This window comes from Cnephaeus nilssonii, assembly GCF_951640355.1.
Source record: "Cnephaeus nilssonii genome assembly, chromosome: 4".
Taxonomy (NCBI): domain Eukaryota; kingdom Metazoa; phylum Chordata; class Mammalia; order Chiroptera; family Vespertilionidae; genus Cnephaeus; species Cnephaeus nilssonii.
In genome coordinates this window covers 102,511,687-102,581,330 of record NC_137075.1, presented here as the reverse complement: position 1 = coordinate 102,581,330, position 69,644 = coordinate 102,511,687, and the positions used below count along the sequence as shown (strand labels likewise).

At 59.9% G+C, this 69,644-nt stretch overlaps 2 protein-coding genes across 2 annotated transcripts; both read left to right on the top strand.

Annotated features, from left to right (window-relative positions):
* Positions 1–21,530: 21,530 nt before the first annotated feature.
* On the top strand, positions 21,531–48,747 carry LOC307098323 (uncharacterized protein; the record flags this gene model as incomplete). Its single annotated transcript, XM_079769011.1, has 3 exons — positions 21,531–21,639; positions 47,522–48,499; positions 48,590–48,747. The coding sequence occupies 3 exons, from the start codon at positions 21,531–21,533 to the stop codon at positions 48,745–48,747; spliced, it is 1,245 nt and encodes a 414-aa protein (XP_079625137.1).
* Positions 48,732–50,328, top strand: DIO3 (iodothyronine deiodinase 3). Its single transcript, XM_079769788.1, has one exon. It carries the CDS (start codon positions 48,884–48,886, stop codon positions 49,799–49,801), a length of 918 nt encoding a protein of 305 aa, XP_079625914.1. The 5' UTR covers positions 48,732–48,883; the 3' UTR covers positions 49,802–50,328.
* The last annotated feature ends 19,316 nt before the right edge of the window (positions 50,329–69,644 follow it).

Below are 69,644 nucleotides of genomic sequence, written 5' to 3'. Positions count from 1 at the left end.
GGTGGACTACGGTGGAGATAGTTCATTGTCTGCAATGTCCACTGGGCCCTTCTTCCCTTAGTAACAGAGCTCTTTGAGCTTGAGCGTGGCCCAGAGCCACCCACCCAGGATGATGTTCCTGCCTCCCTTGCAGCTAGGTGCGGCCCTGTCACCAACTTCCAGCTAATGGGACGTGAGCCCAAGTGGCACATGCAGCTTCCAGAGGAAGGTACCACGCTCTCCGTTCTCTTCTCCTCCTTCCCTGGCTGCATGGTGGATCTGGTGGCAGGCGCGACTTTTCATGAGCGACCAGGGGGAAGGTACATGCAGGGAGCAGACCTGTTTGAAGGAGCCTGTGCCCAGACCCCAGGGAGCTGCTACGTCAGCCCTGCATGGCTCATGTTGAAAGAAAGAAAGAAAGAAAGAAAGAAAGAAAGAAAGAAAGAAAGAAAGAAAGAAAGAAAGAAAGAAAGGAAGGAAGGAAGGAAGGAAGGAAGGAAGGAAGGAAGGAAGGAAGGAAGGAAGGAAGGAAGGAAGGAAGAAAGAAAGGAAGGAAGGAAGGTCCTTATTTTGCTCACGGTGCCATTGGGATCTTTGTTACAGTGGCCAACCCTATAATCTCACTAATACAGTCCCAGTGTCTCTACATGCAGGTCCCAGAGGGTAGCCCGGGGAAGGGAGAAGGGGCCCTCGCCGCGGTTTTGTTTTTGTCCTTTTAACCAGGAATATTCTGTAGCGTGATTCTCAGTTACTCCCTACATCTACCTCTCGGAGGAAAAGGCTGCATCGTCGGTCTCCATAGCAATGTGGGAAGTACTTGTAAACACGAAAACACTCGTACACATGCTCGGAATCACTGCTGCTCCGGCCGACTCCCCCGGCTGCCATCCAGGGTTAAGTGGATGATTTGCTTCTTCAGGGGGTGCTGGACTCGCTCCGGGTCCTCGGTAATTTATTCATCTGTGTCTCGGCTCCGTGGTCCGTGAAAATGGAGATCACAATCCCTGCTTCCTCCCAAGGCTGTTGTTGGAATTCAACAAAGCGATGCAGGTAGAGCGCTTGGCACCGTGCCTGGCACCTGGCCAGCTCGCAGGCATGTCGCCTGCCGAGTCCTGATCTGTGTGCCAGGAGCCCCCAGCCCCGAGCTAGAAGGCGGCCACACACTAACCATCCAGGAGTAGCAGGGTCAGTGCCCGAGAGGGGACCGCGGAGCCCGGGCCGCTTCAGGGACACGTGGAAAGTGTATGAGGTCAGACACAGTGGGGAGAGCCTAGGGGTGCCGGGTCGGGTGGAGACGCCGTGTGTGAAGACATGCGCTGAGGGATGCCAGCGCGTGGGAGGATGCACATACTTGGGTGGGGAGGGGAGAGGTCTCCGGCCCAGCCCTGGGGAACTGTGACCTGGGGAAGAGAAGGAGGAGCCAGAAAGGTGGAGGGGGCAGCAATGAGGTCCAGCAACATCCAGTCCCTGGAGCGCTGATCCCCCGCCCATCAAGTCCCTTCCAGAGCCATCAGCTTCAGAAGAGCTGGGACTGCATCCACGTCATCTTTCTCTCCTTCGGGGCCCTCGTCCCTTCAGCAGCTTCCTCGCCACGTCCCAGCCACCAAGCACGGCAAAGTGACCTGTCGCTCTGGTGCCTAGAGCCCTCCCGTGGCTCTGCGCCACGCAGTAGGGGCTTAGTGTTCGGTGGGTACGGTCCTCGCACACAATAGGTGCTTTTACGTTGGCCAAATCAGCCCTTGAGTCTCATGCCCTGAGTGGGTCTGGGGCTCCCGGCCTAAGCCACCGCGTGCTCACCCGAGGGAGGGCTTGGTGGCGTGGCTTGGCTTCTCGGCCACCTCTGCCAGGATCTGGGTGTCCTTAGGAAACCCCACGAAGCGGGTGCCACAGAACTGGGAGGCACTGTTCCCTTCCGTCTTCACATCGGGCTAAGACTCAAAACAAAACTGTCAGATTTCAGAACATTTCACAGCGGCAAAAATAACTGCACTTGGGGAAAACATGCAGACACTTCTCATAGGCATCTAGCCGCTTCCACCGTGTGCCAAAAGCTTCTGGAATTGACAGGTTCGGTTTGCCACGCACCAACTGTGCCTACCCTGCCAGCCCCGCGCCCCGTGGCCCCCGGCTCCCGGCACCAGGACCTCGGCACGAGAGACACGCTGCCAACCACTCTTGTGTGGCCCTGCCGAGCGCCGATTCAAAGCCATCCCCTGCCCTAGTCAGTTTGGCTCAGTGGGTAGAGAGAGCGTCGGTCTGTGGACCGAAGGGTCCCGGGTTCAGTTCTGGTCAAGGACAAGTACCTTGGTTGTAGGCTTTTTCTCAGCCCAGACCCTGGTCGGAGCTCGTGCAGGAGGTAACCAATCGATGTGTTTCTCTCACATCAAAGTTTCTCTCTGTCTTTCCCTCTCTCTTAAAAAAAAACAAAAATCAATGGGAAAATATCCTCGGGTGAGGATGAACAACAACATGCCCAGAACTCACACGGCTGGGATGCCAAGCCCGAGATGGGTGAGGCATTGCCCCTGGTCATGTTCGGGTACTCACTGGAGCCTCCCAGCCTCCCAGGGAAGGTCCCCCAGTTCAGAGATGGACACCGAGGCTAAGAGAGGGGCAACCACCCTTCCCTGGGCGACGCCCACCCGCCGAAAGCACCGTCTCCCAGGCTCCTCGGCAGCCAGGTGTGGCCACATAATGACGTTCATTCAACAGATGTGAGCAGGACCGTCCCCCTTCCTGGTGGCGCTCTCCCCTCGCCGCGCTGGATGGCAGAGCTCAACCGGTCAGCCTTGACCCACGAGGGCAGCAGAGCCGCGGGCGGGGGAGCCTGGGCTGCTGACCCGGAGCCGCCGTGGGAGCTCAGCGGGACCTCTGAGCCAGTTGGTAAAAGAGGAATCAACACACACACACACACACACACACACACACACACACACACACACACACGCTCTGATTAAGCATCCGGCAACAGAGAGCTGTTGTCACAACTGTTTCTGGGACCAGGACCCAAACCAGGGGAGCCTTGTAGATGCCGAGGGGTTGGGCCTATCGCAGGAGAGGGGGCACGCGTGGACAGGAGGGCTGCAGGCAGGGCAGGCACCGGAACCCACTCGTGTCTTTCAAAGGTCCCGCTGCCTGTTACCTCCAAGTGGCTTGAAGCGGGCAGCTTGGTCTCTGAAGCTGGGGAGATGGCAGTGCTTAGAAGGGTGGTGGCAGAGAGTTGGGGGACATCCGGACACGGGAAGGTTTTGTTTTGAATCCTCCACCTGAAAATATGTTCATTGACTTTATAGAGAGAGGCAGGGAGAGAGAAACATCACTGTGAGAGAAAACATCGATTGGCTGCTTCCTGTACTCGCTCCGACGGAGGATCCAACCTGCAGCCTAGGTATGTGCCCTGACCGGGAATCGAACCCACAGCCTTTGAGTGTATGGGACGACGCCCAGTCACCTGAGGCACAGGAGGGAGGGCACAACAAGTGCGGAGAGGAGGAGGCACAGAGCCCCGAGCAACAGGGGCAGGGTCGGCACCGGTTATGTGGGGACGGAGCGCATGGAAGCACCTGCTCAGTGGGCTGATCCGGGCTCGGCTCAGGCAGGTAAGGCTGAGGTGTCTGTGAGGTGTCCGGGCAAGATGAGCCTGGCAGGTGGGTAAACAGGTCTGGATCTCAGAAGACGGTGCGGAGGAGTCCATGGGGGGATTATCAGCTTATCCTGAGTAGTAAATGCCAAGGGAGGCAATGAGACCAGCTCAGAAGAAAAGGAGGGTCTAAGGAACACCAGTGTTTCCACGCTGGTAGAAGGGGGCTCCTCGGAGAAGCCGGGGGGAAGTAGGCAGAGAGGAGAGGTCACATCAGTACGGGCTCCAGAGGCCCTAAGAGAGCAGCCACCTGTGTCCCTGCAGACGAAGGACCAGAGGGGGCACTGGACCTCCGTGGAGAGTGGTCGCTGGGCCCGCTGGGTGGTGGCCGCTGGGGGAGGAGGGGGTAGATGTCAGGAGACAGGAGGTGCCATGGGGGGTGTTCTTTGTGGCTTCCCCTGAGACAGAGTGGGGGTATAGAGCTGGCTGGAGGTTGGGGTCCAGAGAGAGGGTTTTGAGGTGGGAGGCATCAGGGCACATGGGAACAGGGACTGAGCCCAGGGTGCAGGAGGGAGGGAGGGCTGACAGCTGACGGAGGAGGTTTATTCCAAGTCCCTGGTTTTTTGCCATCCTGAATCTAGACCTTTTTTTTTTTTTTTTACTTAATATTTTTCTTAAATCTTAAGTAGTCTTGCTTTTTAAACCTTGCTTTTTTTCTTCTAGGCAGTATTCTCAGTGAAATCACAGATCTGATGGGTTAATTTTTTTCTCTAATACACATGAAATCAAATACTCTCATTACGTAACAGGTCCGTCCACGCACCTCTAAAATGGTCCTGAGATCCGGCAGGCCTGCCATGCTTCTGAAACCGGGATGGGAGGAGGCCCGAGGTGCCATCTCTGGAGTCGGGTGGCCTGGGAGACCCCTGCCTCCCCTCTCGCCGGCAGGATGCAGTCTCCACTTCCACAGAATGGAGAAAAGCACCTTCTATCTCAAGAGTGGGTGTGGCCCTGCCAGGGGTTGAACGCCGACCCAAGAACCAAGAGATCCCCAGTTCAATTCCTGGTCAGGGCACGTGCCCAGGTTGTGGGCTTGATCCCTGGTGGGGGGCGTGCAGGAGGCAGCTGATCAATGGTTCCCTCTCATCAATGTTTCTATCTCTCTATCCCTCTCCCTTCCTCTCTCCCTGAAATCAATGAAAACATTAAAAAAAAAAAAAAAAAAAAAAAGAGTGGGTGGGAAGACAGAGAGGAGTGATCCACACAGGGCCCTCAGCGTAGATGCTGCTCCACACACAGCAAGATGGTCACCATTGCTGTTTATTAATTGCAGGTGAGCCTGGGCCTGGCCCTGTTTAAAGCCCTGTGCCCCACCCACCTCCCTCTGGCTAGGCCTACAGGGCTTGTCGCATATTCCAGAAAGGCTCGAGCTTCAGAGCCCCTGACAAACGTGAGCAGAGGAAGAGCCCACGTGTGTGCCACTCCATGGCACCCACGGCCCCGGTGACATCAGCCCTACCTGCCCGACACAGAGGCTGCAAACACCCATCCTGCCATTTCTCACCATTTGTTTTCTTTTTGTTAGTCCTCACCTGAGGATATTTTTCCATTGTTTTTGTTTTGTTTTAGGAAGAGTGGAAGAGAGAGGGAAAGACAGAGAGAAGCATCCATGTGAAAGAAACACATCGGTTGGTTGCCTCCTGCGTGAGTCCTAACCAGGGCCCGGGCTAGGGAGGAGCCTGCAACCAAGAATCGAACCCTGCCCTTGACCAGAATCGAACCCGGGACCCTGCGGTCCGCAGGCCAATGCTCTGCCCACTGACCCAAACTGGCCAGGGACCACCATTTTTCAATTCGGTTCTCTCCGAGCTCCCAGGCTCTGCAATTAAACCTCACACTTCTTTCCAGAAACTGCGTCCTACACTGTCTCCCCGTGCAGGTGGGGCTCCAGGCAGAGCAAGTCCCAGGCAGAATTTCAGAGCGGGGTGAAACTCCAGAGAACAAACCGTCCAGCCTGCTCCCCCACCGGACGGGTGTGGAAACAGGTCCGGAAGGGCAAGGGCCTCGGGGTCATCACCCCGCAGGGAAGAGGTCAGTGGCTCAGGAAACCACGTTCCTGGGGCTTTGTCCCCAGGGCAACACCCTATTGCCGCGCAAAGGGGCCGCCCAAGGCCTCAGGTCTCTCTCTTCTCTGCAAAGTCACCAACTCAGTCCGCGGACGGACGCCCGGTGGCCTGGCTGGGTGGCGGCTGTCTGCACAGAGCAGAAACCAGCCGCGTCGGGGTCAGAGCCGGGCCTGAGCGGGGCAAACACATGCCGTCCTACAGGGCCCGAGCACTTGGCAAAGGGCACGGCGTCCGACTGACCACAGCGGCGGCTGGGCGGGTCCCACATACTCTACTCGGCTCCGGGACCGGCGCCAAGCCAGTGGCACCCAGGGGCCAGCTCTCACTCCAATAAGAAGAGCCTGTGATGAGCATGAGGTCATTTGCCCCAGGACAGCTGGCCGTCCAGGGCAGGGGACACCCCTCTGCCCTCCAGGGCCTCTCTCAGGCCACGGGGCAGAGGGGAGCCCTGGCCCAGCCCCTGTTTAACTGACTTCAAATTCTGAACGCGCCGGGTCCAAAGAGCAGAGGGGAACATACTGCCATAAACATGTGTTTGCAAGGAGCACTCTCCACTCACGCTGGCCCTCTGCCTACTTCCACTTCGGGTTCTGGGCAGACTTTTAGAAGCAAACTTCTCACCAATTACCCAGAGCAAAACAACTCCCAGGGGACCCGCCGGTGCCAGGTGGAGCAAGAACTAAGGCCCTTTGGCAGAATACCCACTCCGTCTCTGGAAATCCCAGGAGATGCCCACCATGTTGGCACTGGCAGTGCCCACAGCCGTGCCTGTCCCTGCTCCCCTCTGCCCTGCCCACTCCCTGCCCCAGCCATCTCTCACCTCCCCTCAGCTCCTGGGCCAGAAGGTACCACTCAGTTACCAGCAGCCAACACTGAGCCCCACCCCCCACCCCCCAACCCATGCCACAGGGGTCCAGAAAGACCAAACAGACAGGGGAGGGTAGCCACCCCAGGCTCCCTGGGGCCCTACCTCTAATATTCCATCACCCCCTCCCCATCGCTGTCACTGCTGGGATCTGGGCAACTCCGGCCAGGACTCGTGTCCATGGCATGCAAGGATGCTGCATATTCTGGGACAAGGGCTTGGCCGCGGCCGGAGGCTGCCGAGGAGAGGAAGGCTCTAGGAATTCGTCTCCCCTCATCTCCGATCACCATGTTACCGATCCTTAAGGAAAAGCAGGAGGAAGGACCTTTACACGTGCTCTGCGCATGACCAGGGCCGGGGAAGTGGGCCTCGCCGTGTCCTGGAATGATCCCACTCTGCTCAGAGCCGGGCCTTTCTGGAGCAGATTGGAAAAACCCCCAGATTGGGTGGGGGCCTTGCCAGCTGCTTGGGAAAATGTCTTTTCAGAGCTTAAGGGTGTCATCTCCTTGCTTCCCTCTCATCTCATTCAGGCCGTGGGCTGCATAGCCCTGCACTGCAGGCTGGAGGCCGGAGGCTGGGGTCCCAGAAAAGAATTGCCGCTTGCTCCAGTTCTGCCCAGAGCAGGAGAGACATCCTGACAAGAGATAGCAGCAATCCTGACCCTGCATGTTGAGGGAGGGGGAGGTCAGGGAAGGCTTCCTGGAGGAGGTGGCTCCTAAGGACTGAGTAGGAGTTAACCAGAAAACAAATGGGGACGGGAATCCCAGGGGGCGGGCCTTGGGATGTGAGCAAAGCTACAATAGAGGATGCATGGCAGGGTGGGCAAGGGCAGGGCGAGCCTAGTGGGGAAGACTCAGGGGCCAGCCGGATGGCGCACCTGTGTCACAGGAGGGAGTGTGGGCTTTATGTGGAGAGCAGTGGGGAGCCATGGAGTGCTTTAAGCTGGTGGTACCACAGCCTGGGTTCATCTTGAAAAGTTCACTCTGAAGGCCGCCAGGCACAGGGCAGCGTGAAGGGAGGCAAGCGAGGGGGACAGGGCAACTAGGAATATCCCATCTGGATCCAGGGCAGTATATTCCCAGCTCTCCCCACCCGGTCCCTTCTCCAGCCTCACAGTCCCTCAAGCTCACCATGATTTCTCTGCCTCTGAGCCTTTGCATATGCTGTTCCCTCTGCCTGCTACGCCTTTCTTTTTGCCTTATGCCTGTAGGACGTGTGCTCAGGGCCCGCCAGAAAACCCATCCTTGTGTTCCTCCCGTTCACCTCTCTTCTGGGAAGAATTTATTGCTCCTTCAGGTGGTTCCAACAGGGGTCTGGCCATGCCCCAAGTTTGCCAATCCTCTGGTCAGGAGTCAACCTCCCCACCAGGCAAGGGGCCCATTGAGGGCAGGGATAGGCCTGGTGCCCTGTGGATTCTGAGCCCTGAGGCAGGCAGAGCACCCACAGGGTGCGCTCTCCGGGAGGGCTGGGAGGGTGTCCTGGGAGACCTGGTTCTGCGGTCACCGTGAGTCCTGTGACCTCAGCTCCAGCTCATTCCCGAGCAGTTCAGCCCCGTGTGGGCGAGTGCAGTTGTTTACCCTGTGCCCTAGGAGTGGACAGCAGGGACCAGCTGGGTGTGGTCAACCCTTCTCCCTACCCCTGCTGTCCAAAGCAGCCCTGTGCTGAGCTCTGCCCCGTGCGGTGTGAGAAACACCCTCCTCCCCACCCCCCGCTTCCAGCCCGGCCACAGCAGAGCCCCGGCTGTCCTGCTCTCGCTGTCCCCAGCCTGCTGGACGATGGAGAAGGTCCAGTGAGAGGTTCCGGCCCGAGGGGCGGAGGAGCCGCTCCAGCAGAAACAGGCACGGAGATGCCGCCCAGCGTCCCTGGCAGGAGGGAATCACCCCCTCCCTGGGCTCTGGGGGTGCTGTCAGCACCAGCCGCCTGCTGTCCTCTGGAAGGTGACTCAGCCGACCCGGGCTCCCTTACCCAGGACCATGCCCCTCCCAGGTGGCCCACATCCAGAGCTTGGTCCACATAAGGGCATAAAGGGCCAGGCCCGGTAAATGTCTGTGATTTCTGGAGGCAACACATTCCACACTTGGGAATTCGGCTCTGACCCGGTGCCAGGTGAGCCAGAGGAGGCGGCCTCTGAGCGGGCCCGGAGCGGGAACGGGTGCCGGCCACCGTGCACGCAGCCGCCCCTTGGACCATGTGTTCTGCCTATGGCCTTGGAGGTGTCCGTGGTAGAAAACGCTGCCAAGTGGATTTTTATGGCAAACCCCAAAGAGAGAATCTCAAAACAGATGCCTCGGTGTCTGGAGCAAGCCCTTGACATCTGCAGTGGGACTTGGACGACCGTCAATACACAGCTCCTGCTGTGCGGCTGGACGCTGCCCGAGATGGGGGCCTGAGCACCGAATGGCAATGGCCCTGTGGCCGGACTGCCCATCAGGAAATGGGTCCCATCAGACCCACCAAGACTTGAGGTGAATTAGGCCCAGCGGCATTCCCTCCTAAAACGGAAGGGGTGCGTCTGAGGTTCTGCTCAAGCAGGACCCGACCCCTGACCTCCCCCTGTGCCTGGCCCTCGGCTTACACATGCGACCCTTACAACCAGCCGGTGGAGGAGGGGTCTGAGCTTGCTTGTGGGGGGTTAGCTCAGTATGTGAGTGCAAACTGAAGTGGATGGGGGCTGCTCCCGGCCCCTGGGGGTGGCCTTGACGAGCGGACAGGGAGGAGATTCCACACGGGCAGGGCCCCGGCAGGCACCCACTTTGTGTGGGAAGAAGTGTGGCCCGAAGTTAGAGATGGACTCATGGGCCGCGGCAAGCAGCGTGGCCAGCGGGCCCGGGGCCTGGATGTAGAAATAGGAGGTCAGACCCGAGAAGGTGGGGCGGGAGCATGGGGGTGGCGCGCACACGGTGTGGAGGCCTGGCTATGGCGTGTTCACGCCCACTGGAACGCACCTATGAAAACAGTAGGCTGCGTGGTTAGGCCACCTGATCCAGCCAAGCCTTCAGCGGCACAGGAATGCACGGGCCACGGGGCAGCTATGGCGGTGGCCCGGCCGCGCAGCTCCCCTTCCTAAGGCTGCTCTAGCTAACGCGTTAGGGAACGTCCGACCTGCCCGGAACCAGGACCCCTGCTGAGTCCCCAGCACAGGGCCGTTCCTAGAGGGAACCAGTCAGCCCCCGGAGCAGCACGTTAACGACACTGGACCTCCTCCATCCGGAAACAGCAATGAGGCAACTCGATGGGAACGGAGAAATAGTGTTGGTGTGGTTGGTTGCCTTTTCTTTCCACGTGGCCTCGGTCAGCACCGCCAGGCCTCCGCCCCGTGCCCCACATCCATTTGAGAACAGTTCCAGGGCTCTGGGGGTCTGGGGTCTGCCTCTCCCACCAGAGTGGGGACCCTGGGGGCCAGGAGTTGTGGCAGATCCACTTCTGGGTCCTCAGTACCCAGGGCAGGGCTGGGCACTCAGGGAATACCTGTGGGAAAACCCAGAAAGCCTGTTCCCCCATCTGTGGTCAGGCACCCTCAAGCAGCACGACCTCCCAGGATGCCCAGCCAGAGTCCGTGGCCTCCCAGAGATGGGTGGGGATGGGGGCTTTTGCTCCCGGGTCCCAAGAAATGCCTGCAGACTTGAGGATGGCCCTGGTCACTTCCCTGCCCTCGGAATGCCACCACTCCAGCCTGTGGTACAAGATGGCACCCCCCAACCCCTGCCCGGCCAACCCCCAGCCCCACCCACCACGCAGCCCGCCGCTGCATGTTCTCGCCCTGACTCACGCGGTATAAAGTAAGCTGCCTGGTGGTGGGGAGCTGGGCAGCTCCTCGCCAGTTTCGGAGGAGCCTGCTGCATAAACACAGCCACCACTAATGAGGGCTTCGAAGAGGCTGCTCCCCGGGGGACCCCAGCTTCCTGCTCCTCGGCCTGGGTGTGGGAACTGGAGGATTCTGGGAACACTCTGGTCCGCCTGGCAGGCCAGGCAGTGGGAACAGGCAAGGAGGTCCTCCCCGGGCCCAGGAGCAAGCCCTGGTTGACGCCTGCTGTCTGCCAAGCCCTGTGTGGGTGCAGGTGTTACAGGCTCAGGTTGTGGGGGCACCGGCCCAAAGTCTGGGAGCAGCGGGGATGGGGTGGAGGGAGTTAGGGGGAGAGTCATCAGGCCAGGTGCACTCAGGCACCTGTTTGTCGGGTGTTTACAGCGCCGTTTGCAGAGAGAATTGGACGGGCCTGGGGCGGAGGCGCAGGGCGAGTCTGGGGTGGCGACTGGGACCACCACGGAGGGAGGGGTCCTTTCGATCAGAGACCACCCTTCGGGAAGGCGGTGAGTTCTCCAGCTCTGAGCTGAGGCAGGAGTGGCACCCTCCCCGCTGAGAGCGCCCTGAGCCCAGGCCCGCGCTGGGGCTGCCCGCACCCGGTCCCAGAGGCGATGGGAAAATAAGGACGAAATGAGGACGAGCCCGCCTGGCGCTTTGGGCTGGGCCACTCCCCCTCCGTGTGCTGCGGGGCCTCCCTTGTCTTCAGGACGCCGCGGGCCAGCAGTGGAGCCAAACGCCGCTCCTCCTGGGAAGTGATGGTGACAGTGGACAGTAGCGGGTGCTTTGTTTTTGTCTTCAGTGCTCTCACTTGGCAAATACAACGTTGGCACCCGTGACAGGAACCGGAGTTGATTTTTGAAATGTTTAAGGGTTTGCGAAATCCCCGGGTCCGGGACTTTGTAGGAATCCTCTGGTTTAATTCGCACCACGTCCCCAAGGGAAGGGGTTCACTGGTCCCAATTTAAGGGTGAGGAAACTGGTGAGAGGGAAGGACTTGCCCAAGCTCTGGGCCCTCTGGTTGGGTGGGGTTGGAAGTGGGCGGGCCCACCAGTCCAGCCGCCCTTCCTGACCGGGCCTGGCCCCCTCCGGTGGATGGAGGTCCTGCTCCCACCCAGCCAGCACAGAAGTGGTCATCTTGACATTGGCCATGGATTTAAGTCAGCCCGCCCCAGCCCAGGGCTCCCTCCCTGGTGCCCTCCTCAGCCTGTGGCCACCCCAATAAAACTTCCCAGCCCCACCCGGCCCCACCTCTGGCCAACTAAGTAACCAGAAATCCCTGGCCCAGGCATTGCTCAGACTTACCCCTCCTGGCCCCGCCGGCCCACGGGACTCCCCTCCAGAGCCAGACTCCGGCCCAGCACCGTGGGGACCTGGCCTGGGCTGGTGAGCCGGGGGGTCCTGGGCCAGGCCGCCAGGGCTGCCGGCAGCCCATTGTCCTCAAACGGCCTGCACCAAAGGGCTCACTGCAGTTACTCAATGACAATGAGGACAAGTTGTTTGCGGTGGCCACAGGCCAAGGGCTCTGACTGTGGTCGCGCCTCCAGAGACATCTGGGAAAGGGGGGGTGGCTGGCCCAGCCCCGCCTGGGCAGCCGCATCCTCAGCACCGGCCACTCTGCAGGGTGAGCTCTCGCCGGCCACTCCGCCCCCTCGATGCTTCTCCAGTGAATCCTGAACTCGGAAGGCTGGCATTCAAGGCCCAGTGACCCCTCCCAGCCGACCCCCCCATGCCCCCACCCCCACCCCCATCCTGAAGTCCAGCCAGAAAACGGCCTTCCCTCAGCTCACTCATTTCCCTGGGCCTGGAAGGCCTCTCCTCCCTCCCGCCACCGGGTCTGTGGACACCTGCCCAGTGCCAGTGACATGGGGCAGCGCCCCCTCCTCCCTGGTGCGTCCGTGTCCCCACGAGGAGGTCTCTTCCTGCTCTGTGTCCCTGTGGCCCTCTCTTGGAGCCTCAGTGTTCCCATCTGTAGAACAGGCACAATATCAGTGCCCAGCTTCCCACGTGGAGGTGAGGACTGAAGAAATGAGACAGTCCATGCAGCTCCTGGCCACTCACACTTGCTGCTGCTCAGTAAACGGTGGGTTTCTTATTCTCATTGTCACTGTCCTTCTCCTATTGCTGGGGAAGCTCTCCCTCCTCCTCCTCCTCCTCCCCCTCCTCCTCCTCCCCCTCCTCCTCCTCTTCCCACCCCATGGACGCTGTCTTCCTCTGTCTGCACCCACTGGTCTCTTCCTCTCCCACTCTCTCTGGGCAATCCCACCCTCCTCCTGGACTTGACCTCACCCACAGCTGTCCCCCTGGATGGCCCTGGGGACCTCAGGCCGGGTGCTGGGAAATCATTTCCACCTGCTCTTGGTACCAAACTCCGTATTATTGATGAATTCCTTGGCTGCAAATAGGAGTCTCAATGAACAGTGACTTGAGCCAAAGGGGGGTCTGGCATCACATGGAGCCTGCAGGTCGGTGGCTCCTGGGCTGGGTCCTACAACCCTGCACTGCCCCTGGTGACTCCTCCTGACCTTGGCCTCACTGCGGCTGGATGACAGCCCCAGCTGCAGACACCACACCTCACACAGCATTCAAAGGCGGGAGGCGGGACCACACTCCTCCTCACATACCTTCTTCTCTCAGGGAGGACAGAGCCCTTCCCCGGAGGGAGCCCTCTCAACGGCCCCTTTGCATCTCACTGGCCAGATCTGGCTCGTGTGGCCACACCTGGCTGCAAGGGGACCTGGGAAAGCAGTTTCCTGTCACATACCCAGAAACCTGGACGTCCCCTCCACCGAACAGCAGTGATGTCTTCCACATCCAAACCTGTCCACGGCTCCCAACTTCTCTGGGAGACATTCGAGTGCCTTCCTGTGTCCCCCAAGGCTTCCTGATCCAGCGATCTTTCCAACCTCACCCCCACCATTTCCGAGTAATCCGCAGACAGCAAGGACCCCCAGATCCAGGGTCTTGGGGAGAAGGATCCCAGGACACCAGGGGGGCGTGGGGAAGGCAGCCTCCCACCCGCCCACCATTACCGCCATGGAAACCAGGGCACACTGTCACCAGGACGGGCGAGGGGACCGGAGTGCCAATCCAGCCGCCCCCAACAGTCATCCCTGAGGGTGGGCCCGGGGCCGGCCTTCGTCCTCTGGTGCTTCTGGCCTGACCTGCTCCCTGGGCACGTGAGAGAGGTGCAGGGGTGTATGCTGGGGGCTGCACCCCACGGCGAGGCCGGCTCCTGCAGGACACCCTAGCGCACCCACCTCCATTCGGGAATTCCCACCCTGCCTTTTCCCGCCCCCGGTAAGCCGTAGTCTCTACTCACCTTGTGGGAACAGACCCCTCCCCTCACCCCGTGGCCTTCGCACCCAGCACAGCTGGCCTGGCTCCTTCTGGGACTAAGAGCTCTTCCTGTCCCCGGCGCAGCCTTTCACTCAGCTGCGTCCAATTCAGGCTACAAGTCAGGTCCTTCTTAAACCCCTACCCTGTGAGGCTCCAGGCCGTGGGCCCTTCCGGGGCCCCTGGAAGGGGAAGCAGGAGGGAAAGGGCACCACACAGCACTGCCCCCACCCCCCAGTTCAAGCTGAGATGGGGGGGGGGGGGAGAGCCTGCAGACCCAGCCTTTGAGAGCTTCCCTGGGCTGTGGGAAGGAACCAGGAGCCTGGGGGCTTCATGAGCCTTGAAGCCACTTCCCTTCGCTGAGCCTCAGTTTCCCTTTAGGAAGCGGCCACTGGGGGCACCTGGGAGACCTACACCTTTTGCAGTGTGCCCTGGGGAGTAGGGTCAGTCAGAAAGGGTGTCTATGGCCTGAGGGACCCTATAACAGGGGAGAAAATCCTTGCCTCACCCCCACACACACACTCACCCTGCCCATGCACCCCTTCCCGACTCACTGGCCTCTGTGCCCCCAAGCCAGTGCCTGCCCAGGCAGCAAAAAAGGACCCGGGTGGGGGGGAAGCTCCCAGGCCCCTCACCACCGCCTGGGGCCTCCCCCATCCCCTTGGGTCCATGGGCTGGCGGGGTTCCAGCCCCATGTGGTGCCCGACTGTGGGTGTGGCGTGGCTGCCAGCCTCCTCGGGTGTCTCATGATTGTACCTCGGGGTGTGGGCCACTGTGGACACCCAGGCCCTCGAGGCAAGCGGTGGGGGCAGCAGCCTGGGTGGAGGCGCGGCTGGGAAAGCCCCGGGTGGCAAGGCTGGGCCGGTGACAGGAGGCCCAGCGCCCGGGCCGAGGACAGGACACTGTGTTTTGATTACTTCCAGTTTCCTGACCCCCAAGTAGTGATTTAATGTTCCTGTTTACTCCAAGGGTTAGAACAGAAGGCGGGACAGCTAAGCTGGCCTCCTCAGCCTCCTCTGGCATCACCCCCAAACTCCCAGCAGGGAAGTGGTTAGTGGGAGCCAACGGTCCCAGGGGACAGCAGCAGGGCCTCGGGGTGGATCGGGGACCTCGGATGGGCTCAGGGTGGGCCTGGCACAAAGCAGGTCCTGTTGGGGGTTGAAGGGCATGACCTTCCCACAGGAGCACGGCTGGGGGACCCTCAGAGCCGGCTGAGGAAGCTGCCCGACGGCGGGGCCCGTGCCCGGGTCTCCCCTGCCCATCTCCATCGGGTTAAGGGCAGATGCACCGCGCTCCTGGACCTGCCCGCGTTCTCCAGGGTGGACTTTGGCGGAGACCCTGTCCCCTCTCAGAGTCTGAGTCCATCTCGGGATGGCTGGCGGCAGACCCGGGGCCAGTGGCTGGCTGGGAGGCCTCGGCAGTTCACAGGCCCGGCTCCCGCTCCTGAAACCTCCGCACACGGGGGCAGGCTGGGAAACTACTGGAAACCTGGCCCCCACGGCTCCCCTGACGCTGTGGCTACGCATGGCCAAGGGAAGGGTGTTGCTTGTTTAAATGATAAGTAATCCAGTTTTCTTGTTGTTGTTTAAATCAACGCAAGTTCATTCATTGTCAACAACAAAATTAAAATGCTGACTTTGTGCACAGGGGAGCCCTCTCCTACAGGGTCTGTTCCTGTATGCAGGGAGCATCACCAGGACTGGGCGGAGGAGGGGGAAGGTGACGGGAGGAGGTGAGGGAGGGGCCGCCAGGGCTGGGAGAGCCCTGAATGAGGACCATGGCAGCTGTGCAGAAGCCGGGGTGTACCCACAGAGACAGAGGCGGTTCCAGACCAGGAGCACCTGGCCCTGTCTGCAGCCAGAAGGTCTCAAGTCTCCAGGGGGACACAGCGCCCAGAGGCGCCGCACGGAGGACCCGGTGCACCCAATGTCGCCACGTGTCCTTCTTCCCCGAAAGTCACAGAGGGTAGGAGCCCAGCAGTGTAGGGTCCCCCACAGGATGGCAGGGACCAGCTGCCCGATGCCATTTGTCCTCTTCACCTGGCCGAGGGCAGAGCCCGAGTTGTGGGGAGGAGGGCCTCCGCCAGGTGCCGTCCTCTCGCAGGGGAGCTCAGCGAGCCTCCACGCATGGCCTGAGGTCACTGGGTCTTGGGGTGGCCGAGCTGGGCGGACCCAGGAGATCACAGCCCCAGTCCTGTCTCCATCTCTGATGTCCTGTTTGACCCAACGTCCCCTCACTGAGCCCGAGGCCCCGCCAGGGCTCACCACCCAATACCACGGGGCAGAGCTGGGGTTCAGGCCCTTCACATAGACAGAGGTCACTCCTGAACCCCAGTCCACACACATGGACCAAGAATGAGGTCCTTTCTGTCTTCATCACCCAGTGTTCACTCAGCCCTGGGGTCATTCCTGCCCCACTGCTTGTGGCTGTGTGGCTTCGGGCAAGTTTCCCCGACCTCTCTGAGCCTGTGTCTGCAGTGAGTGTCACGACTGATCAGACTCCAGAAGTCTGAGGCGGGCATCCCGGGGATGACAGCTCTGAGGACACTGAGACAGTAAACAACTGTGTGCCCAGGAGGAGTCTTCACCCCTATGGGCAGGGCTCCCCTCTCCAGGGCTCAGCCACAGGAGGGCAGGTTTAGGGGGATGGATAGACCCAGCTTGGAAACCCAGTCCTGCCATTTCCCCACTGTGTCCTCCTCTGAGACGTTGGGGCGGCTGGGGGTTGGGAGTGACAATGGGGCCAGCGGGGCACCTGGCCTGTGTCAGCACCTAGTAGGTGCTCAGAAAATGTCCTATGAGCCTGTCCATGAGCAGAGAGGAATCTAAAGTGACTAGACAATGTGGCCCCAGAAGTCAGAGGTCACTGCTCCCAGCCCCTGCCCAATGCCCAACTGGGGCGTGCTACCGGGCTGCCCGTGGGTCTGGAAACTCTTGGCCGGGCCCTGAGGCGGGTGGGGAGGGGGCTGTGTGTGCAAAGAAGTGGGACCAGTGAAGCCAGCTGGTTCAAAGTTGCAGTCCGTTTTCCAGAGGGGTTGTTTAGAAGGGGAAAAACATTGTCCAAATCACAGCCGAGAAAACCTGCAATTGCCAGGGAAGCGGGTGGGCGGCCAAGAAGGATTGCGACACCGCGGCCCTGGGGAGCCGGCCGCGGGTGCCAAGCCCCGCACAGCCCAGCCCAGGGCACCTTCCCGGGTCCTGGCCTGGCCTCAGGCCTCGAACCCAGGCCCCTCACCGTGGACGCCCAAGCCCTGCTCCGGACGGAAGGAAACACAAGCAGGGTGGTCACGGCACATCCCGGTTTGCAAAGGGATTCCCCCAGTGGCCTCCTGTGAGCCTTCGCAGGGAGGGTCCTAGAATCAAGAAGTAGAGGAGGGGGTGGGACAGGTTGGGGGATGGTTGGGGCAGCTCTCAGCACTGGGTCCCGGGGTCAGGACTGTGGGCAGGAAGTCTGCAGGAACTGGGAGGGGCGGGGAGCCCCAGTTTGTAGCCACAGGGAAAGGGAGGGAGCCACGCACTGCATTCCTGGGAAAGGGCCTGATTGCCCGCCCCGCGCGCCCCCCCTCCCCGTGCCTCCTCCACCTCTGCCCCCTGCCCACCCTCCAGCAGCCCGCCCGCCACAGGACGCCCTGGCCATCCCCTGAGCCACGCAGGCCACACTACAGAACCAGCCCAGCCACAGGCCTGTGAGGGCTATGTCCTGGAGCAGGTGCCCCATCACCAACCAGCTCCCACCCTGTTGCCCACCAGCTCTCTGGGGTCTCAATCAAGGTTTCAGGGTTAAAGGTGGTTATGGGGACTGTCTGCTGCCCACCTACTGTGTGCCAGGCTGGGAGAACTCAGGGGAAAATAGGCAAGTGCTGAGTGAGGACCCGGGAGAGGGAGGTAACCGGGACACCCCAACACCCTGCGGCCATCTAGCCCTGGCTGCTGCCCCGAGAGTTCTCAGGGGCAACAACCAGGGGCCCATATGGTGCCGCTGTGAGATTTAGAGAAAGGTGCCCCCTGCCCAGGTGGGGTCCGGGCTTGCACCCCAGCACGCCTGCCCCTCGCCGGGGCTTCTGCTCGGCACAACCACCCCAGGAGTAATGCTGGTCACCGCGGCTGCCGTTTTTAGTGCTCACTGTGCGTGAAGACCTTGACATCGTCCCTAGAGAGCCAACCAAGTGTTTGGTTCTAGTTCTTCAGAGGTGACCATGTGAGCAGTTTGTCTCCCCAGCCACACGGTAAGCAACGTGGGGGCAGGCCCTGTGTCTCCCAGCCGCTCACTCCCAGCACCAAGCCCACCCCTGAGCACGCGCTCAGCAAGTTCTGTAGAATGGTCTCTTTCAACCCAGAACAACTCCCCGGACCCCATCTTATAAAGGAGGTGGAGAGATGATGCGGCCGGCCGGAGGCACACAGCTGGGAGTGGTGGGCTGGATAGGAACCGGGTGCCCTTCTCTCCTCTCTCTGTGGCCCCGCCTGCTCCAGGCCGCCTGGGCCACCCCCACACACATGGCAAATGGGGAGAGCCTCTCTGTGACCCAGCCTGAGCGCCCTCTCCTGACTGGGCAGCTTCCCAGCCTGCGGGAAAGAGAGGCAGCGTGGGCATAGGAAGAGCCTGAGCCGCTGGGGCTAAAGCCTTTTTCTGCCACTGACTTGTGAGGCCCCTGCTCCTCCCTGAGCCTCGCTTTTCCCTTCCACAGCACGAGAGGTTCCACCCAGTGATGTGCAAGATCCTTTCCTGTCTGCTAGTCGGTGGTCTACAAAGAAATGCTAAGTCTGTCGCATATGTGCCCCCACGGGGGATTTCCGCACTCACAGCAGACATCACTAATCCATCACCCATCAATCTTTCCCACTGAGTTCATGTTGAACATCAGAATCCTCAATCCAGTGCAGACGGTGACCACTGATCAAAGCTAACAAATTAGATTGAAGCTCTTGACTGTGTCTGTCCTGTGGAGAAGCTGGGCTAGGAGCAGGCCCTGAGGAACAAGCCTCATACTTTTATCCAGGGGCAGCCGCCCTGAAGGGAGATCTCTGGCCCACGCTGGCAAGGAAGCGTCAGACTATGTTGTGTCCGCCTCCCCCACCAGACTGGCAGCCCCAAGACCCAGGCCAGGCTGAAGTACAGCATCCGTCTCTTTGGTGATTACTTCTGCGCTTGTTTGGTGCCAGGTTCTCCTTAAGTCTCAGCTCAGCTGGCATCACCTGCAGGAAGCACCCCTCGAGCTTCCCTCCAGTGCACGTTAGGGGTTCCGGGGTCCCTCCACAGTTCATGTACCCCTTTAGTCATTCGACGAACACCCTGTGCTGTACTTTCTGAGCCTGTAGAGCTGCTGCCATGACTCGGGCCGAGGCCGGAGGACCTGAGGGCGCCTAGGCGGAGCGAACTCGCGAATGCCCCTGCCGAGGGTGCATCCCCTGTTCCTCGCTCCTTCATCGGGACCCCGGGGGCCAGAAGCAGGCGCCACCCTTGTCCTCTGGAGCTCACATGTGGGGGAGGAAGAGAGACATTTGAGAGACAGTTATACATGTAATTAGAAGGCAATAAATAGGAGCCTGTGTAAGGAGGGGCCTGGCAGGCGGCTCCTCGGGGTGCCCAGGGGGGTCCCCCTGAGGGTCTGGTGGGTGAGCAGAGCGCTGGGAGACGGGCCGGGGCTGGCTGGGCAAAGACGGTGGGGCTGCTTTGCCTCCTCCTCTCGTGAACCTTCCCAAGCACCCCTTTGCAGAGGTGGGACGGCGCCCCAGGGCAAGTGGCCTGCCCCAGAGCTCCGGCCAGGAAGGAGAGGCCGCCACCCAGCTCCCGCCCCAGTGCCCCGGAGGGGAGCCCTTCTGTTCTGCCTCCAGCGGAGTTGGGGTCAGGAGGCCACGGGGAAAGCTGGCTGCCCTGGAGGCTGCCCCGGGCCCCAGCTGCCTGGACTGGTGGCCTGGCAGGTGGCCTGGTGGAGGGTTGACTATAGCTCTGCAGGCGAGGGCGGGGGCAGGAGGCGGTGCCCACTCCGGCCACCTCTGGCCAGCCTGTGGCTGCAGGTCAGAAGGCACCTGACCCTTTCCACCTGGGCTGCTGGGGGGTCACGCTGCCTCGCCGACAGGCAGACAGGCACGGCGAGCAGGACTGACAGCTGCCCCCACCCATCCCCCTGCCAAATTGTACTTAATTATAATGACAAACGATGGCAGGCGTCCACAGCCACATCCCAGAACATGACAAACACTCCGTGCGCTGAGCCAACAAGCGCCGCTTCCCGCACCACAGTGTTCCTAGCAGGAGGCTCAGCGCGGGTTATCTCAGGCCACGGGCGCGTCCCACGTGGTTGGCCCACGCTGGACCCCGGGGGCTGGATCAGAGTGGGCGCTTCGGGGCGAGGCCTGGGGCCCCACAGTCACCGGAGACATGGGCCTGAGCCCCCTCATCCCCCTGGTGTGGCCCCCTCATCACCTGCTCATTCAAGCAAAGCAGGAAAACAACAGCCCGCCGGCTGCGGGGAAGGGCTGCAGGCTACTCGGCAGCCGCCTTCTCTCTGGAGCAGCTTCCAGAATCACGGCTCCAGCCCCGCCACCCACAGGAGGGCCAGCAGCCCCCCGAGGGGAGTCTTTGAGAACCTGGAGGCCCGAGGGGCGAGGGCGGGCAAGGCCCAGGCTGTGGAAAGCCAGGGGCTCCTCCCCTGACTCTGTGGGGCGTGAGCGTTCCTGGGACCACAGAGGGGGCAGGTGCTGCCCCTGAGAGAAGCCCCTGGCAGAGCATTGCAGGGCAGAGGAGGGCGGGGACCTGCACCCTTCTTCATCGTGGTAGCAGCGAGGGCTTAAAAGGAATGACGGGGCACCCTGGTGGGTGGCTCAGGTGATTGGAGCATCGTCCCGTGCACTGAAAGATTGCAGGTTCAATCCCTGGTCGGAGCTGGAGGCATACTGGAGGCAACCGATCAATGTTTCTCTCTCTCCCGCTCCCTTCCCTTCTCTCTAAAGAATTTTTTAAAATATATGCTCAGGTGAGGATTTAAAAAACAACAACAACAACAAAGAATGAGAGGGCCATGCCACCTGAGTTTGCATCCTGGAGTCCGCCGTGAAGGGTGTGACAGGGAGAAAGGAAACCCGCCTGGTGCCTGGGTGCCCAGGGCAGAGAGGGTGAGGACAGTGGCGCTGACTGCCCCTGAGGCTGAGGAGGACCCTGGGCTGCAGGAGGCGGACCATGTCCCTCGGGTCCCGCGGGAGACGGCTGCCCATGAGTCCGTGGTGTCAGGAGAGCCTAGTGCAGGCGGCTTACGGAGTCGGGGGCAGGGCGGGGGGCAGACTGCAGAGTCTTCTGGGGAAGGAAGAGCACAGAGTTGTGCAACATGCACCTTCCGTCCCCCTCCCCCACCCGGCCTGAGGCAGCAAGGCGGGGCAGCGGAGGGGGGGGGGGGGTCTGGAACCTAGAGCCAGAAAGTGGAGTTGGTTGGAGAAGATGCCAAAAGCAGTGGGGGCCTTGGTCCAGGGCACAGGCAGACCCCAGCACCCTGGCTGGGAAGAAGCCAGAAACCAATACCCGGTTCTCCTCCTGCCTCCATCTCCTACAGGGACTTCCCAAGGGCCAGCCGCGTAGAAGCCCGTGGGAGACAGAACAGCCCCTCAACAGGGCCATTCAGATGTGCCTCCCGGGGCACAGAGCAGGTGAGGCGGGCCCAGCGCTGGTGCACCGGGCAACCACAGGAGCAGAGGGAAGAGCCTGCTGCCAAAGGAGCCCGCGGGGGGCACGTGACAAATGCAGACAGCTCTTCCAACTCCTTCACAAAGGAGCTGAGCCGAGCAGGAGCTGGGGGCCCGATGCTGGGGGAAAGTTAGCTTGGTTTTCTAAGTTCTTCAAGCAAATCCCTGGATGCAGAAATACAGTGTGGGTGAGGATGAGGACCGTGAAGAAGAGGAGGGTGAGGATGAGGAGGGTGAGGATGAGGAGGGCGAGGAAGAGGAGGGCGAGGATGAGGAGGGTGAGGATGAGGAGGCGAGGAAGAGGAGGGCGAGGATGAGCAGAGTGAGGAAGTGGAGCATGAGCATGAGGGCACAGCTGAAATGTGTGGACAGGAGGAGGAATGAAGGACTAAGAACCGGTACAGGGTGACCCCTGTCTGGGTGGGGTGTTAGGCCTGTGTGTAGATATTTGGGGTGCAGGTTTTCAGAGGCTGAAGGAGCTGGGAGTTGATGGGTACAGCTGTGCCCTGGGATGGTTGAAATGAATGCTGGGAAGGGTCGTGGGAGCCACGAAGTCGAGGATTGAGGGTCGGGGTGGTGCCTGGGCACCCATGGGGATGTGACAACTTAAGTGGCAGCCAGCGGCGGGGTGGGAAGAAGGATTCTGGGAGGTTTGGGAGGTGGAGGGGCCGGTGAGGTACAGATACCTGGGGTGGAAGAGGAGGGGCCAGGTCTGCCTCAGCCAGAGGAGGGGAGGAGGATGTGGGGCTGCGTGGCAGGTGGCCCCGGGCTCCCCGGGCATCATCAGCCTATTGCACAGATGGGGAGACTGAGGCCCAGAGTGGGGTGCCCACCCCCACTGCCTGGACCTGCAAGATCCAGAAATGTCTCTCTGAGACTTTTGTACCCCCACCTAGATCCATTCTGCCCCTATTAGGGGCGGCGGATGGAGTCTGTGGGGGCAGGGGGTCCACCGACGACCCATGGAAAGCAAGGCCACAGGGTCCCAAGGGGCTGGGAAGTGGGAGGCGTGTGCAGTTGGGACGTGTCTGTGTGGAGGTGAGTGGATTTGCTCACCGCTGACCCTGTAGGTAACGATGACAGCCACGTGACAGGCGCCCACGGGGAGGGCAGGATGCAATTGTGTCTCCAGTGTGGGCAACACAGAGGGGGGTCTTGGGGACACAGGGTGGGCTGCGAGGGGGACACAGGGTGGGCTGCGAGGGGCTGTCTGCAGAGGATGTTGAGGGAATTTGGTGGACCTGGGGTGCAGGGTGATATGGGGTGCATCGGCAGCGCGCATGTGAGCCGGTGTGTGGGAGGAGGGGAGGCTATGGGTGGGCGGGAGCTAATTAGCTGGAGCCTGGTCTCCGTGCAGCGCCTGGACTGGAGCCCATGTCTGCCAGCCTCATCTCAGCCCGCACCAGCCCCCCCTCAGGCTCCCTGTGGCTCCCCATCTGCCCCAGAACCCCCCAGCTGCCACCCAGGCAGTGTGACCAGGGTCCTCCCAGTGCTGTCAACGGGGTCAGGGCACAGAGGGCCATTGGGGAGAGTGAAAGAAGCTTCTGCTTTTCTCTGGCCCCTGGAGGTGGGGGACACGGGCCACGGGGCTCCTGACCCAGCCCAGGAAGGTCCCTCCCAGCAGCCCAGTCCAGGGGGGCTGGCACTAGCACGTCCCAAAGCAGAACCGGTTCCCCAGCCCACCCCTCCACCCACCCGGGACTCTGCTCAGGCTCTTCTGGGTCTCCCACTCCTGGGCTAGCCTGGCACAGTGACTGGGCTCTCTGCCTCCGGGTGGCCCCTGGCCCCTCAGAGGTGATGCGTTCAGCAGCTGCCCATCAGCCCCAGGACCAGCCCCATAGGAGAGTCCAACCTCCAGAATGGCAAACAGTCCTTTAAGAAAATCAGGAAAGGGAAACCAAGGTGGGAGGAGATGGGACCGCCCCAGAGGCCAGGACAGGGCAAGAAGGCCACTGCCGCCCGGCTGGTGTGGCTCAGTGGTTGAGCATCAACCCAGGCACCAGGAAGTCACTGGTTCAATTCCCGGTTGGGGCATATGCCCGGGTTGTGGGCTCCATCCCCAGTGGGGGACATCCAGGAGGCAGCCAATCAATGGTTCTCTCTCACTGATGTTTCTATCTCTCTCTCCCTTTCCCTTCCTCTAAATAAATAAATAAATAATATATATTTTTTTTAAAGGCCACTGTCGGGCGTTGGGTGGGGACCAAGCCAGGGAGCAGGTCGGACAACGGGCACAGACCTGAGGGGGTAGCGCCTCCTGGGTCTGAGGCTCGGAGCTGAGGCAGCGAACTGTCGGGGACAGGGATGAGAATGGGTGGCACTGGTCCTTCTGCAAAGTGCTCCAGACTGAGAACAACTGGTGACGTCCCACAGCCGCCGGCCCAGGAGCTAACCCCGAGGGAAGCTCTGGCAGCTTCCGGTAGGGTAGGTGTTGTCTGGACGCTGGTCTCCGCCCAGGCCCAGCTCCTGGGGGCTACAGGCATCTGAAAGTCCTAACCATTAACTTTCTCCTGATGAGGAAAGTAAGGCATGCCCGTTGCTTGGGGAACTGGAGAGAAAGGTGAGTGGCCTAGGTCCTGGGAGGACTGCAGGCCGAGAGCCTCCGACAGCGCGCTCCGGGGACGGCTGGAGACCTGCTCAGCTCCCCTCCTGCCGGGGGCAGCCTGCCCAAAGGGCTGTGCGGACACCTGCTCAGAAGAGGCGTCCAGCGTCCCCTTGTTCACACATTGCTTAGCAAACACTGAATCAACTCCTGTGTGCCAGCCCCCAGAATGCCAGGCACACAGGAGGTGGCCAGAGAGTAGAAGGCCAGGGGTGGTGCCGCCAGGTCCTGATCCCCAGAGCCTGGGAACGTTCCCACACAGGGCAGTCTCCCCGGATGTCATTAAGTCAAGGGCCTGAAGATGAGAGATGACCCTGGATCGTTTGGGTGGACCCTAAGTGCCATCACATAGGTCCCTATCAGCGCGAGGCAGAAGCGCAGACAGAGGAGAAAGAGATGTGAAGACAGAAGCAGAGATGGAAGCGATGCAGCCACGAGCCAAGGTCATGGCTGCCACCAGAAACTGCCAGAGGCCAGGAGCTGATGCTCCGCCTCAGCCTCTGGAGGGTGGCCAGCCCGACCACACCTCCATTCAGTCCCTCGAGACTGCTGTCGGACTCTGGCCTCCGGACTGCGAGAGTGTACATTTCTGTCATTTTAAGCCGTTAAGTCTGAGGTCATCTGTACAGGGGCCGTAAGAGTCGGGGTTCTTCAGAGAAACAGAGCCAATAGGATGGAGAGAGAAAAAGAGGTTGGCTCACATGATTACGGAACAGGCCAGTCCCAGGATCAGCAGGGTGAGCCAGCCACCTGGAGGCCCCGGGGAGCGGAGGGTGTAATTTTCATCTCTCTCAATCCGTTCGGGCCGCTATAACGAAATATCACAGACTGGGTGGCTTATAAACAACAGACATTGATTTCTCGCAGTTCTAAAGGCTGGGAGTCTGGAATCACAGTGCCATGGTCGAGTGAGGACTTCTTGCTGTGTCCTCACATGGCAGAAGGGGAAAGGAGCTCTTTGGTCTCTTTCCTAAGGGCACTAATCGCATTCGTAAGGGCCCCATCTTCAGGACATGATCACCTCCCAACGACCCCACCTCCTAATACCATCACCTCAGGGGTTAGGTTTCACAGTGTGGATTTTAGAGATGCACATTCAAGCCATAGCACTGTCCAGGTCTGAAGGCCTGAGACCCAGGAGAGTGGATGGGCTCAAAGGCTGGGAGCCCCAAGGCCCAGGAAGAGCTGATGTTTCTGTTCAAGTCCAAAGGCAGGGAAGAGCCTTTGGAATGTTCCTGCACAAAGGCAGTCATGTGAGAAGAATTCCCTTACCTAGAGGATTGTCAGCCTTTCTGTTCTCTCCTGGCCTTCACCTGATTGGATGAGGCCCACCCATCATCCGAAGGGCAATCTGCTTTACTTAGTCTACTGATATAAATGTTAACCTCCTCAAAACACACCCTCACAGACACACCCAGAATATGTTTGACTAAATATCTGGGCACCTCAAGGTCCAGTCACATTGACACGTAAATTAACCATCACAGCCGCCATAGAAAGCTCACACAGGCCTGGCGTGTCAGGGTAAGGAGCTCCGTCTTTGTCCCGAGGGCAATGGGGAGCCATAGAAGACTATTGAGCAGGGAAGCATGAAGGCCCAATTGGACATCGGGAAGATTCTTATGCTGTGACTGGAAGGGGAGACAGAGGAGGAGGCACAGAGCATGGCTGCGGGGATGGAGAGGAGTGAGGTATATTTAGGAGGGAAGTGAGCAGGTCCGGGGGGTGAAGGACAGCAAGTGGAGGGGACGTGCAGGCTCCTGGAGCAGACCTGGGCAGGTGGCAGTGGAATCTCAGGCTCTGCTTAGCAAGGGGTGACCGGGGTGTCACGGTGCTTGCCACCTCTGCCCCACATCTTCACAGACACCATCGCTGGGTGTTTTGCCAGGGGAGGGGCAGGGCTGTCCTGGTTTCCTGGGCCCTGCTGTACCCTGGGATTGAAGCCCTGTGGGAATGATCCCAGCTCCAGCCCAACGCGTGGTTCTGCGAGCCTTCGGGGGGAGGGGAGTGTGAAAAGCATCTTTTTTACTGAAGAAAAGAGAAAACCTCGCCTCACCTCAGCGGCAGGGAGCTCATTTTCTCCTCTAAATGGGACATAATCAAATTCAGCCCCGTCACCTCATTTCCAGGCAACTTTATTCATTGTTATTTTTATTCCAAGAATTCCTTGGCATTTTCTGGGAAACACTGAAGTGTTTTATAGCTGCCTAAGTACCTACAATACCCTGTTCGGAGTGGAACCCAGGAGCGAGTAGTCAGAGCCTGGGAGGGCATGTGAGGTCAGCGGGCCCAGCTGGGACTGCACCCGGGCTGGCTTGGGGGCCCCAGGCTCTCCGGGTGGGGTGACCCTTCTAAAAGGCGGGGTGTCTGGGTCGATGGGGACAACATCAGGCAGACGTGTCAGACCTGGGATGCTGAAGGTGAAGGGTCGCCAAAGCCAAGGGACTTGGCTCCCTCAGGGCCTCGTGCTCTGCTGGGACACGGGGATCCAGGGAAGTGGCGGGGGGGTGTCTGTGTCTGCAGCCATCTCCCCATTAAGCTGGGGTTTGTGGTCCACTGGCCACCCCAGCACCCAGCAAGGACTAGGATCATCGGGCCTGTACCACATCTGCTTAGTGGCCAAACGAGAGGTCGCCTTGCACCCAAGGGATCCCCCAAGAGCTGGATGGGTCTGCATCTCCTCTGGGTCCAGCACCAGGACCTGGGCAGCGGGGGAGGGCCGGGATGAGCAGACAGAAGCGAGGGGGCCACCACCCGGGAGGCCTGGGCTGGGGCCGGGGGACAGGACAGACAGGTCAGATGACACACCCGTGCAGCCCAGGTTTGAGGCCGGCAGTGGGCGGCTGGGGTGGAACAGAGACTGGGTGCTAGGCGCTGTCAATCTAGGGGGAATTTGGTGGAAACCTGAGGTGTGTTGGGGGACAAGGAGGGTCCAGGACGATGGAGTCCCGAGAGAGTTTGGGGGCACGAGGTTAGACTCTCCTGAGGCGCTGTCTGGCCACTCCCGAGCTTGGTGTCGCCCTCCGCCCCTGTGTCCCACAGAAGCGCTGCCCCACCCTTGGGACTATTTTGAAGCTTCTCCAGGTATCCTCAGTCCCGTCCCCCGTGGCTACCAAGTCCCTCCTGGGTCCTGTGAGAATTTGTGAGCATTTCAGGAGATATGGTTCCCATTCATGCCGCTTAAATCATTAAACGGCTCTTTTGTAAGAGCCATCTGACATTTAGGAAGTCTTTTGATGTCTTTCAAAGGCTTTTTAATAAGTGTTTCTAATCCTTTTCTCTTAAAAACAGGAAGTTCACTTTGCCAATGGTAAACAGCAGAAGGTCGGAGTGTGGTTGGTTGGCGCTGCAGAAGCCACAGGCTCCCGGTGGCTATTAAACCCGCCCGGGCTTGGCCAGGCCCCGGCCAGGCAGCTCCGAGGACAGAGCGGGGACCCTCAAGGAAGGGCTAGGGCTGCAGGACCAACACGTGGGTGACCCCTCCCAGTGCCACGCCAGGCCTTTCCGGGGACCCTCCTCAGGGAATGCCCCCCTCCCCCCACCGTCCAAGCAGAAACCCAGGCTCACCACTCCCCTGCAGAGACCCTCCCTGGCTGCCCCGTGCTCCCCAATCTTCACGTACCTGGGGGTGGGGGGCACAGGACTGGGCTGGGCCCATCTGTCTCCCCACCCATCACTCCCTTGTCCGACAACACTAAACAGCCTGTGAATCCATAATTACTCCATACCCTCGAACACGCTGTCTCTCCCACTCCCCACCCCCCACCCCCGGCCTGGAAAAGATTGCCTCCAGTTTGCCACACAGCGAATTCCTACCCACCCCTCAGTGCCCTTCCCCTCTGAAGCCTTTCCCGACTCCCTGAACATCCTTCCTCCTCGGATCCCAGAGCCTGTGGGTCCTGCTTCGAGCCTCCTTGATGCTCCCAGCACACACAAATATTGATGCATTCATCATTTCCACTACACGGGGACTGTTGTCTATTTACTTCTGCCTAAGGGCCAGGCACCCAGTCGCCCCTCAGCTAGCAGACTCTCCAAGGTCAATGGGGTCTGACCCCTCTTGCAAGCTCCGACTTCCTGGGTACCTTGTTGCCTTCCCTTGCTGGACACCACCCTAAAGTGGCACACGTGAATCGGCACGGAGCCCATTGCCAGATGCAGTCACATGGCCACCCTTAGCTGCAAGGGAAGCTGGGAAATGCAGTCTTCTGGGCAGCCAGGTGCTGGCCGAGAATGGCTACTGGGGAAGAGGCAGTGGGCTGTGCCAAAGCCTGGCTGATGGGCGGCCGTGGGATGAAGGACCGCTGGAAGGAGCTGGGGAGGATGGGGTGTGGGGGGGGTTTCTCATGAGATAAGGCCGCAGAGGAGCGCAGTTGGTGTGGATTTGGGCAGAGGGAGATGTGGAGATATGTTTGGCTGTGTTGAGTGTGACCTGCCTGGGGAACATCCTCATGGAGAAAGTCAGGGGCCACCATGGTGTGGGACACACCTGCAGGGACAGGGCGGTGCTGGGTGGTGACTGGGCCAGGGAGTGCGAGGTGGAGGAAAGGGGAAGAGGAGGGGAGTTGAGAAGGACTGCGGGGGGGCAGTGCAGCTGGGAAGGAGGCAGGAACGCGCCAAGGACAAGAACAGCCCCGAGGAAGAGAAGACACACCTGAGGGAGAGGCTGCTGCCGAGGTCAGGGGCTGAGATGCCCTCCAGGTCTCCCTGCCAACCGTGTTGTGGGGGTGAGGGGGAGGGAGGAAGGGGTGGCCGTCAGACGGGAGGGGGCTGAGGACTGAGCAGGCAGTGGTGCTCCGAAGACAGGAGACCATGAGAGCGAGACAGACGGGGGGAGGCGAGAGGTGCCGTGGCGGGAGCAGGGGCCATCTGCCCACCCCAGCCCTGAGGACAGCCAGGCCCCAGCCTTCACGGGGCAGGGCGGGGTGCAGAGCCCCTTCCCACCTGGGTCACTGAGGCTGCGCCCCTGAGCCGCTCCCAGAGGACACCTGTGCGGGGCAGGGGCGCCAGGCTGCCTTTTCTATCTCAGCTCAGGGGGTCACGTCTGAGGCACTGACCCCAAGCACCATCCTATACCAAAGGCTCTCTCTGTGACCTGCTTTGACCCCTGCCACATTCCACCCTACGGAAGAGGAATCTGGAGCCCAGAGAAGTGAAGGTCACGGCCCTTGGGCGGCAGGGGAGCCTCTGTGGTGGGCAGTGGGGGCCAGAGTTCCCATCCCCTTGACAGACTGGGAAGAGAGACTCAGAGGGGCCGGCCTCACCCCAGGTCCCCTGGCAGCAGGTCAGTTCCGTCCAGTGTGGGCCCTGTCCCTGTGCTGCATGGCTGCCCTTCCGTGACCGTGAAGATGGGAAGGGGGGACCCATGACAGCAGGGCCCCCAGGGAGGCCAGCTGGTCTGGGAACCCTGTAGGGGGCTCATCTAGGAACTGGGAGCTGGCAAGGGGGCACCTTGCCCATCCTCTCTCCTCCCCTCACCGCTGCCCATGAACCTCTGAGGGCCCGGCCCAGCCACCAACTGGCCGCCTGTTCCTGGAAAGACTCGGGTGGGAATTGCCGCCTCGCTGGTCCGGGTCGCCAGCAGTGTGGAGGTCAGCCCAGCAGCCCTGGGCCCCTCCGGGATCACTCATATTTCCAGGAAAATTGCAAAACATTCGAAGAACAAATGATGAATTCCTCGTAATCCTTCCCCCGTTTTCCTAAAAGAAGTGTGGGGTGGGGGCCTCCTGGTCTCCAGGCAGCCCAGAGGGGGCAGGGATGGCCAGAGGAGGCGGGTGGATGAGAGAGGAGTCCGCCAGGGCTTGGGAGGTGGGCAGCTCCGAGGGGGCAGGCAGCTCCTGGCCTGTGAGGTTCTGGAACCCCTTAGCAGATGTCCCAGAGCCTTTCCAGCTCTGCTTGTCATGCCTCCAAGTCACGGCCCAGACACAGACGAGCCTCGCAGGACAGGAGCCAGGACAACCACTTGCATTTACCCCAGGGGGTTGGGGGGCAGCTTTCAAGGACAGGCCCCATCCTGGGTTCACCCCTATGGAATCCCCGCCCCTGGAGTGGAAGCGGGACCCTGTGACTCACTTCTCAGAAGGGACGAGACGGCATGTGCATGCTGAGATGATGAGAGACTGGGCCTCCGCCTCCTGGGCTCCGCAGGCTCACCTGCTTTCAAGGAGGAAGCTGCCATGAACATACACATCTATGTTCATATGTATCAAGAATATATATATACACACACACATCCTTCCTATATAATAAAAGCCTAATATGCAAATCGACCACATGGCCAAAAACTAAGGGCAGCCTCCAGCCGCCAACCAGCAAGAAGTCCAGCCAACCACCCCCTGAGGGATTGGAAGCTGATCCTTCTCGAGATCAACGCAGCCCAAACCTTTGCCTCGATTGAGACCCTGAGCAGAGGACCCAGGTAAGTCGTACCCCAAATCCTGACCCGCAGGGACTATGAGATCATAAATGATGTTGCCTTAAGCCCTGGGTTCTGGGGTACTTTTTTACACACAATACGTAACTAATACAGGTAGCATCAGACGAGGCAGTCAAATGCTGGCTTTGCAAACTTCATGCTGCTGTGTGACCTTGTAATCACTGAACTGGGGATACCTAATCTCCCCCCCACACACACACCCCGAAACACACACACACACACACACACACGCACACGCACACACACACACGCACACGCACACGCACACGCACCATGTGTAAATAAAGGGATGTAGCTCAAGCACCCAGCATAGTGCAGGGCACTTAATGGAGAGACCTGCTCTTCTCACCTCCTCCACCAGGCAGCCTTCCAGGATCCCCCCGCTAGATCCCACCTTCCCTCCAGTGGACACCCCAATGAAGTGGCCTGCATCTCCATCCTAAATGCTTTTTTTCCACTGAGCCTCCATTCCTCCAAGCCCAGGTCTGATGCCCCAACACCACCACTGCTGCCATTGGAGTTAATGTGGTTCTTCCCAATCCGGCAAGAATGCAGCCAGGGGGTCCCACATCAAGTGCCCAACCGAAGCTTGCTCAGGAGGAAAGAAAAAGGCTCCACCAGGGATCCCTGTATGTGAGACAGGACCTGGGACAGTGACCAGGACAGGCAGGGGTAGGGGGCTGCTGCTCAATCCTTCCTCCATCCCTGAGCTCCTCCTCCAGGCCCAGCCTTGTGGGGTACAGGGCCCGAAGGCACTGAGGGTGCAGGTGGGAGGAGGTGCGGCCAGAGTCATCGTGGGGTCCAGAGCAGACCAACTAAAAACACCAGACCCAGTGGCCCCCTGAGACCACAGAACACAGAGCCCCAGAACGCAGGAGGGTGGCCAGTGCAGTGGAGGCCAGAGAACAGTGACCCTGGATGGAGTCACTTCCCAACAAATCGCACTCCCCCTGAAGGGCTCACCCAGGAGGCAAGGACACAACCACTTGGAGGGCAAGCTGACGGACTGGGCCACTGGTCAGCTGGACAACTGGCTCTCAGTGGCTTAGGCATATAGTATCCCCTCACAGAGCCTCAGTTTCCCCAACACACTAGTTCAGAATTTCTCAAAGGGAGGTAACCAGTGATTTTAAAGGGTATCCAGAAAAAATTCTTTCCATTTCAAGTTATTGTCTATGTTCATATATATCAAGAATAGATAGATAGATAGATAGATAGATATCTACACTAATACAAGAGAAAGATGCAAATTGATCGTACCTTCACAACGCCCACCAGCCAATCAGGAGTGAGTATGCAAATTAACCCAACAAAGATGGTGGGTTAATTTGCATACACAGGCGTCAAAGTGGCGGGGGGTGGGGTGGGACACAGGCGTTCCGCACCGCCCCTGCAGCTCTGGGCCTCTGGGCAGCATGGGAAGGCGGAAAGGTGGCTCCAGCCAGAGCGAATGTGGTGCTGGCAGCCAGGGGAAGGAAGGCCCATTCTTGCACAAATCTTCGTGCATCGGGCCTCTAATATATATAATAAAAGCCTAATATGCAAATCGACCAAACGGAACAACCAGTTGCTATGATGCACACTGACCACCAGGGGCAGACGCTCTACGCAGGAGCTGCCCCCAACCTGCAGGCCCTAGGCCAGCCAAGGTGGGTGCCAGCAGCGCCCCCCCCCCCCGCCCCCGATCACCCCACAGAAAGAGATGATAAGCGGGGGGGGGGGGGGGGCAGGTCAGGTGAGTGGGCGACACCAGGCCGACCAAGGCTGGTGCCAGCAAGGTGGCCCACCCCTCCGATTGCCTCGCCCACAGATCGGCCCTGATTGCCAGCCAGGCCTAGGGACCAGATTTTCAGATTCTGTTGTTTAGATCATAAGCACTTAAGTTTAAAAAGCAAGTTGATTTAAATAAAGATATTACAGAAATGATAAAACTGATGATACAAGGATATGACATAAATCATGTTGTGAGATTCTGCGGACCCCTACCTGGCAGAAGAGAGGTCTTAATGGGTGTAGCTAAATAAACAAAGAAGGAGCTTAGGGACCTGTGACCTCTGCATCCAGCCACCCAGTGGGCAGATGGGCAGCCACGTTCGGAGGGCACCAGAGGCTGTCTACCCTTAGAGATGGAGGAGCAGGGCTGCCATGGGGCAGGACTGGGAAGCTGAGGTCAGCACCCAGGGGTGGGGACAGGAAAAGGAGGAAGTGAGGGGAGGGGCCCAGGGTGAGAGTGGGGGCAAAGGTGTGCCCATTATCGCCCCAGCAGGAGGAGCCGCCAGCCTTTGGCTGGGCCCCCGTAAGGTTTCCCTGTGGGTCCCTCCTCAGCTGCCAGGGCCTCTGGGGCACAGGCTGGCTCAGCTCTGGGCAAATTCCACAGCTGGGCACGAACAGAGCAGCCTCCCTCGCAGCTGGGAAGCCTGGGCCCCAGCTCTCCTCAGGGGACCCACTGCCCCACCCCGGCCACACTTTCTCCTATTGACCCGGAGCCAATGGCCATGCCCAGGCCGCAGGGGGCCACCTGGGCCTCCCATCCCCAAAGGATTCAAGTCCAGACCTGTGACTGGGGCCTCTGGGGCCCGCCCACTGTGTGGCTGTCTCCCACCCCACCCCTGCCCCCGCCTCTGCCACTCTGACAACCCCAAGCCATCGACAGATTCTCAGGGCTACAGAAGGACAGACCCTGCTCCCAAGAACTCACATACTGGGGACAGAGCCTCGTGCTTAAAAGCACACTGCAGTGCAGGTGCTAGGCCGGGTGGGTGCAGAGGGTGGAGCCCTAAGTGGGCCTTAAAGGGGGAGTGTTAATTTCCTGGTAAGTGGGGGAGGGGGAAAGCAACCTGGGAGACGTGCTCCACGTGGTGGGAAGTTCCTGGGAGGGCGCTGGCGGCACACGGGCTCCTGAAGGCTGCGGGTGCCCAGGTTCTCCTTATGCAGAGGGTGGGCACTAGGCTGTCCCGAGCGCACCTTCCTACCCTGGGGTCCAGCACCCGCCTGGCCTCTCTGCTCCCCTCCACGTGCTCCTCACCAGCAGCCAACACACCTGTCCCCACTCCCAATCACTCAGAGCCCTCAGACCCATTAGCTCTGTCTGACACCCTATTGGACAGAGTACCTATGGGCCCGCTCCCTGTGCCCAGATCCAGCCTATGGCTGTGCAGCTCTCTGGGCAGATGCCCACCCTTATCCAATCAGAGGCCTCTCTAGTTCTTGGCTTAACCCTAGACCTGCGCCCAGGGGAAGGGCAGGGTGCAGGTCAGGTGAGGGCATGGAGGACCTCGTGACGGGCATTCTCAGCATGTGAGCGGGACTGGCAGTGGCTTTGGGGTACCTCTCAGTTCTTCTGCTCAGTGGCAGAGCATTCCTTAGATGTCAGCGAGCACAACCCCGAGTCTAACCCCGAGTCGGCCCTTGACTCCTCCCTGGCCAGCCCCTCCCCTCCTGTCCATCCCAGCCCCTCCCCATTCCAGACACTTCTGCGCAGCTCAATTCGGTTTCTTCATTCATTCAATGAGCATTTATGGCCCTGTTAGGTGCCAGGTGCTGTGGGGAGGAGGGGGGGCCGGGGGCGGAGCTAGGGTTTCAGCTGTGAGGGAGACACAGCCATCCCCTGGTCCCATGGCCCTGGCTGCAGCAGCCTGGCCAGGGGGTGCCCCCCCAGTCCATGTCTGACCGTGGCCTCCCTCCCTTTAACACCTTCCGTGGTTCCCACCACCCTCCAGAAAAAGCTAGACCCTGCAGTTGACAAAATAATGGTCCCAAAGATGGCCATGTCCCGGTGCTGGGAACCTATGGAGGTGCTACCTTCAGCGCAGAAGGGACTTTGCAGCAGTGATTCAGTCAGGGATCGGAAGTGGGGTCCGGGTGGGGGATGTCCTCAGGAAGCTCCTTTAAATGTGGAGGGGGAGACAGGAGAGTCAGCGGGGTGTGACCTGAGGCTGAAGGGACCAGGGGATGCGGGCGCCTCCCCTGGAGCCTCCGAAGGCCCAGCCCTGCCGCCCGTGCTGGACTCTGACCTGTAAGGTAATAAATGAGTTGGTTTAAGCTGTTACAGCAGCAGTGGGAAACTCATACAGCCCCAGCCCCTCCGGGTGCCCAAGGCCTGCCACCCTCCAGCCTCAGGGAGCCTCTCCCTCCCCCCCTCCCACCCTCAGCTCCCAGCCCCTTGGCCTTCACTCGGCTGCCCCTGCTGCTGATACAACCCTCCTCCTTCCACGGGCCAGGCCAGCGGCTCCTCTCACACAGCCCTCACTGTCCCTCCTCAGGGAGCTCTCTAGACCCTCAGAAGTCTCTCCCTTGAGCACATGGGGAATTTGTTGGGAGGTGATGGGGGAGTCCATGGCCTCCAGATCTTGGAAGAGGCGGGGCGGGGTTTCCAAAAGCCCTGAGCCTCCGGAATGGAAGGACCATCCTTGGAGGACCCACCAGCAGGTGGCTTGCAGTGACCAATGCCTGGCTTTGGATCCCACCACTTCAGACCCAAGTGCTGGCTTCTCGTGGGCTGGGCGCCTACCCAGGGTCAAGGTAGGGTGGGCACCTCAACAGGTGGTCCTGACCTGCGGTCACAGGAAGGGCTGGAATGCCAGGAATGCAGAATCAACAGGTGTCCCCTGCCCCTCCTGGCCCACCTCCCAGGGCTCCGTCACCCCCATCCCAGTATGTCCTACACTGGCCCCCTGCGGCCCCCACCCAGCCATGCGCCCTCAAGGGTCGGCAGCTGAGCACTCACCCTGCTTGGGACCCTTACTGAGCAGAGAGCCCTGCACCTCTGAGCAGCGCCCCCCCCCCCCCCCGGCCCCCTGGGGAAGCATCTGCAGGTCAGGGCTGGAGGAGGAGGCCCTCCAGGAACCACTGCGGCCGCTGCGGGAGCTCAGAGGCTCAGAGCTCGGGGGAAGGCACCGGTCTCCCCACAGGAGGACAGAAGAGCGTCCACACCACAGACCTACAGACAGCCTAGAGACCAGTCCCTCCCTCTCTGGGCCCCGGATCAACACCTCACACCTGCTGGAGTGGCTACTATAAAGTAGAATTTAAGAGAAAAGAACAACTGTGGTGAGGATGTGGAGACATAGGAACCCTACGCACTGTTGGTGGAATGCAAAACGGTGCAAGTTCCTCCAAACAAATTAAACCTAGAGTTACCACATGATCTGGCAATTCCATTGCTGGGTTATGTCCTCAAACGAATTGAAAGCAGGATCTCAAAGAGATGTCTGTCCACCCATGTCCACAGCAGCATTATTCACGGAGGCCAACAGGTGGAGGCCGCCCAGGTGCCCTTCGACAGATAAACGCATACACCAAGTGTGGTCCATCCATATAGTGGAAGGTCACTCCGCCTTAAGAAGGAAGGAGCGTCTGGCACCTGCTACAACGTGGGTGAACCTTGTGTTAAACGAAATAAGCCAGTCACAGAAGGACAAGTATTTTATGATTCCACTTGTCTGAACTCCCTAGAGCAGTCAGACTCATAGAAACAGGACGTACACGGTGGGTGCCAGGGGTTGGGGGAGGGGGATGGGGAGTTGGTGTTGAACAGAGTTTCAGTTTTGCAAGATGAAGGCAGTTCTGGAGATGGATGGTGGTGATGGTTACACAACAACGTGAATGTACTTGGTGCCACTAAGCTGTATTCTAAAAGATGGTTAAAGATGGCCCTGGCTGGGTGGCTCAGTTGGTTGGAGCATCGTCCTGTGCACCAAAAGGTTGTGGGTTTGATTCCCAGCCAGGACACATATCAAAGTTGCAGGTTAAATCCCCGGTCAGGGTGAATATGGGAGGCAACTGATCAGTGTTTCTCTCCCATTAATATTTCTCTCTCCCTCCCTCTCCCCGCCCCGGCCCCTTACCATCTCTCTAAAAATCAATTTAGAGATTTTTGAGAGTCGATCTATGAACCAGGAGATCATGGCTGGATTCCCAGTCAGGGCACATGCCCAGTAGGGGATGTGCAGGAGGCAGCTGACTGATGTTTCTCTCATCGTTGATGTTTCTCTCTCTTCCTCCTCCTTCTCCTCCTCCTCCTCCTCCTCCTCCTCCTCCTCCTCCTCCTCCTCCTCCTCCTCCTCTCTATTCCTCTCTGAAATCAATAAAAATGTATTTTATTAAAGATGATAAATTTCATGTTACATGCATTTTACCACCATTAAGAATATTTAAAACGGGGTGCTCAGTGTGTTTTTTTATAGCCGTGAAGCCCTTTGTATCATGTTGCAGTTGAAAGGGAACCCCAGCTCCTAAAAGCAGGAGAGAGCAAGTTGATGTAGGGGGTGGGACCCCAGGCCCACTTTCTCAGCCCCCACCCTCCACACCGCCACTGGGGTGACCCCCCAGCCTGACACTCCCAGCCCAGGGCCTCTCTGGCCCCTCCCAGGCTGGTGGGTCTCAGAATCCAGGGCTCCAAAAGTGGGGCCCTGTGACAGAAGCTCCTCCTGCCCTCGCCGGCCAGAGCTCCAGGGGCCCTGCACCCCACCTGAGGTCCCTGAGGGATGAGGTATGCCTGCGGAGGGTGGGCCTCCTCCGGAGGGGTCAAGTCAGGACTGCTTCCTGTAGGGCAGCAGGGGCGAACGGGGCACGTGGGCAACCTTGGGGGCCTACAGTTCTGCAATATTAAAATAGGCTTCTGGAAAGGAAACTCGCTTTCCTACTGTGCAGCCATTTCCAGAGGTTCCGAGATCATTAATTTAAGTGCAAGAAAAGTCCTGGTGGAAAACATTCATTGTTACAAGCTGAATGTTTTCATGTGGGTTATTACCTTCCCCCAGCCCTGGGGAGGTGGGGGGGGGGGGTATCGGGAGAGCAAGGAAGAGGAAGGGTGGACCCTTTGAATGGGAAGGTGAGGGGACAGTGCAGGCACAGGGGAGAGGAGAAGTGGCCCTTCTCACTACAGCGGGTTCAGCCCAGGAGAGGAACCCCACACACCAGAGCCTTTAAGCCAGGCTCTCATCTCAGCCTCACTCTGCACGTGGACTGTCACCCACGTGTTCATACTAGATGCACCTGAGCCACTGGAGCCACAGTTACAACGTGGCAGAGCCAGCACTCAGACCCATGGACACATCCCTCCCATGACCCCAGAGCGCCAGCCACGTGCTCTAAAAAGCAGTCTCCAACCTGTGGCTGGCTGACCTCTAGTCACTGGTCATTTAGTCATCCTGCGAAGAGTTGATGGACTTCTCTACCTGGACTGGTACTAATTAGGATACATTTTGGCTACTGTGACAAACGCCGAAAGTACACTGGATTAAACAGGACAGAAGTGTTGTAACGGTCTGAGTTTCAGCAGTCTAGGCTAATGTGGTGGTGACCCAGGTTCCTTCTACCTTGTTGCTCTGTAATCCTCAACCCCCAACTTCTATCCCATAGTCCACATGGCTGCTCCAGCTCCTGCCATCATGTCTGTCGTCCAGCAGTGTGATAGGGAGGAGAAGAAGGGGAAGCCACCTCTCTTCCCTTTAGGGGCAGGACCCCGAGGTTCCACACGTCACTTCTGTCATGTCATTGGCAAGGTTTTAGTCAAATAGCTGCATGTAGCTGAAAGAGAGGCTGAGAACTGGAACGGGCCACCATGCGCCCAGCTCACATTTGGGGTTTATTTTACTTTAGGAAGAGAGGAGAAATGGATAGTGTAGGGGGAGGAATTAGCAATCTTTGCCACTAGAATACAATCTTCCCTTCCTCCCAGGACCAGGGTGAACCAACGTCATGGGGAAAAGACAGCGGCAGATTGCCAGGGGAGGAAAGAGATAATCTGATGAGAAATCTGAGGAGGCTTCCTGGGGGAGGCCACATCTGGGCCAAGCCTTGCAGGACAGCTAGAGTTTGGGAAGAGGAGACGGAAAGGAGTTCCCGAGGGAGAAGGTGGTAGAGCTGGCTGATGGAGCTTGTGTGGAGAAACTGGCTCCATGTGAAGAGCGTGAACTTGGGGCCAGAAGACCTACGTTTGGGTCCTGACTGAGTCAGCGGAGGCACCCAGTCTCCCTGAGCCTTGGTGGGCTCCCTCGTTGGGAGGCTGATGGTCTCCGGCATACCTCCTCACAGGCCTGGAACTTGTTGGTCATGGCGGCCACATTCCATGGCTGGAGCACTGGGTCAGTGTGAGGCGGGGCAGAAGGTGAAGTTAAAAAGGGAAGTGGGGGACACCCCCCACCACGAGGCCTCAAAGGCCAGGCCAAGCGGCTTGGATGTTGCTCAGGAGCCACAGGCACTTGCGTGGCTGGGCAGCATCCTGAGCAGAGAGCAGCTCTCTACACACGACTGGAACATGGAGCGGGAATGCGATCGCAGGTGTGGAAACACAGAGCAAAGTCCCTGGAGAGAGACGCATGGCATGGACCTGCTGCAACCTGGGAACCCTTCAATCCTGACCAGGCATTTGGGAAGACTGCCAGGAGGAGGCAGCCCCGAAGCTGTCAGCCAAAGCAGGAGGGGGGGGGGGAGGACTTGCCCTGGAGGGGACCAGTGAAGGAGGACCCATGATCAGGGCCTAGCAGTACTCCCACCTGAACACTCAGAGCCCGCCCCCCAGCTGAGAGCAGGCGCTGTGCCTGGCCTGCACACACATCCCAGCTGATCCCCAGTGACCTGGTCAGGTGCAGATTCTTGCTCCCAATTCACAGAAGAGGAAGCTGGAGCAGAGAGGGCTGATCACTTCACTGAGGCTGCACAGCAAGGCTCTGGCCCGGCAGCCAGACCAGCGCGCCGGGCGCTGCTGCCCCGTCCTGGGCTTCGGGATGTCCTTCAGGAACGCCTGCCATCACTGCTCTGGGCTCGGAATGGCCTTTCCTCCTGAACAAGGGATAAAACTCCAGAACTGCTCTACCTCCATCACACCCCAAGGCATCCACCCCTTAGGAAGCAGGGAGCGTGATCCCACTGAACAGAAAGACAACCTGAGGTCACAGAGGTGAGGTCTCCTGCCCGGGTCACACAGCCGGTCCCTGGCCGGACAGTGTTTGCATCCAGGTCTCTATGACTCCAGTCCTGGTTCCCAAGTTCCTCTTCTTCCTCTTCTCATCCTCCTCCTCCTGCTCCTCCTCCTCCTCCTCCTCCTCCTCCTCCTCCTCCTCCTCGCTGCGGCCTCTCCTCCCTCCCCCCTCGTTCCTGGCGTGCTCTCAGCAAAGAGAACATGCTCTGAGTCTCTGTTTCCCTGGGAGAAATCCATTTTCAGAATCTGGAGGTGTTAAAATGTGTTCTTTTTTTCCTCCCCAAAGGAGCCCTTCTTGAGGACAGAGGTGCCCCCAGAATCCCTCTAAGGCCACTGCAGGCCAGACCAGAAGCCAGGGCTGCCCCCGTGGGAGGCCATGGCCCCAGCCGTGGTCCCCACACGTGGTCTCAGGGAGGTGACTCTCCATCCAAGGACCGTGAGCGCTCAGGACATGCCCGGACCTCCAGCCTCAACCTCAGAAGATGCTCATTGGCTTCCCTGCCTGGCTGCTGGCAGCAGGTGACCGAGCCCACCTGCCAGGAGGTGCCCAGGGCAGGTCCATGCTGTCTCCACCGGACTGTCCTCCTCTGAGTGACAGCTGGGCCCGTGTTGGTCACAGAAGCCTTTTGCCTTAAAGGGCATAGGCATCGCTGTGAGCATCCTCTAACCCACAGTGCCACCCGGGGAGCTCAAACCGAGGCACAGGGGGCAGCCGGAGAGTGAGGGAGAAGGGAGAGAAGGAAGGGACAGGTCGGAGGGATGTGGCAGGGAAGCCCCGGGTTCCAGTTCTGGCTCCAGACCCGGAGCAGGTAAGTCTGCACAGCTTTGCAGCACCCTCACCCCCACAGGGGTGCTCACCCATGACCCTGAGCCAATGGGATGGGATGTGAGCAGACACAGAATGAGCAGGGCTTTCAAAGAGTTTGTGCACCGGGCTTTCTTTCCATGCCTCCACTTCCCCGTGAGATCAGGCCCAGGAGAGCTGCCAGAGGACCGGGATGCATGAAGCAGAGCAGAGCCACCATCTCAGCCGGGGCCACCCTAAGGCAGCTGACACCAGCCCACCCGCCTCCAGGCAGGCCAGGGAGCCCGCCAAGACCCCAGAGCATCTGAACCTCGCAGCACAGAGAAACAAGCCCTCGTTGTTGTGCCAATAGATGGCGGACCGGGTTCCTCACTCACCAGACACGCCGCACACCCCTCAAGCATCTGAGGCTCAAAAGGCCAAGGGCTTGTTCAGGGTCACACGGGGAGGGGGTGCAAATCCAGAAGCTCTCCCGGCTCCGGCGTCCACCATCTGCTAGCCTGGCAGACAGGTGAGTCAGTCCCAGCCTGCCCGGGGGGCCACGGTCGGTGGAGGGACACAGGTAGGCAGAGCACCCCGGCTGATGCAAGGATCCCGGAATGCAAGGAGTGGCGTTGTGCCAAGCCCTGAAGAAGATCGACTTCTGGAGCTGAGAGTGAGGAAGTGGGGAGGGCCTTCTCGGTGGCCGGACCAGCAGGAGCGATGAAGGACTCTCTTAGTCCACTCTGGCCAAATGGCCATCACCACCATCGCCCACCTACTGCCCATGACACCCCACAATGCCAAGAATATGGACACATTTCTCCCCTTGCAGAGCCAGGCTGCCACCCCACTCCCCCCGCATCAGACCCATCAGACCCATCAGACCCATCAGACACTGTCTGGGAAAAGGCGGTCATACACACAGGGCTGCTCCTCCAACCCTTTGGTGCCAGGCTCTCCACAAACCCCTAAGCAAAGGGTACCAGCACCCTCCTCGTAGATGAGCAGCTGCAGCCCAGAGAGGTTCGGGAACATGCCCACAGGAAGCAGGGCCAGGATTTGCATCAAGTCGGTGAGATTCCAAAGGTCAAAGGTCCCCTCAGATGGAAAGGCCTGGTCCTTATAGGTCGATGGCCTCAGCTGACCGGCATTCCCACCCGGTTCAGCCTGTGGCCCCTGGAAATGCCATTTTTAGAGAAGTCTTTGCCCTGAACGGCGCTACCAAGCCTCTGACCCTGTGGCCAGGCTGTGGGGGCTGCCGCAGGGCTGGTTTGAGCTGGTCCTGCACCGACATGGGGGTGGGTGCTGTGGGTTCCCCCTCCTGCCACTCCCCCTCCGCATTGTCAGCAGCCGTCTTTCCCCTGACACTGTGAATCCCGAAAGCAAAGCAAACCGGCCCGATCACAATGCGAGGCTTGGACCTCTGCCCACCTGGACATCGTCTCCCGAGGCCCGGGGGCACTTCCAACTCGGTGTATCCCCATAAACTCAGCAACCTCCGCCACAGACCTTCTCCTCCCCGGGGCTCCACTGGGCCAGTGAGGGGCAGGTCATCTCACCCCTCCGGCCCCCCATGCCCTCTTCCCCTGCAGATGGGGCCATCTGCCCCCTGAGCCCCCTGACTGACACCTGTTAACTGGTGAGTATGGGTTTGGGAGTCAGACATAGGCTATGTGTCCTCAGGCAAATCACCTCTCTGCGTCTCAATTTCTCATCTGGGAAATGGGGACAATAAACGTCTGTACCCCGTTAACTATGTGGCACAGGTAACTGCTCAGGAAAGGCAGCCGCTATTGTTATCACGCTCCTTGGTAGTTCGACATGTATGTGTCTCCAGCAGCTCCCCCGCCCCTATCTGGGAGGATCGGCACAGTTCACGTGAGTTGGGACCCCTCTCTGAGAGAGATGGGCACAACACCCAGATCTGACCAAGGCAGCTGATCCCCGCTAGGCCTCCACAAAGTTTCTGCCTTGAGTGACTGTGCTGTCTCCTCTCTGGGTGGCCAGGACCCCAAAGCCAGGGCTCCTGGGGCCACCTCGCCCACGTGCGGAGAGAGAGCCACCCGAGAACCAAGCTGGGCAGAGGCCAGAGAGGCGGGGCCTTGGCAGCATCCTCTGAGCACCTGGATACAGCCGTGCCTGATGGCATGGCTCCTCCTGGACTTCGCGCTGACTACGGCCAGCAAATTCCGTCTTAGTTAAAGTTACTTTGGATTGAGTTTCTGCCTTGTGCAAACCTGCACCAAAGGCAATTCCTGGGCTCAGGGAGGTGCCTGGGGACCACAAGGCTTTGCTGAGATGGGCCACTGGAACGAGGAAGCCCGCAGCGTGGGGACCTAGCAGGACCTTTTGTGGGCAAGGAGTGGACCAAGCTGGTGGGCACCCGGACACAAGCTCCCGAAGTGCCCGAGAGCCGAGTTACACTTGCTCACAGTGCCTGGCATGTGGTGGGGGCTCGTGCCAGCTGTCACTACTAGTTACACTGCACGTCCGTGCCCTGGACTCTATCCAGGGGCAGTGGGTGTGTGACTCAACTTTTCCTTACAATAACCTCCCTGTCAGGTGATTGCTATGCTCGTTTCTCAGATGGAGGCGCGGAGAGTTTGTGTAACTTGCCCGAGATCACACAGCGTGGCCGCGGTCGAGTGAGTGGGAAGGCAGTGCCGTGCTCCTTCCGGGACACAAAGAGCCATCGCCTTCCTGCCCTTCGTGTCCCCCACCTGCTGCAGAAGGTCCTGAGGAAGACCAGGGGTCTTTGTGGAGGAGCCACGAGGAAGGCTGGAGCGCATCCTCCTCGAGCACGCCTACCCTCCCAGCGCCCTGGCCGGAGACCTGGCTGACTCCCTCCGTTGCATGGACCAGGGTTGGGCAACGGGTCGGTGGCAAGAGGACAGAAGGCTCAGGAGGACACTTCCACCCTAAACCAGCCCAGGGCAGCAGAGAAGCCTCATGAGGGAGCAGGTCCTGTCACCGCTTCCCAGGTCAGCCCTCTGGGGGTCCCGCTGCAACCTGAGCTCCCCTGCTGGCCACGGCCTGGGGGCTGCCCCCTGATGATGCCGAGATTCAGATGGAAACTGAGGCAAGCACAGCCACACGCACAGCCATGCATGAGGCTCAGCGGGACGGTCATTTTTATCTTTCGGACACTGGGAATCAACCAAACACGTTTCGTCACATGGACAACATCTGTCACGGGTCTGTGGCCCATGGGGAGGACACAGCAGCTGCACCGTGTCCCCAGTGGGAAGTGGGTCCTACCGCGTTTTCACTTTTCCTTCTCACTGTGGTACCTCCTGGTGGTCCCTGGTGTCCTCCAGGGACCCGAAAGGCACTGGGGAAGGAGACTGGGTATAAAGACATAGACGCACCCACGTGCGTACCTGGCATTGCCCTGCGTGGCGTAGGGAACATATGTTCGTGACCCCAGGTTCACCTCTCAGCTGAGGAATCTGAGGCTCAGAGAATCAAAGGGACTCAGAGAGGCCCGTCTGCTGGCTGGTTGTACCCCACCTTTTTCCAGAGAGGGTAAGAGACGGACAGGACAGAATGACCTGAAGGTGGCCCTGCAGCCAGCCTCGGGGTTCAGAGCAGGGTCTGTCCTTCACACCTGTGGCTCACACCCCAACGCCCAGGCAGCTTCCCATGCGGGACCTCGGGCAGGCATCGGCCCACCTCCAGAGGGGCCTGCCTGGGCACCTGGGAGCCCTGTGGGCACTCCTGTGTCAGCGTTCAGGGCAGGAACATGTCAGAGCCCACGCTGGGTCTGATGAGTGGGGACAGGCCATGTAGTGAGGACCTCAGAGCTAAGGCGGGAATGGGGCAGGTGAACGATGGTGCTGAGAGTAAATAATGAGGCCAGGAGGCCAGGCGCCTTCCATCCTCAAGTAGGGGTGTCCCAGGCCCGCAGCAGCTGGCAGGGGCAGGACAGGGCCGACAGGACTTCCTGGGACCTCCTGGAGTTTAGAGGCAGCACCGGGAAGGCACTGGGAAGCCCAGTGCAGACGAGGCCGGAGGAAGGCACAGGACATGCCCAGGTCACACAGCAGGTTCCCAGGGCATCGCCCCCTGGGCCTGCTCCTCCCCTTGGCCAAGAGCCCAGGCCCCGAATGCTGCCCAGACACTCCACTCCATCCAGGCCCTGCGGCCCCAACAAGCTCTTCTGGCCTGGCTCCCAGGCTGCCCAACCACTGGGAGCCCCCTCCCCCACCCCCACCCCACCCCTGTCTGCCCCATTCCTGCCTCACACTCCCGGAGGGTGCCCGGCTGGGGCTGGAGAGGGACTGCGACCTGCCATCTTGAGGATACGGCTGAGACCAGACCACTGAGCATAGAGCACCTCCCCCTCCCCCTGCAGGGTGTCCACCTGTGCAGTCTGGCGACACTGGAGTCAGGAGAGGTGGGAGGACGTTTGGAGAGAAATCATTCTTGAAGTCCATGGGAAGTGTGAGCGCATGCATGGGAGGGCCAGGCACCGCGGGGGGGGCCTGCTTATCCAGAAGGGACCCAGGTTGGCCCAGAGGGGACTCCCTGCAGGAGCTCGCTGCGCCCTGGCTGCCAACTCGTCCTGCCTTGCTCACTGCTGCTGGTGTGCAAATGGGCTGAATGGAATACCTTGCAATTCTCCTGAAACGAGTGTTCAGTAAGTCCACACTGCACTCATTGATGCATTCTACAAAAGTTTATTGAGCTTCTCCTGGGTGCCAGGTTCAGGGTCGTCACTGCAGAGGACCCAGCGGCCAGCCTGGGGGAAGCTGGGCCGGGGCAGCAGGCTCAAAACCCGGGGGTGAAACCCGCCCCTGCTGAGGCTGCGGATGCGGGATGCGGAGGAAGGCTGAAGGCAGGAGGGCACCGGGGAGGGGGGCACAGAGGAAGGCTCAGGTCCCTCTGGGAGACCAGGCAGGCTGGACCCAGGTGGAGGTGAAGGTGGTGGAGAAGGAGGAACGAGAGTCGCCAGAGGAGGGAGAAGGGCTGAGGGAACAGCATGTGTGGGGGCTCAGAGGCAGGACAGTGCCTGGGAATGCCCAGAGCATCAGGAAGCTAATGGAGGGGGTCGGGGGCCAAGATAGGGACAATGACCAAGAAGGGGCTGAAGCCCAGGCAGCCAGGCCACAATGAGGGGGACAAGGGCACAGCCAGCACACACCTGTAGCTGAGGCTGGTCCATCTCCTCCCGGCTGCCTCAGGAGGCCCTCCCGCCCCAAGGAAGTCCCAGCATCAGCCTCTCTGGGCACTGGGAGTTACTCTGCCAGGAGGGAGCCGGTGGCTGCACCACCACACACCCACCCACATGGGGCAATGCGGGGGAGGGGTCAGGGCCCAGGCACACCTCCAAGCCCTCCCTCTCACAGGAGACGGACCCCATGAGGATAGTCTGGGAAGCAGGGAGGCCCCCCCCCGCAAAGCCCAGCACTCCCCTGGTCCCACCCCCTTGCCAAGTTGCTCCTGGACACCACAAGGACCCAGTTCCACTTGTCCCTCCTTGTCTTTCCCCTGCCCGCCCCCTGCTGGAGCTGTGAGAGGGCAGGCAGAATGGGGCAGCCTAGCCAGGCCCAGAGGCCTGGGGCACAGCCCCAGCTCCAACACCGGTCCCCCCCAGGGCAAAGCCTGCAAGGCCACTGGGGCCAGGCCTCTGCGAGAGGCCTGGTGCTCCCCCAAATCCCGGGTGGGTCTTGGCCTTGGGCCAAGATTCTCACTGCTGACCCCTCAGACAGGGTGGGCAGCTGGTAGAACGGGCCAGGCCTAGGGTGAGCTGGGGTGCTACCCTGGGCTGGGGGCAGGGTGGGGCAGGGGCTGCTTGGGGAGGAAAGAGGATTTGAGAGGGAGAGGAGAGGGAGGAAGGAGCAGTGGGGAAAGGGGGCAGGGTTAGCCCTGGAGTGAGCCCCAAGCTGAGATCTGGGTCCCCTAGGCCAAAGGCCAGTACCACCTGGATCTGTCCTCACCTGCGCCAGGTGCGGGGAGCCAGGTGGGACAGAGCACCTTGTCCAGGGTTCTGGAACCCCAAGGTGTGGGTGTAGCCTGTCAGCACAAGGAGCAGAGCAGGTCCCCCAGAGCAGCTGACACCCCTAAGATGCGGCTCCCCTGAGCCTCGGTGGGGCTGGAGGGTGTGTGTATGTCCTCGGAGGCTGCTGGCTGGGTAGGACTGGACGCACCCACAAAGGAGACCAGACAGGCCAGTCTTACATCTGCCCCAGACCACACACGCCATGACCATCACCACATATCCCAGGCAGCACAAAAGGCTCCCCCAGCCCAAGGTGGCTTTGCATTTTCGGAGACTAAATGTGGAAGTTGGGGGGGGGGGGGGCATGGCCCTGCCCAGTTCTGGCGTCAGGACAGGTCCTTGAAGGGCGCCCTCAGAAATCAAAGAATCAGGGCTTAAGAGTTTGTCCAACAAAAGTTGGGACTCCTCTTGCCCCAGCCCAGGAGGCAGCAACCCCAAGCCCCCAACCCTCTCAAGAAACTTGCCAAGTGGCCTCTTCCTATACTCGCCACCCCCAACCCCAACAAAAGAAAAGGAAAGGAAACAACTTTGCTAATGCAGAGGTGCTCTTCGGGAAGACAAATGGGACACCACCTCCATCTCCACTCCACCCACCCCGCAAGTCCCCCACTTCCCGCCCCCCCCCCACCACCACCCCTTGCCACAGCCCCAGCCAGGTTTGGCTCAGAGAGGATTCACTAACCTACCTGAAAGACCCCTACCAGGGTGGCTAGGGGCCCGGACAGGCTCGGAGAAGTAGGGGAAGAGGCTGGCTTCCTTCTGGGGGAGAAGTTCCTGGGCTGTGCAGCCCCCACCCCGGGGCCCCAGGCGGCATAGCAATGGCCTGAGTGGGAGGAAGAGGAGAGGGGCTACGCTCCCACGCCCACCGCCTGCCCCTCGCGGCCCTGTCCTCGCGGGGCCAACAGGAAGCTCACGGGGCAGAGTCCCTCGGAGGCCCGGAAAACCGGAGGGGGGGACCTCCGCACCTGAGTCCTAGTCGTCTATCCCGCGCGCACTGGTCCCGCTGGGTCCCGGCTGAAGGCTCCAAGCCCTGAGGTGGACGTCTCCGGACTGGCTCCCTCGCCGCCGCCGCCGCGAGCGATTTACCCTCGCCCTTTCGGCCCAGCGAGCTCCCACCTCGGCCGGCCGGGGCGCGAGCGAGGTCTCCGTCCCGGGGAGAAGTTCGGCGGCCAGTCCCGGGTCGGGCGGCGCACGGGGCGCAGGCGGCAGCGCCCTCGGACTCGGGCTTAGCCACCGCCACCCAGACAAGTCCCCACGACTGTGCGGGCGTCCCGGACAGCTCGACTCCACAGACGGGGTACAAATCGCTCGGGACCGGGCGCCAGCCGGGCGGAGTCGGAGGGGGACTTGTCCCCAGCTTCAGGGACCGTGGGTCAAGGCACTTCCCCTCCCGGCCGCCCCTGAGACCTAGTCGCCGGTCCCGCGCCCGAGCAATCAGAAGAACGCGGCGGCAGCGCCAATCCAGGCCCCCGCGGAGTTGGGGAGTCGCCCCTCACCCCGAAAGCCTCATTCCCGGTTGAGAGTACGCACTTTCCGCGTCCGTGCGCCTCCGCGACTAGTGGAGCCGCAGCGCTCGCGGTCGGCGAAGGTGGCTCAGCTCGGGCGCTCCAGTCCCGACGTTCCCGGGGCAGAGAGCAACGTCCGGGGACGCACGGGACGGGTGCGCCCGGCGGCCGGGGCTGCGCCGGGCGAGGCAAGCGGCGAGAGGGGAGCGCTCCGGGATTCAGGCAACAGCTACCCCTAGTGGGAGAGCCGCCGGGGCCGCCGCCGCCCCGCGCCCTTGCCCCGCGCCCCGCGCCCGCCGAGCCCCGCGTCCGAAGCGCTCCGGGGTCGGCTGGGCGCAGGGACGGCGCTTCTTTCTCCAGCCCTCCCGTCTGCGGCGCCCGGCGCTCCTCGGCCCGCGGGCCCTGCCCTCCGCACCTCCCGCTGGGCCCCCGGCCGCTGACCCGAGAGCTAAGGCGCGGGGCAGGGACGCGATGGGACGGGGCGGGCGCGGCCGGGGCGGCGCGCAGCAGCCTTGGGCAACGGCGGGGAGCGCCGAGCGCGGTGTGCGTGGCGGGGCCGTGCGGGGGGTGGCCGTGTGCGAGGCGCGAATGTGAGCGCGCGCGGGAGACGAGCGGGCGAGCGGGCTCCGGGAGGCAAGCGGAGCCCGCGGGCGAACAGGGAAGGCGGCAGGGACCCAAAGTTGCCTCCTCGCGGGCCCGCGTCCCCCGTGGGGCGGGAGCCGGGGCCAGCAAAGCGGCGGCCGGGGACCCGGGCCCCGGCGGCACCTGGGCAGCGGACCCGCACGAGCAGCAGCGGCGGGGGCGGCGTTGGCGGCGGCGGCGGCGCGCGGGAAGCGAACCGAAGCTCCGGCGCGGCTCGGCGAGCGCTGGAGAGCTCCACTCAGGTGCGCGGCGAGAGGGGCGCGGGCCGGGGCCGGGCTGCTGGGACCGTAGCCGCGCCAGCGCTCGCACTCACTGGAGGCTCTCCACAGCAGACGCCTGGGTCCCAGGTCCAGCTCGCCGTCCTGGGAGGCAGCCCCGGCCGGGGTCCCCCGCCCCTGAGAGCTGGCTAGGCAGCCCGGCCCCAGGCACGACCGCCCCGGCCGCCCCGCCCTCCGGCCGCCGGCGCCCGCCCCGGGCCCAGGATTGCTGATTTCTAAGGCTTTGGCCCCGCGGCTGGGGCATCCCTCCGGGCTCAAGTTGCAAGGGGGCGGGCCCGGCCGGAGGTGGAGTCTCCCGCCAAGTGAAGCCTCGGCTATAAATCGAGCTCCCTGCACAGCTCCAGCCAGATGCCGGGCCAGGCCGCCCCGCCGTTGTTGGGGGGAGAGGGTGGGGGGTCCCAGGGGGCTTGGGGGGCAGTGGCTACCATGCTCCGCTCCCTCTTGCTTCACGCCCTGAGGCTCTGCGCCCAGACCGCCTCGTGCCTCACGCTCTTCCCGCGCTTCCTCTGCACGGCCTTCATGCTCTGGCTGCTCGACTTCCTGTGCATCCGCAAGCATTTTCTGGGCCGGAGGCGCCGGGGTCGGCCCGAACCCGCAGTAGAGCTCAACAGTGATGAGGAGGAGGTGCCCCCCGACGACCCGCCCATCTGCGTGTCCGACGACAACCGCCTGTGCACCCTGGCGTCGCTGAAGGCGGTGTGGCACGGCCAGAGGTTGGATCTCTTCAAGCAGGCGCACGAGGGCGGCCCGGCGCCCAATTCCCAGGTGGTCCTGCCCGACGGCTTCCAGTACCAGCACATCCTCGATTATGCGCGAGGGGACCGTCCGCTGGTGCTCAATTTCGGCAGCTGCACCTGACCACCGTTCATGGCGCGGATGAGCGCCTTCCGGCGCCTGGTCACCAAGTACCAGCGCCACGTGGACTTTCTCATCATCTACATCGAGGAGGCGCACCCCTCCGACGGCTGGGTCACCACTGACACCCCCTACATCATCCCACAGCACCGAAGCCTGGACGACCGGGTCAGCGCCGCCCGGGTTCTGCAGCAGGGTGTGCCCGGCTGTGCCCTGGTCCTCGACACCATGACCAACTCCAGCAGCTCAGCCTACGGTGCCTACTTCGAGCGTCTCTACGTCATCCAGAGTGGCATCATCATGTACCAGGGCGGCCGCGGCCCTGACGGCTACCAGGTCTCGGAGCTGCGCACCTGGCTGGAGCGCTATGATGACCAGCTGCACGGCGCCCTGCCCCGTCGTCCCGTGTAGGCAACTTGAGGGACCATGGACTGAACTTGGAGGGCCCCGCCTTCGCGCCTTCGAAGCCCACGTGCAAACGAGGTCCCAAACCAGGCCAGGTTTGGCGAGGGCCCGGTGACCAGCTGTGCTGAGCCACAGGTCGCAGGCTGGGTCTGCACCCTCAGCCACGCCATCTGAAGACCCCCCCACCCCGTCCTCTGCTTCTGTGACTGCCCCTGCCTGGCTCGTTCTAAATCCCCTACTGCGTGTGGATGTGGTGCTACCCTTTGCCGCGTGCCCCTGGACCTGTCCCACAGAGACCCCTGCAGGGTTCTCTCGCGCCCCCTCCCCAGAGAAAAGGGCCGAGCCTTTGCCAGGGTCAGCGGCCTCTGCAGAGAGACGCTGGCCGCGCCCTGGCACCTGCGCGCAGCTGTGCTCAGCAGTGTGCGCAGCCCACCCTGGTCGCCCCGCACCACACCTGCCGCCTGGGGAGGGGATGCCGGCTGTTTTGTGTCTGTTTCGTGTCCGTGAGGTGGGGGTGGGGTGGGGGAGGGGGGTGGGCAGGGTTGTTTCCCCCCCTTAGTTGCGGTGCTCTGGAGCCCCGCTGCTGATGATGAGCTGCCTCTAACTGGTCTTGACCACGAGCTGCTTCTGAATTGCAGGGGGGCTCCCAGCAGCGCCTAAAACCAGCGGGGGGGAAGAGCCCTGGGCTTCCGAGAGGAAACCACCATAAAGGCGGTGGGGAAGTGGGGGTGGGTGGGAACTGTCTTGGGACCAGAGAAGAACGGTTCGAGAGGTTCGCAGAGGCCCAAGGAGAAGGGAGAGGCTAAGGCTCCCAGAAATGGGGTCTGGGGGGCTGAGGGGGCTGCGGCTGGGCCTGAGGGAGAGGCCTCCTGTGCAGAGCTGCCATTGCAGGGGCGGGAGGTGGGGGGCGGGGGGCTTGGAGGACATTTGGTGTTTTGCTGGGAGCATTCCCTGTGTGCAAACTTGTATTCCGTGACAGTAATAAAGGCTGATGTAAACTGCTTGTGGTCCCTTTGTTTTTCCTTCCCCCTGAACTGCGGCAGGACTTCCACAAAGACCTCTCCCTCGGGCTCCCATCGTGCCCCTGGAAGGAAGGGTGGGGTCGCAGGGCAGGGGGACAGGGCGAGGGGGAGGGGGAACCTACAGGGAAGGTTTTGTGGCCGTACCGGGGCGCGCGCACGTGCACGGTACCGGGTGGAGGAGTTCGGGTCCGGGAGGGAGGCTGGGGAAACATGGGGGTCCTCACTTGCCGCGTGTGTACACACACACACACACGCACACACACGCACACCCCTGCCCCCGCAGGAGTGAAGCTAACTTCTCCCAGTGTCCGACCTGCGGGGAGGCGGGTGTGTGGGGGCCAAGCATCAGGTAGGGCTGGGCTCTGGCCACCTCGGGCGCCTCTGCACACCTGGCTCCTCCCCAGCCCCCTTCCAGCATCTGGCGTCTCCCTTACCCGCTTTCCGCACCTGCAACATTGTCTCCCCACCCACCCCACCCCCACCGGGCCGCTGAGGTCCGCGGGGGGCCGTCCTGGCGGGGCTCCGGGCGGTGGATGGAGAAGGGATGGGAGAGGGAGCGCGCGGCGCACCGCCATCACACCAGCGGCAGCACCTACGGCAGAGCTGGGGTGGCGCGGCGTGCGCCCCCCTCCCAGAAACTCCCTCCTCCTGACCCTCCTCAGCTTCCCCAAGTTCGAGCCAACGCCCACCCCCCAAAAAGGAATGGGAAGCGGAGGAGGAGGAGGGGGAATGAGGCCAGAAAGAGAGAGACAGCCGACTGCAGGGACGGGGGGCTAGGGAGGAGGGGGTCGCGACGTTTAGCACAGACCCCCGCCCTCAGTCAAGGCCAGGCGCCCCCAACCCCGCTTCGCTCCCTCCCCTGCTGCTCCCTGGGTGGGGGTGATCGCGGGACCCAGGGGTTAGCACGGACCCCACCGCCCTCTGCTAGCGACACCCTGAGCGGGAGAATGGGCGGGAGGAAAGAGCGCGGAGGGAGGCGGGGGTCCCGGCCCTGAGTGGGGGGAGGGGAACAGCCGGACTCCCCGGGCGGGGGTACCAGGGCCGTCCAGGTGAGGAAGGGGGAGGAGTGTCGGTGAGCGTCCGGGTACGAGCCAGCAAGCGCGCACTCTGGAGGGGTCCGCGCCGGGGGGATGGGGGCGCAGCGGGCGAGAGGGGAGAGAGAGGCCCCGCACCACCCAGGCTGCCTCCAACTCTGCGCCCAGCCCAGCGCGGCGACTCCTTGAAAACTTTTTGAAACTGACACCCTGGGCTGGGGGGGGGGGGGGCAGGGGGAGGGGGAGAGAGAAGGAGGGTTTTGCTTTTAAAGTATTTATGAAAAGTAACTTCTAAGAAAATTGGCACAGATGGTATTTCTGCATCTCCTCCCCTCCCCCTCCTCCTGCGCGCTGCTTCTCACCCCGAAACCCCCGGGAGGAATGCGGAGAGAGAAAGCGGCGGGGACCCGACCGGGAGGTGGGGAGGCCGGTCCCAAGCTCCAGCCCGCGCTGGCCCCGGTGGGAGTTCGGCGGCTGGGAGGAAGCGGACGGCCGCCCGGGGCCACCGGGGGGTGGGGGTGGGGGTGGGGGCTCACTGCGCGCTCCGGGGATCCCCGGACCTGCCGGCCTCTTGGGGTCCAGTTAGACCCGCTGAGCGACCTCTCCTCCCCAAGAAGTTTCACCCTTGGCGCTGGGACCGAAACTTGGAGCGCTTGGCGCTGGGACCCGTGGCCCCGGCCACTGCCCAGACTGGACGCCCGGGAGCGTTCTGGCTCCTCATCACCACCACCTTTTCCTCTCTCTCTTCCCCTTCCTTTCTCTCTCCCACTTCCCCACCCTTCATCTTCTGTTTCTTTCTTCCTTTTCTCTCCTTCTTTTCTTGATCCTTCCTTTCCTTTCTTTTTCTCTCTTGTCCTTTAAAATCTCTCCTTCTTGTAAAAACAATGCGAGCTCAGTGCCGAAATCACAGGAACCAAGCCGATGCAGCCTCTGGGTGGGCACTTTCCAATGTGCCTCTTCCTGCCCCTCACACCTGTAAAGAGATTTTTTAAAAAACAGAGCGGGATTAGCCTTCGTAGCTTGACAGTCACTTTGGACTCCTGCGACCCCTCTTTCCTGTCAGTAAGTGTTACACGGGCCAGGTGTGTGTGCGGCTCCGGTGTAGGGAGGTTTCCTTAGGGCAGCTGACACTGGTTTAAGTGAAATTGCTCCGTCAAGGCATGTGCATGTCCTTAAAGATGTTTGCTTTGCCATAGTTTGCTCAACTACCTTCCAGAAAGTCTGTTTGATTTTATTATTTTTTAATGTTTCCCCAGTGCGCTCGCTCTCTCTCTCTCTTATGTATCTATACATGAAAAGGTGCAGATAATACATAAATCCATCTTCAATATTAAATTTTAAAAACAGGAGAACATAGAGCAGAAAACACAAGCCTCACTTAGAGCAGGATTTCTCAGACTGCAAGTGGGGACCCAGCGGTGGGCCATGAAACCAGCTTCTCAGAGGACTGAAGAACTGAAACAGAACATGCGCTATAAACACCACGTACCTTTCACCTAGGGTGACCACAGTTTGGGGAAACGTTTATTTCAGGGGTGTGTGTGTGTGTGTGTGTGTGTGTGCAGGTGGCTGATGTGTTTCAGGGGTGTGTGTGTGTGTACAGGTGGTTGAGATGTTTCAGGTGTGTGTGTGTGTGTGTGTACAGGTGGCTGATGTGTTTCAGGGGTGTGTGTGTGTGTGTGTGTGTGTACAGGTGGCTGATGTGTTTCAGGGGTGTGTGTGTGTGTGTGTGTACAGGTGGCTGATGTGTTTCAGGGGTGTGTGTGTGTGTGTGTGTACAGGTGGCTGATGTGTTTCAGGGGTGTGTGTGTGTGTACAGGTGGTTGAGATGTTTCAGGTGTGTGTGTGTGTGTGTGTGTGTACAGGTGGCTGATGTGTTTCAGGGGTGTGTGTGTGTGTGTGTACAGGTGGTTGAGATGTTTCAGGTGTGTGTGTGTGTGTGTGTGTGTGTACAGGTGGTTGATATGTTTCAGGTGTGTGTGTGTGTGTGTGTGTGTGTACAGGTGGCTGATGTGAAATGCATTTCTCCTGAGGGATCCAACAGGCTTGGAAATGGTGGAAAGCCACCACCCTGAAGTTCCCATTCCTCCCTGGTCCTGGACGGCCCGAGACCTGTGGAGTGTTTCCTTCCAAGCTCTGCGTCACCTACTGACATGCTCAGATATGGGTTCCGTAATCAAGACCACACTGCACAGTGATGATCGCCCCACTCACCCCACACCCTTTTCTCCTGCCATCCCTCCTCCTGGCACCCTTTCCCTGTCCACACACCTAGAGGGAGCAGGTCTGTGCTGCAGGATATACCTCGTGGCAGCACCATCCGGCTGTCTGGGCCCCCACCCCACCCCACCCAGGAGGAACGCAGCTCTGCCCTCACCCTTAGCACTTTCAAGGTCCACCATCAGCTTAGCCCGTGGTTTAGCCTCAAGCAGGGAGAGGGAGGTGGGGCATTAAGCAAGTTGGTAGACAGATCATATTTGTCCCTGGAAGGCACAAGTACCTCCTCCAGGAAGACATGGAGGGAAGGGCGTCCTGAGTGGAGGGTTCTGCTGGTGCCAAGTAGAGGCCTGAAAGTAAGAGTTGTGTTCAGAAAGCAGGGAACCACCCCCCCCCCCCCCGCCCCACCTCAGCCAGGTGGCTGCAAAACAGGAGGGTGAGGAGGAGGAGGACGGGCAGAGAGGAGCCTTGGGCACCATCCCAGAATCCCTGCTGAGCCTCAGGGGTGGGAGCCTCAGACTGCAAAGAGGGGAAGGAAGAGGGAGAGGGGAAGGAGCATGGATGCCTGGGTATGGGGTGGGTGAGCGCATCCACCAGCCTCCGAGGACAGAAGCTGCAGCTGCACTTTCAGGAGACAGGCTAGCATCTCTGCCTTGCACCCAGCAACTGTCCTGAGGTACTTACCAGAAGGAAATCATCCAACGATTGGCCAAAGGGGTAGGTAGATACAAAGAGGTTCCTGGCCTCCCCTTTGTAGGATCCAGACCCCCACCTGTAGGAAAATAATGTCCCTAACCTTCCCCACAGGTGGAGGAGTAAAGAGCGACATCTGTGTGCTTGCTCTGGGGCCAGGCACTGGGCAACGTGTTCTATCGGGAGTGTTTGATTTGGTCATCCTCACAGCCCTCTGAGATGAAGACGATCATTAGCCCCATTCCACTGATGAAGAAACTGAGGCTTGGCATGGCTGGAGTCAGCTGGGCCTCGGTGTGATGGGCTGAACTGTGTCCTCCTCCAAAATCCTTATGTGGAAGTCGTAACCCCTCCTATCTGAGGATGTGCTTGGAGATCGATCTTTAAAGAGGTAACTAAGTTAGGATGAGGTCAGTGGACTGGGCCCTAATCCAAAAGGACTGATGTCCTTACAAGAGATTAGGACACAGGCACACACAGAGGGACCACCGAGGGAAGACAGTGAGGTGGCAGCCATCCGCAAGCCGGAGACCGAGGCCTCAGGAGACCCAGCCTCCAGAACTGTCAGGAAGTCATTGATGTCTCAGCCCGCCTACACCCGGTCTGTGGTCCTTTGCTAGGGCAGCCTGAGCAAACTGAGACACAAGGTCATGCTCTAGATTCTAGAGTCTGGAAAACGGCTTTGAACACGGGCCTCTCCAACCCCAGCGCTGGGGTTTGACGTGGGCTACACAGCGTTCCTCCCACGTGAGTCAGGGCGCCTAGACTTCCGACCCTCTGCAGGGGCACGCAAGGACAGCCCAGGCCAGTGAGTCTGAACTGGGAGGTGAGGGCGTGCGCTCTTCTCTAATATCTGCGCGCACACACACACGCACACACACACACACACACACACACACATGCAGCTCTAGAAAAATCTCCCCGGGGAAGTTCACAGTAGCTGTCTCTGTGTGGGTGGATTAGCGTGTTTTCTTACTTTCTCCTCGTCGGTAGCCTGTGATTTTTCTGTAGTGAGCATGGATGGCTCTTATGACAGAAAAATCAAACTAAAAACAGCGAGAACAAAGGCTGTGGCACGTAGCAGCCTGGAGGCAGAGAGGCCAGGGCACACCGAGGTTCTGGCTGGAGGCAGTGAGTCCTGGACCAGGCCCAGCGGTGGAGGTGAGAGGTATTGGCTGGCGGTGCTGAGAGGAGAGACATTGGGAGGGAGGGAGGGGAGAGGGCTGCCTAATAAAATACAGGGCACCAGTTACATGTGAATTTCAGATAAGCAACAGGTAATCCTTCAGCATTAAGAATGTCCAGATACTGCATGGATGTACTTACACTAAAAAATGTATCTGCTGTTTATCTGCAACTCACATTTAACTGGACATCCTGGGTGGGTTGCTTGTTTTACCAAATTTGACAATCCCACGTGGGGGTGGGGGCAGACAGTATGCGGTCTGTCTGAGGCCCAGGGAGAGGCAGCCTCAGAGCTCGAAGACCACGGCTGGAAAGGTGGACCCACAGCCTCTAAGGTCTTCGCTTCCATCTTCCCAGGACAGCTGGGCCCCCGTGGCCAGGCAGGGGCCCCCAGACTCTCCAGAGCCTGCGTTTGGTGACCGAGCGCCGAGGAAGAAATGACCAGCGGCTCAACCAGCCGCACGGTTTGCAGGGCCCGGTGCGAGATGCAAACGCAGGACCCCTTGTTCAAAAAGCAGGGGACAAAGTGCCAGTAAGGTGCCCAATGCAAAGCTTTGTTCTTCCTCCTGTGGTACCTCAACGTGCTGTGGGATTTATTTGCTATTTCATATCGTAAATAAATTAAGAACTAGCATTTAAAATGATGTATTGGTCTGGGTTCCCCAGAGAAACAGAGCCAACAGGTTACATGCAGAGAGGTTTCCTGTCAAGAATGGGCTCACGTGACAACGGAGGCAGAGAAGTCCAAGATTTGCAGTCGGCAAGCCGGAGGCCCAGGAGAGCCACTGATGGATGTACGAGTAAGCTCTGATCCAAGGCCAAAGGCTGAGACCCCGGAGAGCCAGCGGTGTGACTGAGGTGGGACTCTGAGCCCGAAGGCAGTCAGGCAGAGAGAACAATTGTGCTCTTCCTCACGCAGCCTTTCCTGCTACTCGGGCCTTCAACGGGTTAGACAAGGCCCACCCACATTGGGATCGCAATCTGCATCCCTCAGCCCACGAATTCAAATGCTAACCTCAGCCCGGCTGGCGTGGCTCAGTGGTTGAGTGTCGACCTATGAACCAGGAGGTCACAGTTTAATTCCCGGTCAGGGCTCATGCCTGGGTTGCGGCCCGATCCCCAGTGTGCAGGAGGCAACCGATCCATGATTCTCTCTCATCATTGATGTTTCTATCTCTCTCTCCCTCTCCCTTCCTCTCTAAAATCAATAAAAATATATTTTAAAAAAAAACACCAATGTTAACCTCATCCAGAAATACCCTCACAGACACGCCCAGAATAATGTTCCACTAAATGCCTTGGCACCACACAGCCCGGCGGACTTGACACAATTAACCATCACACATTATTAGCATGCATTATATCATTCCTCTTTCCTACTTCAAATGCCGTATAAGATCCTTTCCTCCATATGTGGAATCACTGAAATGTCACATTCATATTTCGTGGCTCGTACCTGCACGTGGATTTTATTCTCACCAGAACAGTGGAAATGCCACACCAAGTGGACTCATCTGTTCTTAGTAATATTTCACTTCCCGGGACACACGCATTCAGCAACACTCTCGGCCTTCGGTTTGCTGCTGAGCGTGGAAGCGCTGCAAGAAAAGGGACTGCGGGGGGGGGGGGGGGGGAACAGCGCTCCCTTCCTTCCTGCGCCAGCATTTCCAGGGCCCGGGGTGCCAGCTTCCACACACCCACCGACCTCGCGCTCACCTTGAGTCTCACTGAACTCCTGCGTGTCGTGGGCCCTCTGACGGGTTCTGCACACGGGACGTCACCGATGCTACGTGTGAGCGGGGTGGCAGGGAACGAGCTGAGCTGTCCTACACATGCTCCAGGGTCCCATCCGGCTTCACTCACAAGCACAAGTGCAAAGACAAACATTAGTAAGAAAGCCTAGACGGTGACAGCGGGGCATTAACGCAGGCCCAGGGCCTGAGGAGCCAGGGGCCCTGCACTGCTGCCCGGGCGCACCCACGAAGCCCGCCCTGACTGCCAGGCCCAACGCGGTCCTCCTCACACCCCGTCCAGGCCGGCACACACCCATGCACTCACACGCTGGGGCACACACATATCACATGCACTCACTCAGACACACGCCTGTGCGTCCCGGCTGGCTCCTCGGGTCGGCACAGTGGGCCGAGTGAGGGCGGCTCCCAGCTCTCCCGGGCGGAGAGGAGCTCAGAGATATTAGCTAACGGCCCAGGACACAGGCTTGTGGCCTCCAAAGCCACTCCCTGGTCTCTTCCCGCCGCACTTGGCTGCCTCTCAGGGGACAACCCCTTACTGGCCCTTTGCTTGTCCCAGCCGGTGCCGTGAAGGTAGCAGGTGGACACTCGCCATCACGGTGTGGGAGCCTCCACTGCCAGGGGCGCGGAGGGGGAGGTGCGTGGCAGAGGAAGCCGCAAAGGCCAAGAAATGGCACGCAGCCCGTCACTGCGCCAGAGAGGCCGTGCAGGTGCGTGCGTGAGGGTGTGAGAGCAGGTGTGCGAGCCTGGGTGAGGGTATACCACACGACCCCTCTGCAGACCCCAGTCCCCACCAGGCGAGTGCCGGACACCGGAGGCCTGGTCCCATCCTCACAGAGCAGTCCGACTAATTGGAGAGACAGAAACCAACAAGGCAGAAAGCCCAGGAGGTGGGGAACCCAAGGCAGGCGGTCAGGGAGGGCTTCCTGGAGGAGGTATACCATGAAGGATTGGGAGCCAGGTGGGAAGGGGCCTCAAGGATGGAAAGAATAGCAGGTGTGGAGCCTTGGCGGTGGGAACAATGTCCTGGCAGGGCTGGGCAGCGGCAGTCAAGTCCATGAGGCCCGGGAGGGGCAGGCAGAGAAGAAGTGAGGCGGGAAGACCCCTTGTGGAGTTGTTGCTTTACCTCGAAGGCTCTGAGGGAGGCAGGAGAGTGCCCTGCGGTGAGTGGAGGAGGTGGCTCCGTTCAGGGTGGCCGTCCCTAATGGCGGCCTGACCACCCAAATGAGGATGCTGGGCTCCAGCCAGTCCAGGCCACAGCCCTGCCCTCTCTGGCCTGAGCTTCCTCCCGCTGGTGCCCAGCCACACCCTGTGGGAAGGCAGGACCAGCCACACTGCTCTGCACAGAGCCCAGGGCTGCCAAGCTCAGGGGTAGAACAGCCCGTGCTGGAGCCCCCCTACCCCCCATTGTTTTTGCACCCTCACCTCAGGAGACAACACAGAATCAGGAAGCACAAAGCACCGGCTCCGTGGACTGGGCAGGGCTCCAGGGTGGAGCCCCCGGAAGGGAAGCCTGCTGGTGGCAGGGATACGGACCCTGCTGTCTTCCCAGGGGCCGCAAAGGCTATGCACCCCGAGCAGCTCCCACAGAGCCGCAGGGGCTGTGCTCGGGCCCACCCGGCGCTCAGGGGAAGCATGGGACCATGGGAATTTTGGAGGAGAAAGAGTTGGGGAGACCCCATGCATCCATTCCTTCCTGCGACAGATATCCATTCCAGGCCTGACGTGAGCTGGCCACATGCCTGCTCCACAGGACAGAGCAGCTCGGAGCTCACCGTCAGGTGGGGAGAGCAGTGATTACATACAGAGACGCTCTGGATGGTAACAACCAACAAGTCACTGTTGAGTAGTCACCATAGCTGTGAAGAGAAATAAGGTCAGCGTCGTAGCTACCCATTGCTGTGGAGTGCATCACCCCACAACGTAGTGGCTTAAAACTGGCCTATGTTCTGTCCTGGCTGCTGTTGCTCACTGGTTGGACCATCCGCCCACACACCGAAGGGTCTCGGGTTCGATTTCCGGTCAAGGGCATGTACCTGTGTGGCAGGTATGGCAGTCAGACGGGAGCTGGGACCGGTGTCACCTTGAGAGCTTCCGTACTCACATTTCTGGTGGCTATGGCCAGCTGCCAGCTGGGAACTTCCTGGGCCTGTGGCCACAATATGTGTGTGGGGGTCCCTGTGTGTGACCTGAGCTTCATCCCAGTGTGTCAGCTCGGCTCCAAAAGCAAGGGTCCCAAGAGACCGAGACAGAGCTGTGAGGCCTTTCCATGACGTAGGGAGTCACGTGGCATCGCTTCTGCAAACTCTGTCCAGGAGGCCACAGAAGTCTGCCTGCTGGAGGGGAGCGGACATAAACCCCACCGCCGGAGGAGAGGCACGTCAAGGCCAGCCTGGGGCAGCAGGCTGCTCTGGGGCTGCTATCTTTGGAAAAAACGCCAGGGTCAGGGGTCGTAGACAAGCGAGGCAGCGGCCCAGGAGAGGCAGACAGACCACAGGCCAGAGACAGGCTCGTGCCCTGCGGGAACCCTGGGGATGACACAGGCCGTCAGCAATCACCGAGGATGGAGGGCTGGTCAGTAACATCGCAGGGGCCAATGAGGAGGAAGCCACCGTGGTTCCCTGGCCACACAACACACAGAAATAACCCGCCGGTGGGGAGAAGGCCCGGATACGGAAAAAGAACTGCCAGAACTTTTGGGAGGGTACGTAGGGGTACAGGTCGAGGCCACGGCGAGATCCCACCTCCCACCCACTGGGATGGCGACTAGAAAAAAGCAAACAGCAGAAAACGTTGGCGAGGAGGTGGGGAAATTGGAAGCCCGGGTTCTGCTGATGGGGACGCAAAATGGTCCGGCTGCTAGGGAAAGCAGAATGGCACCTCCTCCAAAAAGTGACCCTAAAATTACCGTCTGAGCCAGCAGTTCCTCTTCTGGGCTTAAACCCAAAAGGACCGGAAGCAGGATCTGAAGGAGATAGGTGTGCACCTGTGTCCACAGCAGCATTATTCACAATAGGAGAAAGGTGGGAGCTACCCGGGCGCCCCTGGGCGGGTGAACGGCTGAGCCAGAGGTGACGGCACTAAAATGGAATATTAGTCAGCCTTAAGAAGGAAGGACATTCTGACACCGGCTACAGCACGGCTGGGCCTTGAGGGCACTGTGCTAAGTGAAATAAGCCTGTCACACAAGGACAAGTACTGTACAATTCCACTTCTATGAGGCCCTAGAGCAGTGGTCGGCAAACTCATGAGTCCACAGAGCCAAATGTCAACAGGACAACGATTGAAATTTCTTTTGAGAGCCAAATTTTTTAAACTTAAACTTCTTCTAACGCCACTTCTTCAAAACAGACTCGCCCAGGCCGTGGTATCTTGTGGAAGAGCCACACTCAAGGGGCCAAAGAGCCGCATGTGGCTCGCGAGCCGCAGTTTGCCGACCACGGCCCTAGAGCAATCACACATAGAGGCAGAGAGTAGATGGTGGGTGCCAGGGGCTGTGGGGAGAGAATGGGGAGGTGGTGTTTAATGGGGACACAGTTTCAGTTTTGCAGGGTGAAAAGCATTCTGGGGATGGTGGTGATGGTTACACATCAGTGTCAATTTACCCAATGCCACTGAACTGTACACTTAAAAATGGTGAAAAGGGTAAACTTTGTTATATGTGTTTTATCCCAACTTTAAAATACATACGCACACACGTGTTTTAAAGAGTGTCTTGCCCTGGCTGATTTGGCTCAGTGGATAGAGCATCAACCTTCGGACTGAAAGGTTCCAGGTTCGATTCTGGCCAGGGGCACATGCCTGGGTTGCGGGCTCAATCCTCAGTGGGGGGTGTGCAGGAGGCAGCCGGTCAATGATTCTCTCTCATCATTGATGTTTCTATCTCTCTCTCCCTCTTCCTTCCTCTCTGAATTGAATAAAGAAATATATTTTTTTTTAAAAAAGAGTGTCTCTATTGTTCTTAGGCTGGGGGAAATTTCCCTATTTAAAGAAGAAAAGACAAACATAAAGGAAATACTGCTGGACAACAAAACTATTGTCTTTTCTGTAACCGAAGATGCTATCAGCACGGTTGGCCCTCGGCTGGTGTGTTTGCCTGTCCCTCCAGACTCTGACCACCCGCTGGCCTGCCTCAGTCTCCAACCACAGACCCTCTTCGGAGCCCACAGTCCTCGGGGTCCCATCCACTCTCCCTCCCCTCTCCCCCGAGGGCCTGGAGGTGGTGCTGGCCCCTCTGTCAGCAGCCAGGCACTGCACTGCCCCTCGCTGATTTCTGAGCCTTGGCAAATAGTCCCTTTACTAAGCCTCCTCAATACCTGAGTGTGTCCATTGATTCCTGCTGTTCAACAAGAGCCAAGCAGAGACTGTGGGAGCAGATCTGTAGCTCATACAGACAGTGAACTTGTACCCGCAGGAGAGGGGTGGACAAAGAATGGGAACCAGCAACTGTCCAAAGTGGAAGGGAGGACAGCAGGGAGCACGTGAGGCCCCTTACCTCCCAAAGATGTCCACGTCCCAGTCCTCAGACCCTGTGCATATATGTCCCCAGACGTGACAAAGGGGCTTTGCAGATGTGATGAAGTTGAGGACCCTGAGACGAGGGATGAGCCTGGACTTTCCCAGTGTCATCACAAGGTCGTCCTGAGACGGAGGCAGGAGGGTCAGAGGAAAGAGAGACCGGATGATGCTCTACTGCTGGGTTTGAAGGAGGAGGAAGGGGCCACAAGCCAAGGAATGCAGGTGACTCTAGAAGCTAAAAATGGGGAGAAAGGAAAGGGTTCCCCCTGGAGCCCCCAGGAGTGCAGCCCGGCCACACCATGGCTGCAGCCCAGTGAGCACCCTGTCAGACTCCTGACCCCCTGCCTGTGAGAGAACAAATTTGTGTTGTTTAAACCACTAAAATGTGGTAATTTGTCACAGTGGAAACAGGAATCTGTTACACCTTCTCTAGGAGTCAGGGGAATGCAAACCGAAACAGTGATGTCACACCTCTACCCTCCTAGGTGGGCAACAGGTCAGGGGGCCCCCAGGGAGACAGGGGACAGGATCGCCCTCCCCCTGTTGAGAGGGCTGGACAGGGGAGGAGTTCTGGGGAACTCGACGTGCTCATACCCAGGACTCAGGGGAGCCACTCCCAGCCCCACGCCCGGGCTCCTCTCTCTTCTCAGGGTCCTCAACTTCATCACTTTGTAACGTCCCTTTGCCACGTCCGGAGACACACTAGTGTGTGCGCAGGGTCTGGGGATCCGGATGTGGACATCTTCGAGAGGCGGGTGGCCTGCCATCCTCCCTTCCACGTTGGACAGCTGCTAGTTTCCAGTGTGGTTCCTCAGAGACGGCCCCCGGTGAGCATTCCTGCTGTGCCCCCCACTCTTCACTGGCTTTCACCAGCAGAAGGGACCGTCTGGGCACCGTGGTCCAGGCCTGAGGAAGGCCTGGCAGCTTCTGCTTTCATGCTTTTGGGGGTCTGGAGCCACCATGTAAGGGCCAGGCTCCTCTGCTGAGAAACAAGAGGGACCCGCCACCCCAGCGCCCCTGGAGCCGCCCTCTGACTGCAGGAGAGAGTCTAAGCGAGACCAGCGAGCCCCACTGAGCCGGTCAAGCCCAGAAGCAGAGAAATAATGAAACGTTGAAGCGCCCCCGTCTGGGCACCCTTTGTGCAGCATTTGGGAAGGAGAACACTGGATGGGGACCCCCCAAGAGCACAGGGAGGCCCCCCAATGGTGATGCTCTGTAAGGCCCCGTGGCAGGGGTGGAGGTGGGTGAACTATAGAGCAATGGACCCCCTTCTGCTGCTGGAATGAATGGCGGGATCCACGCGTCCCCCCAGGGGCGGCCTCGGGAACAGGTGTGTGTGTGTGTGTGTGTGTGTGTGTGTGTGTGCAGGAATCTCGCAGGTGAGCGGGCTCCACCGAGACAGAACGGGAGCGGCTGCTTCGTGAGGACGAGGGAGATGCTTCGGAAGCAGATAGAGGTGGCGGCGGTCAAGCGCACCCTTCCTCACGGTGAATTCCGCGTTCTGTGCAGCTTACCTCCATCACGGAGAACTGCGGGGCGCGGAGAAGCGGGGTGCAGAAAGATGGGTACGAAGCGGAAAGGGCACGCGTTATCGCAGATGTACTTACGGGCATGCGCACACAGACAAAGCAAACACAACATCAGGTGCCACCTCGAAAGCCGGTCTCCTCCTCCGGGAGGGCCGGGGGAGCGTGTTCTGAAGGGAGATGAGGGGGTCCGGCCGCAGCTAATGTGGATTTCATGTGGAACAATCAAAGCTTGCAGTGCGTTGATTCTGGGTGGTGGCCACGGTCACGGTTACAGTTTTCTCTTTGCTCTTCGGTAGGTGTGAAATGTTTCGTACTTTAACATGAAAAACAGAGTCCACTCCCTCTGCCCGACCCCACTTCACCTCCCAACACGGGAGGAAAAAGCCCTCGGTTTTCAGGGACCCCTCCTGGCTCTGACGTGGACACATCGGTCACACGTGTGATCCGGGGACTCTCGGGATCCAGCCGGCCTTGGGGCCGGGTTCCAGCTCACCCCGCAATTGCTGGCAATTCGGCTCCCTCACTGAATCCTCACAGCAACGCTCAGAAGAAGACCCGGCTACAATCGCCACTTTGCAGGTGGGGAAACCGAGGCGTGGGAGGTTCCGTACCCAGCGCCCTAGAGGCAGAACCGGGGACCCCCCTAGGCGGTCAGGCTCCCGGGGGTGGGTAACCTGCATTTGCTGCCCTGCCTGGCGGACCCGTCGAGCCCCAGTGGTTCTGTGCTGGGCGGCACCGGAACCGAGGCCACACTTCCTTTCCAGAACGGGTGCCACCGTCCCATTTCCACGGCCCACGCCTGTGTCTGCCGGCGGCCAGCACCCCCTGAGCCAAAGGATGCGCAGAAGCAGGTGCCTCCCTCACCGTCCGGGCCCAGGTAGGGTCCTGTGGTTGGCTCCACGGCCACCCTGGACCCTCGTCCAGGCAGCACCACACGGTGACCCCTGTGCCCTGCACTCGGGGGATGTCACACGCAGACGTGTAAGGAGGAGCTTCAAACCACTTCTCGAACCCGGGTGGAGGGTCAGGGGCGGGGTCCCAGCTCTGAGCTTCTGCCCCTTCAGCCTCGGCCGCCTGTGTGGTTTTGTTTGTTAGTTTGTTTTTAATCTTTGTTGTTGAAAGTGTTACATAGGTCCTCCTCTTCCCCCCATTCACCTCCCCCAGCCCGCTCCCATCCCCTACCCCCAGGCCCTCACCACCCCATGGCCTGTGTCCCCGGGGTGACGCATATATGCATACAAGGTCATTGGTTGATCTCTTCCCACCTCCCGTCCCCTGCCTTCCCTCTGAGGTTCAATAGTCTGTTCATGCTTCTATGTCTCCAGGTCTATTTTTGATCATCAGTTTATTTGGTTCATTAGATTCCACATATAAGTGAGATCATGTGATACTTATCCTTCTCTGACTGGCTTATTTCGCTCAGCATAATGCTCCCCAGGTCCCTCCATGCTGCTGCAAATGGTAAGAGTGCTTTCTTTTTCGTTGCCGCGTAGTATTCCGAATGGCTCGGCTGGGATCTGCCCAAAGGGAAAGAGTTCTGGGCTCAGGACCCCAGCTGGGTGCTGGGCTGGGAGGAGCAGCGGGTGGGGGACAAAGGAGAGGACCCTGAGCCGTGGGCGGCCCCCACGCACATCTGCCTGAGCTCTGAATGCCAAGTGCAGGGCACAGTAGTTACAACCCCTCCCCCCTTGACCTTGGGTGCCTCCCCTGCCCCTCTGGGTGTGCAAGGATTGAGCGAGCGGGTGTCTGTGAACGGCCCGGCAGCCCAGTGAAGGGTGGTCGGTGGCCATAGATCCAGACGTCACGGTTACTGAGCACGTGAGGCCTGGGCCGGGCCCCTGACCCTTTGCTGCCGCTAAAGTCGGGGTGGCGAGCTCCTTCCCTCCCTGGCCTGCAGCTCCCGCCTGGGGAAGGGGGCGTGGGCAGCTGGGGTTCCTGTGAGCATGGCTCACGCTTCCAGGAAGCGGCAGAGGTGGGATTTGAACTCGGGGCTGTGAGCCCGAGCCCAGCCCTCTCCCCTTCCGAGGGAGAGAAAACAGTCTCGACCACCCAGTCTCTGGCCCAGACCGGCCAGCCCACCCCTGGCCCTACCACTTAGGAACCGGGGGGCCCAGGGTGCGCCATTGTCTCCCTGTGTCTCAGTAGCCTTATCTGTCAAAGGACATTTTCTATTTGTTAAAAAAAAAATGAAAGATCTTATTTGTAAAAAATGACAATCCTGGTAACACCTCCGTGGCGGGGTCCCTGTGAGGGTTGGAGGGTGGATACGGGAAGGTGCGTGCGGCGGGGCCTGCGCAGGGCGAAGCGCGGGACAGAGAGAGGTGGCTGTCCCTGTGCCATCAGATCGTCACCCACGCCGACCCCTCCCCCATGCCAAGTCAATCCCCGGGCTCCTCAGTGAGACCCAATTTGAACCATATGCCCAGGTCTAAAAGCTTCCAGATGTCAGAAGCGTTTGCAATTGCCATGACACATCTAGAAAATAAATCATTTACAGAAGGAATCTTTTTTTTTCTTTTCTTTTCTTTTCTTTTCCTTTTTTTTTTTTTTTTTTTTTTTTTACCGCCTTTCATTCTCTCAGATATTGCACAGGCCACTCGAGAAGGAAAAGCATACGGCGGGTGTCAGCAAATAATTCCTAGAGTTATAAATAGTCCTCGGATGCCTGAGCAGAGAGGGGCTTGGAGAGAAATCTATCCAAACCCCCCTCGTCTTACAAGGGGCAGCCCTCCTCCTGGGAGAGCAGAGGGGCAGGGTCGCCCACCCGCCCGGGGTCAGGGCGGCTGCAACCCGGGCTCCACACCCCCCTCAGGGCCCCACACCCCCCTCAGGGCCCCTGCAGCCCCAGCTGGCAAGAGGCGGGCAGCGTCACCCATCAGAGAAAAGGCATAAATAAGTGGGAGTGGGACGGGGCCGGGAAGTCACTCCGGGGCTGCGTCCCTCCGGAAGCTCAGGGTGGCCGATGCCATGGGAGTGGAGACGGCATTCTCCAAATGCTGGTGGGCTTCTAGGAGGAGGCATCGCCGCCGGTTCTCTCCCCCCCTCGTGGACAGGCAAAGGCGTTTCCACGGCCAGAATTGGTCCTCGTGGAGGAATGTTTCTCTCGCCGATAAACGGATAAGCCTGGGAGCTTCGGCAGCTCCTAGACCCTGTGTCACGGGGCAGGAGGGGCGCCAGCGGATTAGGCCAACGGCGGCAGAGCTCATGAGGTCAAGGGTGGGAAGGTGGGGCCGGGAAGCATTTCCCTGTCTGACTCCTTTCATTTGCAACCCCTCGGGGTCAGCTTCGTCCTGCCCGGGTTTCCTGGGTGCCTGCGCCGGGCCCGGGGCTGGTGTTGGCCACCTGCTGAGTTGGGCTGGAGGAGCAGGCCTGGAAGGATCCCTGAGATGGGGACCCACAGAGAGATGGGCCAGTGCAGGCCGGCGTCACCCCACGGGATAGATAGTCGGGGAGCACGTCTCAGCGATGTGGAAAATCGGATGGCGGTGAAGGCGGGCATCTTTGGCGGGGCAGGAGACTGGGGCAGGAGGGCACAGGTGGGTTGTTCAGAGCCAAGACCCTGGAGATCAGTGCAAATCTATGCTCTCCTACTTGTAGCTGTGTGGCCTTCAGCAAGTAACGGAACCTCTCTGTGTTTTGATTTCTTCCCTGGGAAATGGGGTTGAAAGAGGCACTAGGCTGCTAAGGCGGTTGTGAGCGTTTGGTGAGAGAGAATGTCAGGACCCAGCAGATGCTCATTAGACGTAACCTGCCCTGCCCTGGTGAAGGGCCTGCCTTGGCCTCTTAGCTTGGTCTCCAGGCATCTAAATGGGTTTTTAGCAAAACCTGTGAGGAGATTCGTGCTGGGTGCAGGTGGGGGCAGGTGGAGGCAGGGGGAGGGTGGGGGCAGGTGGAGGTAGGTGAAGGGTGGGGGCAGTTGCCGAGGTGCTTAGCCATGGCCAGAGTCTAGGGGAGACTGAGTCAGGGAGTGCCAGGACTCCAATAGAAGAACCATGGGAAACAGGGAGAGATTTACAGGGTCCATGAAGACATAGATCCCCCGGACCAAAGTGGGGGACCAGTCAGAAGCCCTGGACTGGCCCCTCAGCAGGGTAGGAGACCTGGGGGCCCTGCCGGAGCTGACAGTGCTACAGCCGATGGCAAAGGCTACCACCCCCTCCACCAACCTGGACTCCTCAGCCCCACCCCCACCCTCTATCCCCAAACAGCCCCCGTCTGTGGCCTGGGAGGCTTCTGGCTGGGTACAGCGTGGCTTCTTGTTTTCAAGAAGTTCAGAAACAGCTCCAGGCGGCCTGCGGCCTGCAGAGAACCATGGTTATTTAGATGTAAGTGGATCTGAGACATATGGAGTTCAAAGCCCTAAAGAGAGTTTCCGTTCAGTATAGAGCAGACCCTGCTGAAGAGCGTGAACGGGAGAATCGACACAGAGACCCAGACACATGCGTGCACACACACACGCTGGTGCACACACAGGCACCTACCCACAGGCCAGCTGCAGACTCTCACGCGCAGTGTCCCCCAAGGGTGACAGGCCTGGAAGGTCCCCTCCAACAGGTACCACCAGGTGATGTGCTGGACAGCCTAGGAAGGGCGCTCCCACGAGTTGCATGATGCTGAGATCCTGGGACCCCTGGATTTCCTGATGTCATAGCCACACGGAGGCCGATTTCTCACTCCAAATGTCCTGCCCAGGGTTTTTCCCTGCTGTGTCCAAGTCTACCTCTGATTTTTAATCCTAGCCTCACGAACAACTCCGATTTCTGTCCCCTATCCTGGAACGTACTGCTGGGGTTGCAAGCTTGGGCCTGAAGGGGCCTGAATGGGCTGGGGGGGATCTGCCCGGACATTGCATCCCTGTCCCTCACCCTCCCCTCGTCTTCTCTCCCTCCTCCCCAGCCTTCCAGTACAGAGCCTGGGGAGTATCTGGGCAAAGTTATCGGGCCCTGAACTAGCAAACTGAATACTCACCTGCCCCTCCCTGAGAGTTGTCAGAGCTTGGGGTGTGGGTGAGAGGACAGGCCTTTTTTGCCTAGAGAGGGAAATGTTGGGCTTCCCTCGAAGAGCCAGAACCCAGGTCTGGATACCTGCTTCCCAAATCAGATGGCTTGACTAAGGAAGTTACACCCATCTACCCACCCATCCAAAATCTACCATTCAACCACTCGTCCATTCACCAACACACTCACCCATGTATCCATCTACCCATCCACTCAACCATCCATCTATCCACCCACTCACCCATCTCCCCATCCATCCCCCAATCTACTCATCCATTCATCCATCCACCCATCCACTCACCCACCCACCTATCTACTCCTCCATCCATCCATCCACTCGTCTATCCATTCATCCAACCATCCACCCAGTTCAACTATCCAGTTGGGTGCAATGGGGAAGACCATCAACTCAATAAATATTTCAAGGACCCCCTTGCTCTGGGCTGGGCTCCGGGACTCCAATAATTAACAAGACCAACGTGGTAACTGCCCTTATTCAAGCCTCCAGATGCCACTGGGCCTCTTGGTCTCTCCTGGAGAAGGTGGGGGCTGCCATTCTGTCAGGTCTGCTGATTTCAGCATCTGCGAAATGCTAAAAGATTCGACAAGGAAACAGGATCCCTTTCGCATAAATATTATTCACACGTCCCGGGGACCCCATCTGTGCAGCAAAACCCCTTCTTCACACAGGTTGTGGGGTGGAGCTCGTGCGCAGCCCCCATTCCCAGATGAGGAACATTTTTATAAGTTCCGGAAATGAGAGAGAGAGCTGTCAAAAGATTATGAACTCAGCTAGTAAATTGTGAAACAAAAGTCTCAGCTCCGCTCGGTGCCACAGAAAACACGACAGCTGTTATCAATTAGGGTTGTTTCTGCCTCGAGTCATGGCTGACTCCGATTCAA